The sequence below is a fragment of the Agelaius tricolor genome, unplaced genomic scaffold (genome assembly GCF_023055355.1).
Source record: "Agelaius tricolor isolate 1412-34295 unplaced genomic scaffold, bAgeTri1.0.p SCAF_19, whole genome shotgun sequence".
Lineage (NCBI taxonomy): Eukaryota > Metazoa > Chordata > Aves > Passeriformes > Icteridae > Agelaius > Agelaius tricolor.
In genome coordinates, this window is record NW_027269279.1 from 3,352,070 (window position 1) to 3,408,827 (window position 56,758).

General features: G+C 52.5%; 2 protein-coding genes and 1 long non-coding RNA gene across 4 annotated transcripts; 2 read left to right on the top strand and 1 right to left on the bottom strand.

The window, feature by feature from the left end:
• The first annotated feature begins 4,122 nt into the window (after nt 1-4,122).
• ACTB (actin beta) lies at nt 4,123-8,921 on the top strand. Its single transcript, XM_071443906.1, has 6 exons — nt 4,123-4,242; nt 5,715-5,843; nt 6,086-6,325; nt 6,855-7,293; nt 7,628-7,809; nt 8,175-8,921. Exons 2-6 carry the CDS (start codon nt 5,721-5,723, stop codon nt 8,316-8,318), a joined length of 1,128 nt encoding a protein of 375 aa, XP_071300007.1. The 5' UTR covers nt 4,123-4,242; nt 5,715-5,720; the 3' UTR covers nt 8,319-8,921.
• Nucleotides 8,922-12,814: 3,893 nt separating this feature from the next.
• Nucleotides 12,815-14,181, bottom strand: LOC139598043 (uncharacterized). The gene is made up of 2 exons (XR_011681795.1): nt 13,942-14,181; nt 12,815-12,954 (listed from the first exon to the last, which is right to left on the bottom strand). It is a non-coding gene; the product is annotated as an uncharacterized lncRNA (long non-coding RNA).
• Nucleotides 14,182-14,220: 39 nt separating this feature from the next.
• FBXL18 (F-box and leucine rich repeat protein 18) lies at nt 14,221-37,602 on the top strand. Of its 2 annotated transcripts, none has more exons than XM_071443916.1 (5): nt 14,221-14,386; nt 15,007-15,207; nt 16,097-17,637; nt 20,171-20,389; nt 20,622-24,710. In XM_071443916.1, exons 1-5 carry the CDS (start codon nt 14,369-14,371, stop codon nt 20,710-20,712), a joined length of 2,070 nt encoding a protein of 689 aa, XP_071300017.1. In that variant the 5' UTR covers nt 14,221-14,368; the 3' UTR covers nt 20,713-24,710. The 2 variants fall into 2 exon arrangements, with proteins under 2 accessions (XP_071300017.1, XP_071300016.1); XM_071443915.1 differs by lacking the exon at nt 20,622-24,710 and adding an exon at nt 31,873-37,602 and having other exon boundaries at nt 14,224-14,386.
• Nucleotides 37,603-56,758: the final 19,156 nt, after the last annotated feature.

Here is a 56,758-nt window from a genome sequence, read left to right on the forward strand (position 1 = left end):
ATCAGCTCAGGGATATGCAATGAAAGGGCTGGGGAAGGCATGGGGACACAAAGAGACAAGGCTGGAGAAATAGGTGGAGAAAAATCTTCAACCCCTCCAGCAAAGTCCACTTATCAGGGACAGCAGGCTGTAAACCAGGCATGTGTGCCCTGCCAGCACCTTGGCTACCTGGGCAGGGCTAGGCCCTTTCAACAGCCTCAGCAAACCCTGGCACAGATTGTTTGTCTGTGCCTTGAAAATGGAAAATGGGGGATTTATACAGTTTTGCAGCATGATACAATGTAATGATTTTCATCCCTTGTGAATGGGAGGGATGCTCGATGCATTGTTAGCCTGTCTATGCGGATGCAGCAGATCGGGGGAGAACGCCCTTGCACATGGAGGGCTGTGAAGGGAAAGGCTGCCTCTCTGGAAAAGGACTGATAGATCAGAGACAGCTGAAGGATCAATACAAAGGAGCAGAAACCTCGGGGAGGGGTGTATGGGAGTGGAGAATGATGCTTAAAGGGGGAGAGTCGAGTCTGCAGCTTGTCAGGGATGAGCTGGCATCAGGGATGCAACGCAGCGAGCCAGGAAAATGTCAGGGGCTGTTTTGCTTCAGGTTTAATGCTGAATATGTTCCCATAAAGGGAGAGGTGGGGGCTGCACTGAGGCCCCCAAACATCTCCAAAGGGAGTGGAGGGCCTGGGGTTCCTGCTTAGATTTTACCTCCTGCAAATTCCCGTTACAGCTGATGCTGCAAGGAGAAAATTGAAAGAGGAAGGTGCTGAGATGGCCCCTGTGCCTGTGAAACAGGGGATGTGGTCAGCACCTTTCCTTCTTCCCCTTGGGGAGTGGGAAGGGAAGGGAAAGGCAGTGCTTCAAAAAACATCCATGATTTTTGTGCGAGGGTGATTCAAATAGATTGTGGTGGTTTCAGAAGTTTCTACCTCTCTTCTCATTGTCACAACAGCAGGAGGGAGAGAAGGGAGGCCTGAGCACATGACAGAGTGAGAGATGGAAGAGCTGGTGCTGAAGGGAATGTGCAGAAATCCAAGCTAAAACTCCAAGTCCAAAAATTCCCAGGAATATTTCTCCCCCTTTGACCCTCCTCTCCCCAAAAGCGTGGCAGGTGCCATCCCTGCATGGGCACAGGGCTGCTGCACATGGGGAAGGGCTGGGAGCAGCGAGGGGAAAGCAGAGCTCACACATTGTCCCACAAGTGCAGCAATGCAAGCCCAGCCATATCAGCTGCTGAAGGGCAGGAGGATCCTCCCTCGGATAGTTTTGTCCAGAGTCGGTGTGAGCCAGGCACCAAGGACGAGCAGGGAGACATGAAGCAAAACATGGGAACTTGGGAGCTTGTGATGTCTGCCCCAAGTAACATGACAGCCAGGGAGCTTTTTGCTTGGTTCCCCTTTCTTTCCTCTCAGCTCTTGCAACATCCCAGAAGAGATGGGAAGAGAGCCCCAGCCACGGGCAGGGAGGTGGCCTGGTCCCTCACACAGTGGTGACTGGCTGGTGGCTTTGCTGTCAAGGTGTCTTCAGCCTGGGAGGAAGTGGTGGCACCCAGCCATGTGCTGGAGGCCACATCCTGCCATCCCACCGAGGCCAGACCTCGCTGCCCCTGAAGCCGGAGCCACGAGGCCGTGCTGCTGCCCTCCGGATGCTGGCAGATTGATTGCCTTCTGATTCAGTCCAATAATCAAGACTAATTGCCTGGCAGTTCTCTCCCTGCCTAATGGGCTGTCTCCCATTGTGGCTCCCCAGCCTGGCTCCACCCAGCCTGCTCACAGGGATGCAGCAGAGCACAGCATCCCACCCATCTCATGCATGCCCCATCCATCTGCCCAAGACCCCCATGAGCCCTGGTGGCCTCTCCACCTGGCCCTGACCTGATGTTCCCCATCCCAAACCCATCACCCCAGTGGTACTGTTGGACTTTTCCTGCTTTATCAGCACATTGGTGGACCACGCTTCCCAGCTGCGAGGGCCATCAGCTCTACCCATGCCTTGTGGCTCCCCTTATTTGACATATAATCTTCTAATTAATAATCAGCCTTTTCAAAGTGGAATGCAAACATTAATTAATTCCCCATGAGGCAGGTAATTAACAGCCATGACTCCCATTTTACTGCCAGGGAAGCTGCGAGAGAGAGATCTTGCACGATCCACATCGAGGCGACAGAGGAATGACCGGGCAAAGGCAGCTCTGCTCCAGCCTGGCCCTGCAGGCACCCCAGGCTGGGTCCCCTTCCACTGAGGGCTTCCTGGGGGGACTCTCCTGGCCTGTCTCTTCTTTATCACTGTGGCCATCTCCAGTGAGGAGGGGATGCCATAATCCCAAAGTGGCCGGGCAGAACACGTCCATCACTGTGGCCATCTCCACATGGTGGGGATGGCCTGGTCCCAAAGTGGCCTGGCAGGACACCATGGCCACCTCTGCCCTGCGGGGTGAGGCATGGCCCTGGGGTGGCCCAGAAGAGCCCACAGATCTCCTGTCCCTCCTGAACCACCCCCTCCAAAGCACCCAGCTGGGTGCAGCTGTGGTGCTGAATTTTGGGGATCTTCACCAGGACAAGGCACTCCTGGGGAAGGGGATGCCATCCAAAGGAAAAGGGTTTCTCTTGTATTCCCATCCATGCCTGGTGTCCCATTGCCTCCCATCCCCCCAGGTAATTGCAAATCTCCATCTCAACAAGCTTTTGCAGGTTCCTCCTGCTGCTCTTCTCCTTTGTTCATCCCACAGCAGGAGTAATGAGGGGGGGGGGGGAATAATGCCTGGGTCCCCTTCAGTGAGACCCATATGGGCAGTTTGGGGAGGGAGCCTCATCCTCATCCTCAGTGGGATCTTTGCAGCTCCCTGATGACAAAGAGCTTGCTGGTGTGGCCTGCAAGACCTTGACTGCAGGCCTGACTCGTGCCTCTATGATGCTGGACAAGGGGTATTCCATGGAGAACAGGCATTTTGAGCCTTTTTTTCCCCGGAGATTTTTTTTTTTTTACCTGTCACTACAGTTTTCAAACGGCTGAGATTACACATCCAAGGTCCCCACGCTGAAGTCTCTGTGCTTCCAGCCGGCAACAGATTGCGAGTGGCTGCTGCTACTTTACTTACAGGACTGCTTAATTAACTTGATTAATCAGCCCGTGTTCGCACAACACTCTGGAGACGCAAAGCCCTCTGGTTGCTGCTGCCTGCTGCTCTGCGGCCGCTGCCCTCCCCTTTATTCCCGACCAGTGTGGGATGGTCACAGGCAAGAAGGGAATTGCAGAAAGGCAGCCTGGGCTGGAGCAGCCACGTCTCCTACTCCAGCAAGGTTTGGAGCAGAGAATAGCAACAAATATTGCTCAAATCTGACCAAACCACTGCTCCCGTGGTGTGCCCTGCCAGCACGGGGCAGGATGGAGAGCAAGGACCAGGCTCCCCTGCTTGACTCGATGAGCCAGAGCTAGCGGAGCGTTCCCTTCTCCCCGGTCCCGCTGCCACCGTAGGCACACGGGCTTTAACAGTGCCCGGTGGCGCCGGCGGAGTTCCCGGTTGCCCGGGCGGGTCCAAGGGCCGAGGGCCTGGTGGCGGCCGGCAGGAGCCTGTCGCCGCCGCTTGCTGACATCAGCAGTGAACTTGGCCCCGCGTCCCGCTGGTCCCGCTCCCGGCCGGGGTCACCGGTGCCCGCCCGGCCCAGGGGTGCAGGTGACATGCACCCCACGTGCCCCGAGCCGGGCAGCACCACGGGCGGGCTGAGCAGCATCCCCGGGACCCCGCGCCGCGCCCGCGTACCCCCTTCCCTCGGGGGGCTGCATCCGCCCGGCTCCCACAGACACGGGGGGCGAAAGGGCCGGGACCCCCACCCGCGGGGCTTTGTGTGAGGGCTGGCGTGGGGGGGCTGCACGGGGACAGCGGAGCAGCGCGGAGTGCGGCGGGGACGGGCACGGCCCGGTCCCCGCAGCAGCGCAGGGGCCCGGGGGCCGCGCCCCCGCCTCAGCCCCGTTCGCTTCCCCCCCACCCCAATATTTTCCCCCCTGTCGAGGCGGCGGGGCGGGGCGAGGCTTGGGGGGCGTGGTCAGGCGTGGCCAATCGGAACGGCGCACTCCGAAAGTTTCCTTTTATGGCGAGGCGGCGGCGGCGGCGGCCCGATATAAAGCGCGCGCGGGCGGCGGGCGGGAGCCGCCGCGAGCTCTGCCTGTCCTCACCGCGCGCGCGCCCCGCTCCCGCCGCCGCCTCGCGCCCGCCCCAGCTCCGACCGCGCCAACTCCCTAAAGGTGAGAGCGGCACCGCGACAACGGGGGATAGGACAGTAATAATATTAACGAGAACAGTAATGAGCCGGTGTTGTTACGGATCTCGGTGTGATCGGGGTTGTTGGGACACGGCGCGCCCTTTGTGCGCTGGCGGGGTGGCGGCCCCGTAGCGCGCTGCCGCGTTTTAAGGGATAGAGACGCAGCTCGCGGTTTAAGGCCGGTTTCGGGGGTGATGCTTGCGGAGGGGGGTCGCGCCCCTGCCACCCGTGGGGCTAATCCGCCCTGTAAGAGGATTGCTGGTGCGGACGGGGGGAGCGGGCGGCTCGGCTGCTGTGTCCCGGGAGCGGCGGCGCGGACGGGGGGCGCGGGGCTTTGTCTGTTCCGCGGAGCCGCCCGTGCCGGGGTCGGGGCCCGGGGGCGTTGTCCCCCGTGAGGAGGGGCGCGGCGCCCCCGCCTCGCGCATAGGAATAATCGTGGCGGCTGTTGCTTGTGGGGAGGGGGCGGCACCCCTACACGGGGCGAGGCTTTGGATCGGAACAATGCGGGGTTGGGGGGCGCAGGGGGGACCCCCCCTGTGCCCGGAGCGCAGGTGCAGGCGGGCTGCCCGCTCCGACTACACTTCCCAGGCTGCCCGTGCGGGGCGGCACATGTGCGGCAGCTGCTGCCGCCCCCCCCCGCCACCGGATTACACCGGAGCCGCCGGGGCTGAGCCTGGGCGGGCGGCAATTGCATAAGACGCTGGCTGTAATCCCGCCCGTGGTGCCGCCGGTCGATGGGGCAGAGCCCCGGTCACGCTTGACTAGTGAACTGGGCGTGGTGGCCAGCGCTTGTCCTGCTGCGGCTCCTTGCAGGGGCTGGCTGAGACTTTGGGGTCTGTGCATGCAGAGGGGGTGAATCCCGCCGGCCGTGCCTGGCACACGGCGGGCACCGGGCGTTACCCCGTAGGCTGGCTGGGCGCGCCAAGCCGCGCTGACTGGCACATGGCGGGGCTCTGAGCAGAGCACCGGGCGTGACCGGCGGGGCTGTGCGGAGGTGTTGAGCCCCGCTGGCCGGCTCAAGGTGGGGCACCGGGCGTGACCGGCGGGGCTGTGCGGAGGCATCGAGCCCCGCTGGGCGGGACGCGGCGGGGCGCTGGGGTGTGGCGGCCACGCCCGCCCGCTCCGGGGAGTGGCCGCCGCCGTCCCCCCGACAGCCGGTGGCGGGCGAGGCGCGGCGCGCTCCATCCATTGCCTTTTATGGTAATAATGCGAGAGGGCGCAGGGACTTCCTTTGTCCCAAATCCGCGCAGTGCCGAAATCTGGGAGGCGTCGCCCCCTCTAGCGGGCGCCGGGCGAAGCGGAGCGGCGCCGGCAGGAAGGAAATGGGTGGGGAAGGCCTTGGCGGCATCGCCTGCGCTTCCCGCCATCGCCTTCCCTTCCCGCCTGCCGCCGCGGGACGGGGCTCGCCGTGTGAGGGGGGATGCTGACGTCTCCTTCTCTCCTCTCCTCCCGCAGCCAGCCATGGATGACGATATTGCCGCGCTCGTTGTTGACAATGGCTCCGGTATGTGCAAGGCCGGTTTCGCCGGGGACGATGCCCCCCGTGCTGTCTTCCCATCCATCGTGGGTCGCCCCAGACATCAGGTAGGTGGCTGGTTGTGCTTATTGTCTAATAAAAGAGAGGAATTTAGGTGGTAAGAAGCCCTTTTATTTGGCTGGTGGGGAATCCAGCCTCCTCCAGAGCCTTTGTGCAGTGTGTCAGAACAGCTGACTGGATGCCTTTCCTGATAGGTGACAGCAGAGGGACAATAATTGGATGCTTAGCTTTGAATGAAGGGAGTTACCCACTCTTCAGCTGTACTTACCACATGGTCTTTATTCTGCAGGGTGTGATGGTTGGTATGGGTCAGAAAGACAGCTACGTTGGTGATGAAGCCCAGAGCAAAAGAGGTATCCTGACCCTGAAGTACCCCATTGAACACGGTATTGTCACCAACTGGGATGACATGGAGAAGATCTGGCATCACACTTTCTACAACGAGCTGAGAGTAGCCCCTGAGGAGCACCCTGTGCTGCTCACAGAGGCTCCCCTGAACCCCAAAGCCAACAGAGAGAAGATGACACAGGTGTGTAGAACTCTGCAGCTTGGAGCTACAGCAGATAATTGCTGCAGGCCAGCTCTCCTCTTCCATGTTGTCCTCTCGTTCTTCACCACTATTCTCCCTTTTTGCCATCTTTACAGGGTTTTCCTTTCCTGACCTGAGTCTCCTCTTTGCTGGATCTTGACAGGTTTTGTTTGCTCTTCTAAGCTGGCTTTCTCTGAGACTGAACTAGCAACTTGTCTAACTGCTGTTTCTGCCTAAGCACACTAATCCATTTACAGCCCCTGAGTGACTATACTGTAGATTACTTGGCATTTGTTTGTTTCCTTGCTGTGATATGTGGATGGGTCTCTAGCAGTGGTGTCCCTGCTCAGGCTCTGACCTGGCAGGTGTGGGTGGAGACCAGGTGAGATAAGCATGGACTTTAAAGGCAAGTGTAGAGATGCCTCTTATCTAGGGGCAAAAGTAAGACCATTTGCATGGACTTGGTTAGGGTGTGTAGCAAGAACCCTGTGTTTTGCTGCTGACTCAACCCCTCCTTTTCTCTGCCTAGATCATGTTTGAGACCTTCAACACCCCAGCCATGTATGTAGCCATCCAGGCTGTGCTGTCCCTGTATGCCTCTGGTCGTACCACTGGTATCGTGATGGACTCTGGTGATGGTGTTACCCACACTGTGCCCATCTACGAAGGCTATGCCCTCCCCCATGCCATCCTCCGTCTGGATCTGGCTGGCCGTGACCTGACGGACTACCTCATGAAGATCCTGACAGAGAGAGGCTACAGCTTCACTACCACGGCCGAGAGGGAAATCGTGCGTGACATCAAAGAGAAGCTGTGCTATGTCGCCCTGGATTTCGAGCAGGAGATGGCCACAGCTGCCTCTAGCTCTTCCCTGGAGAAGAGCTATGAACTCCCTGATGGCCAGGTCATCACCATTGGCAATGAGAGGTTCAGGTGCCCTGAGGCCCTGTTCCAGCCATCTTTCCTGGGTAAGTCAAACTTTTCTAGCATACTGTGTTGCCCCTTCATGTTCCTTCTGTGAAGGGTGACCTGGAGACCATGGCAGTGATGTACCATGTTTTATTTCTGATCTGTAGCAAGGCTTGTGTTGCCCACACCAGTCAGCCTCACTTCCTACACAGCTTTAAAGCTGTTTGAGGGACTTGGGTCAATAGAGCCAAAGGTTGAGTCTGTCCCAGCCATGGCTCTGTAGTGCCTTCCTGCTGAAAGGACTGGTGGTCTCTTGGTTGCCTGTAGTATCCTCTTAGGCTTCCTTGACTTTGTCTGAGCCCTTGTTGACTTGAAACTTCTGTTTCTTCACAGGTATGGAGTCCTGTGGTATCCATGAAACTACCTTCAACTCCATCATGAAGTGTGATGTGGATATCCGTAAGGACCTGTATGCCAACACAGTGCTGTCTGGTGGTACCACAATGTACCCTGGCATTGCTGACAGGATGCAGAAGGAGATCACAGCCCTGGCACCCAGCACAATGAAAATCAAGGTAGGATGGAGTTGAGGGAACATCTCACCACCACTGTTGGGCTGAAATGTGCAGCACTTGTGGAGGGTGAAATGCTGGAGTCGTGCTGCAGAAAATACAAACCACGTCTGTCTGGTACTGCCTTAATGGCCTTGGGCTGGACAGGGTGGCACCCACCCAACTGCATGAATAATGGGATTAGAGTAAAGACTGACTGCAGAGGAGGGAGGTGGGTGTGTGAGGCTGTGTCTTGATCCTGTTTGGACTTCATGGTATCTTGGCCAAGGTTAGATAAGGGAATTAGGCAGCTCCATCTTGCAGGGCAGTGCGTGGGCTGTGAGCGTAGCATGATGCTGTGTCTGACTGGTTCCTCCTCTTCCCTGCAGATCATTGCCCCACCTGAGCGCAAATACTCTGTCTGGATCGGGGGCTCCATCCTGGCCTCCCTGTCCACCTTCCAGCAGATGTGGATCAGCAAGCAGGAGTACGATGAATCCGGACCCTCCATTGTCCACCGCAAATGCTTCTAAACCGGACTGTTTCCAACACCCACACCCTTGTGATGAAACGAAACCCATAAATGCGCATAAAACAAGACGAGATTGGCATGGCTTTATTTGTTTTTTTTTTGGCGCTTGACTCAGGATTAAAAAACTGGAACGGTGAAGGTGTCAGCAGTCTTAAAATGAAACATGTCGGAGCGAACGCCCCCAAAGTTCTACAATGCATCTGAGGACTTTGATTGTACATTTTTTTTGGTTTTTTTTAATAGTCATTCCAAATATTATAATGCATTGTTACAGGAAGTTACTCGCCTCTGTGAAGGCAAAGCCCAGCTCGGAGGGAGTCCACCAGTTACAGCTGGTGTTAGGTTATAATTGCTTGTCTGTAAATTATGTAACCCGACAAGTGTCTTTTTGTATCTTTCCGCCTTAAAAACAAAACACACTTGATCCTTTTTCTCTTCGATTTGTCAAGCAAGCAGCCTGTGTTCCCCAGTGATAGTTGTGAATGAAGGCTTTACAGTCCCCCCACAGGGTCTAGAAGTGGTGCCAGTATGTGGGGGAGGGAGGGGCTACCTGTACACTGACTTAAGACCAGTTGAAATAAAAGTGCACACCATAGAGGCTTGACTGGTGTTGGTTGTTTATTTTCTTTCTTCTCATGCCATTTTTTGACAGTTGCTCCCTGCTGGGATCTCACCCTGCCAGGCTGCACAGCTCTGCTATCAGGCTGGGGGGATGCTGGTGCTTCAGGGCACAGGGCAGATGGCTCTGGGTGATATGGGAGGGGTAGAACTGAGCCTGCCAAACCTGTGGGTCTCCAAGGTTGCTGTGGGCTGGAGTTCTTCAGATACTGCCGATGTGTGCCACAGGGAGCTGCTGGAGGAGCTGGGCTTAATGGGGAATTCACATCTTTCCAAATGTTGCTCTGTCACCCTCCTCAGTGTTTTATATCTTAGGCTGGACTGCTGGAAGCAAGTGGGGTGTGCTGATCCCATAACAAAGCCTAAGCAGCTGCCTTCTCCTTCCACCGAGGCTCCTTTGACTAGTCTCAGCTCTACATTGGGCAGGGTCCCTGCTTCTCCCTGCTCCAGGTATCAGAGCTTGCCTGTCCTGCTCCCAGTTTGCCCTGGGAGGGAGGCCTGGGTTCAGGTAGGGAGACTCATACCCTGGCAGTGTGCTGGCTGGGTGTGGAGCAGCTTTCAGGTGAAAGCAAGAGAAAGTCCTGTGAAGTGCAAAAAATTGACTTCAGAGAGCAGGGCTCTGGAGTGTTACGTGGGTGGGGCTGGGAAAAGGTGCAGGAGGAAGCTTTGGCAAGATGAGTGACACAGCTCCAGTGCTGGTACCTGCCTCTAGCCCAGCCTTTGCCAGGAAGGTTTTGGGCTTACTGACTCTCTACCCATCCTTTGAGCTTCCAAACCTTCTGTGAAGCTTCAGCCCTGTTTGTTCAGCTTTGCTGATTTTGTGGAAAAGAACAGGGATAATCCTCACAAAGCTGGGACCCTGTGACTCCAGAGCTGGAGTCACATCTGTGGAAAGGAGACAGAAGATTGAGGCCACTGGGTCAGGAACCAGGAAAAGCTGAGCCAGGTAACTTGCCAGCTCTGGGAGACCAGACCTGGGAGTGTATTCAGGAGTGAAGCTTCCCAAGGCTCTGCCACCCTCGCCTGCCTTTGAAGAGCAAATGTCTGTGATTGTGTCATGCTCTAAGCAGATGAAAGGCAGGGAACAGGCTCTAGTTCCTCTTTAATCCTCTGCCTGGCCTGCTCCTGCTCTGGCATCGTACCCTTCTCAGGGTGGACCTGCCGGTTTCTGCCCTTCATCTCCCCAGGCTCCCTCCTGGGTGCAGTGGGAGCCTGGCAGGGCTGGAGGTGCAGACACTGGGCTGAGCGGGAGAGTACTGGAAGCACCAGTTTGCAAGAGAGGAGGTGAAACTGGTTGGAGTAAGGCCCAAACTAGGCTTATAACCTGGGGAAATGGGGTGAGGAAGAGGCAATGGCAGCTCCTGGGGAGGGAGTTGCTGGGAGTGGGGTAGGAAAAAGGCCAACAGCCAAGAAGAGATGACAGCAATAGGGAAATGGGGTGCCTTTCTTCAGCCTCTTCTGAAATGGTCACTGATCGCTGTGGGAAAATGTACTGAGACACAAAGAATAAAAGAAACTGGTGGTGAGAAACCAGTGAGCAGCAAAATGCCCAGGGCTGAGAGCAGTTCAGGTGAGCAGAGGTGTGGGCACAGGGAGACTGGTGCAGAGCTGCTGGACACAGGGCAATCAGGATGATTTTCATGCTCCACAGCCAATGGAGGTGTGCTGTTAGTTAACACTTGGCAGGGCTTTTTCTCCTTTCTTCCCATTTCATTTGCTGGTTTGGGTAACCAGCCCCTCAGTAAAATGAGGCTGAGCCTTCCACAGCCCTTCCCAATGCCTGTCCAGTGTGAGGCCATGGTGTGCACAGCCACACAGCAGCAGGCTGCTCCAGCAAGGCTCCATTTATCCCTCCTCTGGGCCATTACATGCTGGAGAAAAGAATGTGGTGCCGTGCAGGGACAACTGCAAGCATTACTCACTGCTCCCAACTCCAGCGAGCATGGGGGAGCCCAGAGTGGTTTCCTCTCAAGAATGTTGAGTGCTGAAAGAGAGGGGATTTTTAAAGCAGTTTCTCTGCCATGGAGTTTCAGAGGGCTCTATTCACCCCTCACTATTTCACAGAGGTGGGGAATGCCAAGAGGCCTCTCAGGGAGGGCAGTAGAGGAGCCATGTCCTGGCTTTGTTAGACTCAAAGGAGAAGCTGTGTAGGGGATAATCAGTGATCTATCTCCTCCTCTGCTCCAGCACACAAATAGCCAGGGGTTGTGGGGAGACCAGAAGCTTTAAGATGTCCACCCACAGGCCAGGCTGAGTGTGCCCCCCTGTCTGGCTCAGCCATGGTGATGTTCCCAGATTCCTCAGGCTGCAGAGCCAGTGGGACTTGGCTCTAGATCCTTCTGAGGCACCCAGCCCTTTCCTACCTCCCTGTAGCTGCCCCAGGAGAGATGGCTCAGCTCAAGAGAGCTGAGCAAACATGTTTTACACCCTTTCTTCCCTCAGAGTTCCCAACTTTCCCTCCTGCTGGAGACAGTCTCTGGCACTTCACCTGCAATTAGCTGATGACCTGGAAAGTCACCTCACTGAGCTGCTTATGGAATCAAGCCACCGCCGGGAATTAGTGATGTCCTTGCAAAGGAGATGGTTGCAGCTCTCGGGATTTAGCCCTGAAGGGCCTCATTGTCTCTCAGCTGTGTCAGGGACAGTTGACCAGAAACGGTCCCTGGATGGGGAGGGTCCTGTTCTCTCGTTAGTGAGCATGTGCTCCTCCAGGAGAGGTGCCAGCTGGCTGTGTGGAAAAATTCCAGGGAATCTCAGAGCATTCAAACTGAACTGGCCTCTTTGCAGAAGTCCCCTTGGAGGATGCAAAGCACCAGCTTTAGAAAATGGCCATTCCAAGGTACCCATTCAGGGATGGGTCTGTGGTATTGGCTGTGCTCAGAGGAGGAGCAGTCTTGGTCCCTGAAGTCGTTCTTTGCAGGACTGCTGACCTGGAGCCTGCCCTGACTTGCATTATACCCATCTGTAATCCACTTTAGCAGGCCTTACAGTATTAAACCATATCAGGGATTGAGAATCACTTCCAGCAGTGGAGCTAGCAATCCACCCAAGCATACCAAGTGCTGTGGCTGCTACAGCCCAGCTGGGCTTTAGTCAAGCTGACAAAAAGATGTTCAGGTTATATCAGTCTTAAGAAGAATCAGAGGAGAGAACTGAGACAAGACTTTCCAGAGGAAAAACACATAAAATCCCCAGGACAGACTGGCCTTGAATGTTAAGATATTTTGTTTTAAAATACCTTGATAGTGGCATTAATTTGTTTGCCTTTCTGGACTAGGACAGCATGATATGTGCCTTGCCTTGTTTGGGCTAGGAAAATGTGTATTGGTTGTAAGATGACCAAAAGTCTACCCACATGAAGAGCATTCCTGAAGTGAGGCACAGCAAGGAGGGTTTCCTCTATCACTGTCTGGCCACCTCCCAGGGCTATGAAGAGAAATGCCACAATTCAGTGTAGATGCTCAATTCCTTCCTTCTTTACTGCCCACTTCTGCCTCATGTTCAACCTCCGTGTCTGATCTGCACCAACACACTGCTCGTTTATTTGGTGGATCACAAGTCCAAATGCAGCTCCTCTTACAAAGCCTTGTTTCTCCTCAGTTCCACCCTCTGTTCCCAGTCCTTATTCGGGGTGGTCAGCTGTTCTGTGGTCGCTGTATACCCCAGGGCTGGAGGGAACCCATGGCTACTCTAAACTTCAGCTGCCTCAGCCACCCTGGCTCTCTGGGCAGGGCCTTCCCTCTGCCTTTGGGACTCACTGATGGTTTTATTTATCATTTGCATTGGAAATGCAGGTCTCCTCCACCCTGGTCTCTGCTTTCCCTGGTGACTGCAAATATGGTAGGTTGGTGTTTTCCCCAGATGTCAAACAAGTCGGTCTTGACTGAAAGGCCTCCGGATTTAATTTGTGATTACCTTTTCTTTAAGTGAAACACATGACAAACAAAGCAGGTACAGATCCTCTGCAGAAGCTCTCTCTCATCTAAGAGCTAAAAATGGTTTTCCTCTTTGACTCCAGCCTAGAAGCAAAATACATAATCAAGACTTGAGGCACTTGCTATTTCTAAGTGAAACCCCCAATTTACCCTTAATGTAATTCACGGCCTTAAATGGCAACAATCAAGCAGGAAGAAAATAGCAACTTATTCATCTTCCTTTATGGGTCATCTTTAAAACACATTTTCTATGAACAAAATTCCTGAAGCATACACGTAACTGGAAATTCCAGTGCTCTGGTCCTGTCTGTACTTGAGGTTTGGGATAGGAGCTATGTGGAGCTACACTGCTGGAGCCAGCTGCTCCCCTTGGACATGGCTGTGTGCGATGGCTGTGGTCACAGCAGCAGTCACAGCAGCCCTGGTTGATTCTGCATGGCCCTCTGCACATCTGTGAGGGGTAGGATGGTGATATTGGAAAGAAGTTCTTCCCCAGGAGGGTGGTGAGGCCCTGTCACAGATTGCCCAGTGAAGCTCTGGCTGCCCCATCCCTGGAAGTGTCCAAGGCCAAGTTGGAGGGTGCTTGGAGCAACCTGGGGTAGTGGAAGGTGTCCCTGTCCTTTTGTTCATAGGAACTGGATGATCTTTTAAGTTCCAACCCAAACCATCCTAGTATCCTACAGTGTGTCCCATAGCAGTGGTTCTGCCCTGTGATTCACAACTGGAGAGGTCACACCTTGAGTGCTCTGTCCAGTTCCAGGTGCCTCAACCCCAGAAGGCCATTGAGGCACTGAAGCGTGTCCAGGGAAGGGAATGGGGCTGAGGAAGGGTCTGGAGCACCAGGAGCAGCTGAGGAAGGGTCTGGAGCACCAGGAGCAGCTGAGGAAGCTGAGGGAGCTCAGCCTGGAGGAAAGGAGGATCAGGAGGGACCTTCTGGCTCTGCACAACTCCTGACAGGAGCGAGATGGGGGTCGGACTCTGCTCCCAGGGAGCAATGGGCAGGATGAGAGGAAATGGTGTTAAACTGTACCAGAGCAAGGTCAGGTTGGACATCAGGAAGCATTTACTCACAGAAAGGGCTGTCACATACTGCAAGGGGATGGGTGGTGGAGTCACCATCCCTGGAGACGTTTAAGGCAAGCCTGGACATGGCACTCAGTGCTCTGCTCTGGTTGACACGGTGGTGTTCGGTGACAGATTAGACTCGATGAGCTCGGAGCCGTTTTCCACCGTGAGCGATCCCGGCGCTCTCCGACTCCACGGCCCCGCCACTCCCACCATGGCGGCGGTGCCGCCCTCAAGATGGCGCCGCGCCGCACGCCGCGCCGCGCTCAAGATGGCGGCGCGGGGCGGGCGCTGCCGCGGAACCGGGTCATGGCCGCGCCGGAAGCGCCGGGAGGCGGCCGGGCCGGCGGGAGCGAGCCCGGGACGCGGCCGCTGCGAGCGGGGCCCGGCCAGGCGGCGGCGGCGGCTGCGGCAGGACCGTGCGGCCGCCGCCATGTCGCGCTGCGGAGAGGTGAGTCCGGGCTCATGGGGCTCAGCTCGCCCCGCGCTTCCCCTCCGCAGCGGCCCCTCGGGGCGCCGGTAACGGCGGCTGCGGCGGGGCTGCGGGAGCCCGGAGCCCTCAGGGCGGGAGCCGGGCTCGGGGGCACGGAGGGCGCCGGGATCGCCCTCGCCGGGTGTGTCCGGGGGGCTCACGGGGCTGTGAGGCGGAGCAGCCCCGCTGCCCTCGGCAGGGAGCTGCCCTGGCGTTAGTGCCGGTTTGGGCTCTGGGTTCGCCGTTAAGGTGTGAGAGTGTTGCACAAGAGCTGGCGGTGATGTTGGGCTGCAGTGTTGGTGTGTGTCTGTATGTGTAAACAGATATATATAGCCGTATCTGTATGTATATATGCATGGTTATGTAACTCTAAAGGTTATTGAAACGGGTGGCGCTTGGAGGAAGGATGTAGAAAGAGATCGCTGTGTTATATTTAGGAAAAGATCATGGACAGTCACTTTTCCAGTTGCAAAGTAAGTAGAATGAATGGAAATGTTCGCCAATGGTGAAAGACCAAGTGAAAGTACCATGATTTCATGTGAAGTTTTGCCCTACCTCCATATTCTCCATTTCTTTTTCCTCTTTTTCTTTTCCACCAGGAGGTCGTAAGTGAGGAGAGTGAGGAGGAAAGCAATGGTGTCAACTTGATGGAGTTCTCAGATGAGATCCTTCTGCACATCCTCAGCTATGTCCCTTGCACAGACCTGGTCCTCAATGTCAGGAGAACCTGCAGGAAACTTGCAACACTTTGCCTTGACAAGAGTCTAACACATACAGTCCTGCTTCAGAAGGATTATAAGGTGGGGAGACTAGCTTGCTTCTTCTGTTAGCTGTCAAGACAAATCTCACTTCTGTAAAACAATGCCAAGAAGTAGAACTTTCCAACGTGTATGCATAAATAGACTGCTCCTGAACTGTGAAATCAAATACACAGTAAGCTGTTTCATAAAAGCATTTATTTTCCAGTATGCTTTGTTAGAACGGTCCTGTCCTCTGTTAGTTATATAAAATACTGTCAGTGAAAAATTAACTTCTCCATATTTCTGGAAGCTAAAATGAAAGTAAACATGACCTTAAAGTTACCAGTTTCCCAAAATATGTTTTCCGTGTTGTTGTGCAAAAAAAATCTCGTGCATGTTGCTGTCAGGCTTGCAATCAGCAAAGCCAGAAGTTGTGTGCATGTTATAAGAAAAATAAAGCTTGGGAAGGAAGGGTGATATATTCAATGAGAATTGCATCAGCCAGTGCAGGCAGGGGAAAGTCCCCTATGCTCGTTTCCAAAAGAGGAAACTGAATGAAGAAGAATGGAAACATTCCTCTTTCAATTAGTGTTTCTGCACATAGCCAGTTCTGCTGAAATAGCTTTGCTGATGGAAAACTGAGGTGGTTTTCCCTTCCACTCTCAGCTGCTGAGCAGCTTCTACTCTTAGCATTACACTTCCTTTTGCTTCTAATGCAGAGCTGCAGAACTGCAGAAGCAAAAGGAAGTGTAATCTGAAGAGTCCAAAGCATGGCAGATTGAGCTGCCAGCAGTGTGGTAATTCTTAGGTTGTGCTGCCATCCCCAAACCTTTGGATGAGCCACATAATCCAAGTACCAGCCACTCTTATCCCCACCTCCAGCTGGGAAACTGAGTCAGTGCCCAGCTCTGCCGTATCCCTCACTGAACGTGCTTTTGTTTGGGTGCAGGTGAACAAAGACAAAGTGAAGCAGCTGATGAGGGACATTGGAAGGGAGATCTACCAGCTGAACATGGCCGGGTGCTACTGGCTGCCCAGCTCCACCATCGACCACGTAACATGGTGCAAGAACCTGGTGAAGCTGAACCTGTCGGGGTGCCACGTCACCTCGCTGCGGCTCTCCAAGATGCTCTCCTCGCTGCAGCACCTGCGCTCCCTGGCCATCGACGTGAACCCGGGCTTTGATGCCAGCCAGCTGAGCAGTGAGTGCAAAGCCACCCTGAGCCGCGTCTCGGAGCTGAAGCAAACCCTCTACACACCCTCCTACGGGGTGGTGCCGTGCTGCACCAGCCTTGAGAAACTGCTGCTCTACTTTGAGATCCTCGATCGCTCGCGGGAGGGGTTCATGCTCTCTGGGCAGCTGATGGTGGGTGAGAGCAACGTGCCCCATTACCAGAACCTGCGCATCTTCTACGCCAGGCTGGCTCCTGGCTATGTCAATCAGGAGGTGGTGAGGCTGTACTTGGCAGTGCTGAGTGATCGGACGCCTGAGAACCTCCACGCCTTCCTCATCTCTGCCCCCGGCAGCTTTGCAGAGACGGGAGCCACCAAAAACCTCCTGGACTCCATGGCCCGAAATGTTCGTCTGGATGCTTTACAACTGCCCAAAGCCTGGATTAACGGCTCTGGGCTCCTGCAACACTTGAAGTTCAACAACCCTTTCTACTTCAGCTTTAGCCGATGCACCTTATCTGGTGGGCACCTGATCCAGAGGGTCATTAATGGTGGGAAGGATCTTAAAAGCCTGACCAGTTTGAACCTCAGTGGCTGCGTTCACTGCCTGGCCCCAGAGTCCTTGTTTCGGAAAGCAGAAGATGACATCGACAGCAGCATTTTGGAAAGCCTGGTAGTGTCTTGCTGCAACCTGAGACACCTGAACCTCTCTGCAGCTCACCATCACAGCTCTGAAAGCATAGGGAACCACCTGTGCCAGCTCCTGTCCAGGCTAAAGCACCTGCTCTCATTAGCACTACCAGTTTGCTCCATCACAGATGTTGGTGCAAGCGTGGAGAAGCCTCCCAGCACACCTAACTTAGTGCCCCAAACATTTGGAAGGAAAGTTCGGATTGGGGTACAGACATATCCAAGGAACTTGGGGGACCAGACAAATCAGAAGATCGAGTCCTCAGTGTTTTGGGCTCTGATGGGAAGCCTCAGATTTTTGGAAACCTTGGAGATAATTGGGTCCAGTTTCTCCTCTGCCATGCCCCGCAACGAGCCAGCAATTCGGAACTCGTTGCCTCCCTGTGTCCGGGCACAGAGCGTGGGGGATTCAGAGGTGGCTGCCATTAGCCAATTGACTTACCTGCAGAGCCTCACCTTAGCACAGCTGCCAAATATTCTCACGGGCTCTGGGCTCGTCAACATCGGGCTGCAGTGCCAGCACCTGCGGACTCTTTCCTTGGCCAACCTGGGCATGATGGGCAAGGTGGTCTATATGTCTGCTCTCATGGACATGCTGAAACACTGCAAGTGTTTGAGAGATCTCAGGTGAGGGGCTGCCCTTGAACATCTCCCATTTTGTTTGTGGATCTCCAGAAATGTGATGTGTGGTTTATTGTGGCCACTATTAAAAGCGTTCCGGTCCAGAGTACATACAATGCCTTGAAAACCGAGTATTTTCCTTCCTGACTTGTGGAGAATGGGAAGGCATTGCATGTTGTCCTTGAGGGCTCAGGATATGCCCTTTAACCAGTGTTTCAGGAGCAAAAAGTGCTGTGACTGCCTTCCTTTTAGATAAGGAAAAGTGCATGCTGCTTATTTGGGAGCTAGCAGCTTGTCAGGGCTGGTTAAACACTACGTGCCTTTGCTGTTTTTTTGGCTTTGTGTACATGCACACCTCTTAAATTTCCAGGAAGGAAGAGACTCCTACACTGTCTAGATAATGTAGAGTTTTCTTTCAAATATCTCATACCCAATGAGATTTAGAGTTTGTCCTGTTGGTGTTCCTCTCCTGATAGGATTTAAAGGATCCTACCAAGGATCTGATCTTAAAGAGTGCACAAAGAAGCTTCATGGTAGCCAAGATGTGCTGTGAAAGGAAACTGTGATGGTTTCCTTGCAGTGGTCCATATGAACACAAACATTATCACTTTAGGGAGATGGGGTTTTTTTCTTTTTTTTTTTTCTTTCCAAAATCAGCCTCTTTCAGTGAAACTGCAGAACCCATCAGTCCCATTGTCCCCCTTTGTTCACCAAGCTCCAAAGTGCTGTGCAGTTGAGACAGCAAGGTCACAGTTATTGTGGCTGAAATTACTGCTCATCACCTGAAGCTGGTGCTTGTGTGCCTCTCCCTGGTCCACTGCAATAGTGAGGGCAGCCAGGGGGGCTGAAACACCTTAGGAGGGTTTTCATTTCCCACCACTTCCCATTCATAATGGGGGAGGAGTGTGCCGGTCTCATCCGAGGGGTGGCAGCTGTTGGGAATTCAGTTGCTCGAGGTCTTGGGTTATCTGAATGTGTCTTTAACCTTGAGGAGAGTAAATAGCCATGGAGGAACTGAGGGCTGGGGAAGGAGGTTGGGGTGTGCAGTGCTGCTTTGCTCATCCTGGGCCCTGTAGCTTCCTGAGGCTTTGAAATGGAGGCCAAGAGTGATAGAGATGGGAGGCAGCACAGAGCCTGGAATGAAGGCTGCAACAGGGCTGTCTCCTTGTGCTGCATTTGGGTGGAAACCGTCGCTCTTCTTCCCTGAGTAAAGTCTAAGGTTTTATATTGGCTTAAGATGGTTTTAGAAATTAGCACTTCCTCCCGATAACGTAGTTTCCTTTTGCTTTGACTGATTCCCTGCTGTTCCCAGCCTTTTTCCTTTCCCAGTTTTCCAGGCTGAGGAACACGTTTAAGGGGCTATTCCAAAGCAACATTGCCATCTAGCGAGTGCAGGGCGGCATTGCAGGTGTGGCTGGTGCATCCAGAGATTCACCTGGAAACCGCGATCCTGGAGATTCTGTGCTTTTTGTCCTAAATTTACAGTGCCTCAGTAATGATGTTGCAAAATTGAAAAGAACTGCTCGTTCTCTTGGTATGAATTTTAATTTATTACCCAAAGTGTAGATATGCTCTTAGGATCTCTTCAGGCAGTGCCACCTGACAGCAGTTGTAAGCTGAGACTGAAACAGGATTTAACAATTAACAGGATTAAGTTGCTGAGATACCCCTGCATACTACAAAGCCTGTGCAGAGATTACCCAGAGCAGGCTGGGCTGACAGCTTGTTATCACCTCATGGATTAACCTTCCTGGAGCTCTTGGCTTTCCTGACCCAATGACTGAGATTCCCAAGTGCTCTGAAGCCTGGTAGTAAATCTGCACTAAGCAGATGAACTCTCCTGGTGGCACAGGCCTCAAACAGGTTCAGCTCCTTGCAGGCTGGTTTCTGTGAGGGAGTCACCCACTTATGCTGCTGGGTAAAACACAGGCCCCTTGTTGGCCAGGTATGATCACTGTCATTTCATTGTCCTCCTGGATCACCGTGGTAGAGGATCCTGTCTCTCTTCCCTGAGCCAGGTGTTTAAGGTAAAGGTTGGGTTGATGATGGTTGTTCTTCCTGTGGGAGAGCAGTAGCTCTGATCCTTTGCCAGGGCTGGCTGTGGTCGCTGTGTTGGCCCCAGTTCTTCATCAGCCTGTGTGCCCTGTGTATTTTTCATGGCAGGAAGCTGAAGATAGGACCAGTTTGGGCAGTGTTTGTACACTGGAGCAGAAGGTCCCTAAATCCACACCACCTGCTTGGTGGATGTCAGGTACAGAAGCCAGGCTGTTTTTTAGACCAGAATGGATCTGCTGCTTCTCTTACCCACCATACTTTGTGGGAAACTTGCAAAACCAGGGTTACTCCAAGGTCACTCCCCGTGGGCGCCAGAATTCTGCATTTAGGGCTTTCCTGCCTACTTGTGCCCTTGTCCTTCAGGGCTGGAGGCACTCCTCGCTCCATTTGCCAGCCCCCCATGAATGTGCTGTGTCTTTCCCTCTTGTCTGGGAGCATCCCAGGCATGAATTGCCTATTGAGTTGTTTTTGTTTATTCCTGCAGGCTGGAACAGCCCTACTTCTGTGCGGGCGCCCAGTTCTTCCAGGCACTGAGTCACTGCTCCTCTCTCCAGCGCCTTTGCATCGTCTCCCGGAGCGGGACTCTGCAGTCTGACGCAGTGATGTCATTCATGGCCAGCTGCCTTGAGGTCATCATGTGCCACATGTTTATGGGAGAGTCTCTTACCGTTTGCAAAAATCTCCAGCAGTCCATTGTCCGGAGGTGAGTGCGGGAAAGGGTGGATGTGGGATTTCTGGAGCTGTTGGAGATTTATCTCCGCTCCCTGGCTCGCCAAGGTTTATATGGCTTGGAGCTCTTGTTCCAAGGAGCTAATAGGTAATGTGTAACTGTTTGGCACACGAGCCAGCCTCTTACTTTAATAAGAGCGAATCGGTGAAATATTTGAAGGTATTATATGAATTCTTGATTCCATTCCCACCCATGTTCTCTGCAGTTCTGCTGGCCGAGTTGAAGTTCTGGATGCACAGCTCCATCATAAATCAAATGACACTTTTTGTGTAAACAAAACATCTGCCGACATTTAAGTACTGAGAGGTTTGACCTTGAAGCTTTCCTCCTTTCCCACAAGTGACTAAGATAATTCTCTGTCCTCTAATCACTTGTAAATGTCACTTACTGATAATCCCCTGGCAGCGCAATTCAAAGCCTTTAAAGGGTTGTTGTGAAGGGTTTTTTCTTCGGAGGGTGCTTGGTGGGGGGGGATCGGTACAAACTGCCTTTGCACGTTTGGCAGTTCTTAAATGCATTTTGCTTGGCCCCTTGCAGCGTTCTGAGGCTCACGTGGTGGGAAACGTTTGTGTGTGAGCCGTGAACTGCATTTGAAAAGAGAGCTTTTAATTACGCTTGGAATTTGGAAATCTTCTAATAATGGCAGTCATCTTACAAAATATTTCCCATGCAGCAGACTTTCCATTATTATCTTTTCTTTTTTTTTTTTTTTTTTCTATGAGGCTATTTCCCCACCTACAGCCTGTTTTCTTTGTCACCTACTGTTGCTGTGCCCTGTTAAGCTCTAATAAAAATTTCAAATCACACGGCGTTATTAGTGCATCCTAAAGGGTGCTCCTCCCCCCCGAGCCTTCCTCCAGCTTCAAACTAACTTATTACACTTGGCTTGTTTCCGTGGATCAAATCCAGGGAAGGCTGTGACTATATTAGCTCCCTACCAAACTGCCCCTGAGATTGCTGCTGCCTCTGAAAGCCTCTGTGTCCTTCTGGCATGGGGATTGTTGGAAACATCTGAGTAAATTCCTTGTGATGTGACAAGGATTCTTTGAGTTTGTTTTACACAGGGCTTCATATCTGTAAAAACATTACTGGGTTGGTTTCAGTTGTGCTTTGGGGATCCTTGGAAAGAACCAGAAATCTGCAGTTCCCATTTTTTTATTTTCCCTCTCTTCTGAGGTGCCGTTGCAACGCTGCCCAAAATTTTAATGTCCACTTACTGAGCAGAAATGGACCATTCTGCAGTCTTTTCTCCCTCTTTTTCTCTGTCATGGACTGATTCTCACTACATTCTCTACCTCTTTATAATCTAAACCCTGGGAACTTTCTAAAGAGCAGCTGATGCCTGGTGGAAATGTTAAAAACTATTTTTATATTTAGCTACAGTTCTGTCAAGCTTATTTTCTTCTTTTGTATTTTATTAATAGAGACACTTGTATGAAAACAGGGTTTTTTGAAGGTGGGTTTTGGTTTGTTTTTTTTTTTTTTTTTGACTGAAGAGAGCATCTGCTCCTTCTGCAAATTCTACACCTGAAGTCATAATCCTCTGTGACATTGTAATTGGTGGCTCTGGAAACGATTTTGATGTCATGTAAGATTATGACTTCAGGAGGAGGATAAGCAGTGGGAGCAGATGCTCTCCTAAGCAACCAAGATCCTGTTCTCATGCAACTGTCTCTAGTAATCAAATGGAAGAAACAAAATACAGAAAATGATGTGTAAGCAAAGCCTGGAGTCTTCCATGAGCCATCAGCGAGTCTTTCACCACGTGACTTCTCCAGCAATTCCATTCTCATCCTTGCACAAATGTGCCTTGGGATGGGGTCAGGAATTGACTTGCTCTTGACTGCATTTTGTCTGCTACCCCAAGGCAGAGAGATGTGCAGTAAAATCTGTGTGTGAGCTTAAACCTGTGGGTATGGCTCCAATTCACACAGCATGGCTTCCTCTAAGAGTGTGCAGCTGGTGTCTCTTTAATCCAAGTTTTATACCAGGCAGCAAGTTGGAAGTTATCTGTCCTTGTGCCAGAATGAAACAAGGGGATTTATGCTTTTTTTTTTTTTTTCCATTTGTTGGGAATGTGTGTGGATGCTGCGTGTGAAACATGGGGAGTGGGTGGGAGGGAGGATGTGAGAGCAGGGACCTTGAACTTCTGTTTGCTCCCTTTCTTGAGCTGTGGCAATTGATCCATATTCTTCAGGTCCTACTGAGGGTGAGAGTTCCTGTTTTAGGGCTGTGGTGAAGGTGTTTTTTAGGATGAGAGATAGTTTTGAACAGCAAAATGGAGCCAAAGCGGGGGGGGTTCCACATTCTCCCAATGCCTCTAAAACAGAGAAGAAATGTGACTGGGAATGGGAAGGACCCAGGGCTGGCCATGCATCAGGAGTTTGCTGCAGGAGGTAGAGCTGAGAGGGCTTGAAAATGAATATAGTGCAGGGCAGTCCTTTTTCAAGGGTGGGTGCACAGGAGGGTTTGGGTAACAGAAGAAGGCAGAGCCTCTCTGTGGAGAACAGACTGGTTTTAGCTGTGGAATTGTACTGGAAGATGGTGAATTTACAGGGTGTGGTGATGGGAGCTTGGGAATTAAATCTGCTGCATCACAGCAGTGGCTTAAAGCCTGAGCTGCTTCTCAAACTGTCCCTTTTTACTGTAAAAGGAGGTTAGTGTTATGTATTTCTGTTCCACTGGCCTGAAAAGAGAGGTTGTTCTCATGTCTCTTAGTCTTGTGACAGCTTTGAACCAGACCCTGTGTCGTCCAGCTTTCTGGTGAGCAGCTTCTGCTTGAAGTTTGCTGCTATTTGGGACAAACTAATTCGTGTATTCGAGTCATTAAAAGCCTCTGATTCAGTTCTGGCTCTTTTGCAATGAAACACAATAAGCAGAGCAGGGCTCATCTGGAGCCTCATCAGCAAACAGGAGGCTTGCAAGGGCAAGGTCTCCTCTGAGCTGTAGAGAAGACTGTAAAGATTGTTTCCCTCTGGGCAGATAAATCATTGCAGTGTTTTTCTTTATTCTTTTTCCTTCAGTGTGGATGGGAGGGGGGAGCTCCTTTATGGTTCAGGGAGATGCTCTGCACACAAGAAGGGTGTAGTGGTTACAGTGGGAGACGTGGCTCGAGTGATCCAGGTCCACTTCCCTGATCTTCCTCAGGTTTCACATGTGACGTTGGTCTAGTCTCAGTTTCTGTGTAAATTGACATTTTTTCCCCCCATCACATGGTGCTCAGCTGCTGCCACACTTCAGATAGCAGCAGATCCAATGAACACAATGTTTTCCATTTTATGCTTGGACCCGAACTTTGCTGGAGTGCTCAGCTCCAAGCACGTGTTATCCCTGTTTAAATAACTCTTCTGTTCAAACCACTGCAGCACTAACTCCACATACCCTAAAATACCACAATTTGAGGCCCTGTGGTTGGAGGTTCAGGTGTGACCCCAGACTTGCTGCTGTGCCAAAACTTCTTTGCAGAAAAGGTAAATTTGCTTTGCCATTTTGGGCTGAGCCGCCACGCTGGGATTGTTTCTAAATCCCTGCACAGACCCGTGTGTCCAAAGGCAGTTCCAAGCCTCCCAGGAGCTTTCCCGATCTTTTCCACAGCGTTATTTTGTGGAAGAGTCAGTAGATGGAGCTGTGACCCATGGAAGGTCCCACCATTTACCAACGGGCTGCATGCTAAATAATCGGTATTTATATGCCGGTATGTCTCTGCCCCAAAAATCCTGCGGGCAAGGAATTTGGATGACTTCAGGCTTGCACAGCTACATGGGGTTAGCAGGCACTTCACAAATGTGCAGGAGAAGTTGCTTTCCTGGTGCTTTCCTTGCTGTCAGAAAACAGGCTGGAAGAGGGGATGGGAAATGCTTCAGCAAATATCCCCTTGGCTTCAAGGACAGATTTTTATTTTCCACTGTGTGCCTTTAGAATTTTGTCGGTTTTAGCTGAAGTGTTTAGATAGCTCCTGTCATTGTAGTGATTTCAAGGACTCTACAACACCAGACAATACAAGCCAGTGAAAAGTCCTTGGAAAAACACCTTGGAAAAAGATCAAGAAAGCTACAATAAAATAAAAACAAACAAACAAATTTTAAAAAACCCCAAAGCAAAACACAAAACCTCTAAGAACACGACATCATTAGGGATTCTTCATAAAGAAGGGGGAAAGTGTCAAGGCGTAGAGCTGAGCTGTGGTTTATAGAAATGAATCCAAGGGGAAAACTGTGGTGCAGCTGGAGTGTGTTTTGGGGTGCCCATCCAACACCCCAAAACACACAGTATTTTTTTGTTTTTTTCTGTTTTTCCATAACTCCCTGGCAGGAGGTGCAGCCAGGGGGATGCTGGCCTCTGCTGTCAGGGAACGGGGGACAGGACAAGAGGAAATGGCCTCAAGGTGTGCCAGGGAAGGTTTAGGTTGGATACTAGGGACAATTCCTTCACCAAAAGGGTTCTCAAGGCCTGGCAAAAGCTGCCCAGGGCAGTGATGGAATCTCCATCCTGGAGGGATTTAAGAGCCATGGGGGTGTGGCACCTGGGGATGGGTTCAGTGGTGGCCATGGTAGTGCTGGGGGAATGGTTGGGCTTGGTCTTAGGGGGCTTTTCCACCCTGAACAATTCTGTGGTTCTATGACTCAGGTCACTCTTGGGTTAACCAGTGCTGGAAAGTGCAGAGAATTTTTTCTCATTTAGGACAGTTTCACTGTCCTGGGGATCCAAACTCAGAGGAAGAGAAACACAAACCTACCCAGCCTTATGCCTGTGTCAGGTACGAGCACTGCTTGGTTTGAAGTGACTTTCATGATAAGATTCCTGCCACTTTCTAGGAAGACCTTTCAGCTTAAATTAGATCTTCTTGTTCAGTCTTCTGTAGCATTACCTACATTTCCCTGTGCTTGTTATTGTCCTTTTTTAGTGTGAAACTCTTGGCTGGATCTTCCCTTTTTCTTAAACTGCTGATTCCAGTGGCCCTGTGTGGCTGTGAGCTTGCTGAAAGGATGAGGCAGCCTCCTGGGATTCAGTTGCAGAAACAGGGCTTCCAGGTGGGAGCACAGGGCTGAAATGGAGTATTGGAAAGTGCTGAGTGAGCCAGTCCCTCTCCTGGCATTTAGCACAGGGCTGAGTTATCACAGATGAGTTTTTGCTCACCTCAGGGCTAAGCATTCCCCCTTGCCATGGGTATCCCTGCAGCATTCTGCTCCCCTGGATTCTCATTGTGGTCTCAGGCTCATAAAATCCCATTTGGGGATCCCTTTTACTCTTAGAGGGGTTGGAGGGGGCTCTAGGGGCAGTAGGTGGTTGCAAGATCATCTTTGAATTCAGCCAATCCTGTGCTGCCCACTCGACTGCTGCAGTCCTACTGCCACTGCAAAAAGCTGCTGTGAGCACCTAGGGCTTATTCAAGATTTTCAAGCTGGTTTTGCATCCCTTCAGCACCTTCTCTTCCTTCTGACCTTGAAGAAGTGCCTGTTTGCTGCTGGCTTTCCTGGTCCCAGAGCTGCAGGCGGTGGCTGCTGATCCCACCCTGCCAGCCCCAGTGTGCAGATGGCTCCAGCCCTGCACAAGTGGGATTGCAGAGGACTTAATGTATCACCAGGCTGGTGTAGTGAATCATTAGCATCCTGCTCAAGCTTTCATTGTCTGTTTCATTTCCTGCTCTTGGAAACCCCTGAATCATTCTGTCACAGACTGAATAACAAACTGCATCCTTGTCAGATTGCGTTGCCCAAGGATTCCTTGGCGGGCTTGGCGAAGGTTGAGTGCATGAGGTGTGGCCCAGACACCTTTGCTTCTACCAGGGATGTTGTTTATGGGTGGGTTTAAATACTTTACAAGCCAGCAGGGCTTGTGGGACCATCCCCAGTTTGCCATATTAATCTATCTTCTTTTGGGGGTCCTCACAAACCCCCTTCTTTAAATGCATTCCTGTGGCTGACCCAAATGCCTCGTTCTAACTGCCAGCTCCTCATGTGTTTTGAAAGGAATTCAGTTCTGAAACCTTCCTCAGCGGGCAGATTGGTTTGTGCATGAAATAACTTTCAAGGATTGTCCTCTCTCTCTTGGCTGAGAAATAATATTGGAATAGCACTGTCGTGCTTTCTCTTCATGAGGGTGTAAAAGCCTGAACGGAAGCATTAACTGCAGCTTTAAAGCATTTCCATAGTAAAATAAATCTAATTGAGCAGTTATTGCAGTAGCTTTTTAATTTGTGGAAGAGATTAGGAAATAACTTTCAGCTTGCTCTGGCAGAGCACTCCCCTAGGACGTGTCCTGGGCGCTCTGGCATCGCTCTTTGGGTTCCTATTTCCCTCCCCCTCTAATTGTCCGGTCACATTTGAGTGATGCAGAGTTCAGCTGGCAAAATAACATAGGAACCTCAGTCTGCAGGCGTGTTTGATACAAACCTCAGCTCACAGGAGAAGCAGCAGAGTGCCATTCATGCCTTACAGGGAAACCACAGCAGAGAGATGTAATTTGCCTCGGCTCGGGATGACTCTGATGTGTTATTGCTCCTTCCCTGTGGCTCAGCGCAGTGGCAAATGAAGAAGCTGCATTCAGGATAATGGGAGAGTTGGCAGTGATGTGTGTGAGTGATTTCCAGAGTCCCATCTACACCCCTTGGTCTCAGGTTGGAGGCTGCAGGGATGGGACTTAAGTGTGGAAAAATCAGCAGCTGTGGGAGAATGTTGGTTTGTCTACACAGACATGAAGGGATGGAAGATACTCCTAAAGGAAAACGCTTTATAGCAAAAATATCTCATTGTGTGGAGTTAAGAGCAACCAGAGGAATCTGAACATCTTTCCTTGGGAACTTTTCAAGTCCATTTCTGAGGTTTGGAAATAAAGTCTGCTTAGCACTGGCACTCTGGCAGGGCTGGAAGGGAGGATGGCACTAGAGAATGGATCTGCTTTAGAGTCAGTGAGGGGAGGGATTGGACCCCCCTGAAAGGCTTCTGGGGGATGAGTGGGAGGCAAAGGCTCTCCCTGCTCCCAGGAGAAGGGTCCTGGGAGAATCCCACCTACAGTTTCTTTGGTGAGGCCAAATCCTCTTTGGAAGATGCTCCTGCAGAAGCTTCTTTGGCAGTCATTGTAGGCAAGGAGGGATTTTCAGCTCCTTGGTACTGAGGTCAGGGCACGGCCAGTGGAAAAAATGTTGAGTGTTTGCCTGGCCTTCCCTGGGAAGATGAGAAAAGTGTGAGTGTGTGTGTTGGGTCATGCTGCTGCCAGCTGCTCCAGCTTGCCCTGGCACTTCCTCCATTCCACCGTGCCATGCTGCAGGAAGGGAGTTTCCAGGCTGGCTCAGGTGTGCTGGCTGAAGCTTTCAGGACAGATGCCACACTTGAACTTGGAGGTGTGAGCAAGTCTTCCAGTAAAAACAGGCTGTGCCTGGCAGAGGATTAGCAGGGCTTTGTGCATGGCGGTGAGAAAGCTGCATACGGGGCAGAAAGTGAGTTGGTGTGAAACTTCTGCTCTTGAGAAACTTGTGGCTCTCCAAAAGCAGCTCACCAGCCTGTGGGGAAGGTCAGACCAGAGGGGGGAGAAGGTGTGTGACTGCAGCAGAGACTGGTTTGCATTTGTGAGAGTTGTGCCAACCAGAGTCCATGCTGCTCTGTTCCCCCAAATCAAACTTCTCCTCATTTCCTTCCTTCCTCTCCTTCTCTAGAGCTTCTTTTTCCATAAGCTCAGCTTGGTTTGTGGAGGTCAGAGATCTGCCCTTGATCCATTCCTGATACTCTGTATTCCCTCACTTCATCTGCTGTGTGCTGCTTTTGTTGGCAGTGTTTAATTATCCCTCCTTGTGTCCTGCTTGCCAGCCTCTGGGAAGTGGGATGTGCTGAAATGTCTCATTTGGCTTAGGACTTTCCTTGGGTTTCTGTGGTGATCTCAAGGGGGAGAACATTCTTCAGCCCCAAATACTGCCTTATCCTTTGCCTGCAAGTAAAGGAGGTTTGAGCAGCACCTAATGCAGAGAGCTGTCACATCCAGGGTCTGTGGTGCAGGGGGCTGGGTGTGATCCATCTTTCCAGGCTGGCTGGGGAGATTCCCCGTGCCTTTGGGCCACCCTGTGGATCTATCAGCAGGTGGAATCTCCTGGGGACTCACTGTCCTCTCTGGAGAGGCATGTCAATGTTTGCCAGGAGATAACTGCATTCCAGGGAGGGTCTCTTTTGTCTTGCTAAAATCGAGGAAATCTGATCAAAGTGCAGCCTTGCTTTAGACTTTTTTCTCTTTCTTTTTGACTTTGTCCCTGACCTACATATTGGATCCTGCCACAGTGGTTGGAAGTAATTGAGAGTGTAGTGTTAGGCTATTTACCAAGCTGTTCACTTGAAAATAACCTTACTGAGTCCAGTCCACACCTGTTCTGGGAGAATTCTGGAGACAAATAGCAAAGCATCGTTAACCCTTTCATCCACACACCACCAGTTCAAGATCTAAGAGCAGAGAGACGCTGATGCCAGGAGGAGTTTGTGACACAGGGTGTGCTGCATCATTTGTTTCCCAGCTCTGTGGATGATTCCAGCCAGCTGCTGAGGCCAGGTCTGCTCTGTGTCCACATCCACGTGAGGACACTTCAGAAACCTCCTTGTGGAGATTCCTGCTGGGTGGTGCTTGGTTTGGTGTTGATTCTGCTGGACCAGAGGTTATGCTGGAAAATATAAATGGCAGGGGGGGAGAGGGAGGGAGGTGTTTTCTTTGTTATCCCAGTGGTTGTTTCTGATTAAAGGATCTGTTTTGAAGGGGCTGCTAGTCAGTTGCATAGAAAACTTGCTTTCATTTAATTAATCATGATGAGTTTAGTCTGGAGGTTTTGTAGGAGAGAGCAGGCAAGCATATCCTTGGCTTTTTTCCCTTGGAAAAAAAAACCCAAAAAAACAAACCCAAACCAAAAAAAACAGGGTTTCATGTCTGAAACTGCAACTCTTTTGTCTCCCTGGGTCAACATCCTTCTCTGTCCTTCGGGTTTTAATTTTACAAGCCCTGCGTTTGCAGAGGCGGATGGAGTTTGAAGTCCATCCAGGTGTGGAATGAGGAAAGAACCCTCAAGAAGATTACAGGAGCTGTTCTGCAACTCATTAACTCACTCTCTTCCCCTTCTTGTTATCTCCTCCCCATGCCTGGGGCCTTTCGAAGTAGTGCTCTAAGTGCCTCTCACTTAATCTAGCCCACCTGGACAGGTGTATGAAGAAAGGAATTGCCTTCCGGGGGAGGACTAAAGGAGCAGAGATTGCAGAGGGAGGCTGCTTTTGGGAACTGCTAATCCCAGTTTAACATTATGACAGCTGCTCGTTAAAATCGGGGTGTTTTTTAACAGGCAGTTAAAGGAGAGGCTTTGCACGCACATTTAACTGAGAATAATAGTGAACCATGTGCATTTGATTTTTTTTTTCCTTAAATCACGCAAATTGTACATGGAAAGAATTCTCTGGCGTCAACTTGCTGGGGTATGGAATTTACAAGGTTTGCAGTAACATACAGTTTCCTGTTGAAGGGGGGGAGAAAATCACAAAGCTTTCTTTTTTTTCTCTTATTTTAAGATCAAGTTCAAACCCCTGGTATAAACCCAGCCTCTTGAGGAGGGACACTTAACTGCGTTGGGGTTTTTCACTTGTCTCGGTGGCAGTTCATCATGTAAACTTGTCTGGGTTCTTGTTTTTATAGCTACATGTAAAGGCTGCTTATAAACTACAATTTTGTACATGGTGAGAAGGCAGCACTCAGGTCCAATTTGGGAGAGTCTGTATACAAAGAAGGAAGCAGTTTCTTTCCCTTGGGGAGATGGCAGTTTCTTCCTTTGCTGGACTTCAGTAAACTCAGTCCATTAACATGATTTTCTCTGCAGGACTGTGGTGTTGGATAAGAAACACGAAGAGCTGAGGCAGAGCAGGGACTATCAAAGAGACATTTGGCTGTATTTTATGTGATTTCACTGCAGACTTTACCAGCTGCCTCCCAGATCAGCAGTTATTTGCTGGTTGATTTCTTGAGGGCAGTGCTGTGGAAGTAAGAAGCTGCACAGCTCTGACACAAGTCCCCAGATCTACTCAGGGAGCCGTGTCCTTTTCTGCCAGCCCTTAGGCATGAGGCATGAAGGGCAGGTCTGTGATGCAGAGAGATAGAAAATTGCCCCAGGTAGTTCTGTTGCTGGAAATTCTTATTCCTGCAGCTACTTAGGTTCAGGCAAATTAATTCAACCCACCAAGGCTGAGCAGCTAGCCTGGGAATGGAAGTTTCTCTGCTGTGTTTTTGGCAGCTCTACTCCAAATCGTTTGTGGATGGGAATGTCCTTTCTGTCTCCCAGGAGATGCCAGTCTCTCGTGGTGCTTTCTTCAGCTGGCTGCATTGCTGCCTGGGATTTTCATGTCTGTTTCCAGCAGCTGGATCTCCAACCTTTCCTCAGTGTTTGACAGAAACCTGGCCATTTCAGAGCTAGAGATGAGCTGGGAATCTTCCAGGCACGCACCTGTCTAAGTTTGTCGAGCAGAGAGCTTCTCTTTGGGCCCAGCACAGCTTGGTCCAGCCTCCAGGGACCGATGCTGCCAGTGTGGCTCTGCCTCCTTGTGAGTGACAATGAACCGGTCCTCGTCACCCCCTTCAGAGGAAACACCTTGGTGGCACAGGACTAAGAGTCACAGATCTTTTTCATTTTAAGGTGTAGCTCTTAAGGGTAATTATGCCACAGTTTTACCCCCCCCAGCTTTAAAAGACTGAGCTCTTGTTACACTGCACTGCTAACACCATTTCTCTTCCTCACAGGTTGCTGTCATGTAAAGTACTTGCTGGTGGGCACTTGGGCTTTTTCTGTACGGTTCTTTCTGCATTGTATAATGGCTTTAACTCGTGCAAATCTCTTCCTTTGCTCTGCAGCCTGGATTGAAAAGGAGGCTGCAGTGTGTGAGTGTGAGCACACTTAAATGCTTATCTGCACATCTGAGCTTTCTAAACTTGCCTATGCTCTAATTGCAGAGTGTAGACTCTGCATGCAGAACAACCCAGCCTGAAGTGATAATCCCAGGCTCAGCCCCGAGGGAATGCCTGACATTGCTCTGGCCTGATTTTCCTAATGGCTCTGCAACTTGCCTCTGGTTTGCAGGTGGTGTAAATTGTTATCGCTGAGCACCTTGCCCAGCTTGGGCAGAGCTCTTGGGATCTCTGATCCTCCAAGAATACCTACCCGTCTTGATTTATTTTTTATTAAATTTTTTTTTAAACTTCTTCCTCGCTCCCGATTTTAGGTGCAATTTGGGCTTGTGGCAGCTTAGCAGACTCACTGCAAAGGGGTGCAAACCCAGCCTGAGCTCCTTGCTGACACAGAGAGGGAAGAGTGGGAGACCTGGAGCTCCAGCTGCCCCTCCTGCCTCCTCCTTCCTTGCCCCCATCCTGCATGATCGATGCCCAGGCCATCCCCTTCCCTTGCACTGCAGAACTGGTATTTTTCCTTGGCTAATCACCTGTGTCTGATTTAGTTTCCAGGCAGAGCGCCCTGCATTAAACGTCGTCATTTTCCCTCTGCTTCACGAGGACTTGACAGAGGTCATCAGAGATGTCCCCATGAGGCACTTGGATGAAATTACCTTGTTTAAAAGCAGAGTGGCTGAGGAACCTCCCAATTTGTGGTGGTGACTGCCACAGCATGGAAAGGACAAGTCAGTGTGAACCCATGGAGCAGCTTCTTCTTGGCCTGGATTTCCCATCCTTGACTCCTGGCCACCTCACTGGATGCTGTACAATCACTTCAACCAGGTGCAACTGCAAAATAAAAAAAGCTGGTTCTTTACAGTGGGGAAACATCTATTGGATATTGCTTGCATCTGAAAATCCTGTCTCAAAGGCTTGTGGAATCTGATGAGTATTTCCTTGCGGTTAATATGAATTGTTTTTGTTATTTTACTGAAGTTAAAGGTAAGAGAAACTGACTTAACAATGCTCTTTCCCCTGTGTCCCCTGGTGTCTGTCCCAAGGGCCCCTGTGTACGTTGGCAGTGTGCTTTGTGGTTTTGGTGGAAATCATTCTTTGCTTCAGTCTGTTTTTGGCAAACTAGAAAGCCTAGGCCAGCTCAGAGGCACAAAAATGTGTTGCTCAATTGAAGTGCATCACATCTTTTCTGTGTTACAAATAGGCATTTGTAGTCACACACGTGCAGTCACAGATATTTAAAGATTTGGGGGTTTTTTTTGACTGAGAAGTACCACAAGGACTCTTTATTTTTTTAATAACAAAGTAAGGTCATTAACGCCTTGACCATGGTGTGTTCCTGCTGGTGCTGTTTCCATTGGTCTGGTGGAAGAAGTTCTCAGCTCTTCTGGAAATCCTTGTCCTAGGGTAGATGGTGCCTACAGTGAATAAGTTGAGGCTCAGATCTGATTTATATGCAGTCTGTCTTGCAGTGTAGATGGGAATGTAGTGTTCCAGTTCTGTCCTTATATCCCATGCCTTGGGCTCATGCTAATTTTAGAGATGTTATGAAGTATTTTCACAGTGTGATTTCAGTCAGCTTCTCTGCTCCACAGAACTTCCTCAGGCATCAGTAGTGGTCTGGATCACTTTCATATTGCCTTATTTACTGAGCACTTTTAAAAGCATCAGACAGCTGTACCAAAAGCCAAGTTACAAATTCCTGGAGCTACAAGTCTGGGTGGCAGAATTTTCCTTGGTAGCATCCCAGGTCTGTCTTCTGCAAAGCAGCTGCTGACCAGAGCTGTCTGACTTCACCCAAATCCCGAATGTGTTGAGCTCTGCTCTTCTGGGGAGGCCCAGAGTCGTCCAAAGATGATGTGCCCATCTCCTTGTCAGCATTTCCTACTCAAGATGCCCTCTCCCAAATGCTCTTCTGCCCTCAGTGTCCAGAGGGAGCCTGGTCTGATGGGATAGATTTGAGAACAAAATGCATCTCCCAGCCTTGGAGGACTTTCTGTCCTTGCTTTCCAATCAGCCACGTGTGAGCCTGCCTGGAATTGTGTCCCACAGGTGTAAATCTTGGGCCAGGCCGTGACAACCCTTGTGCTCAGAGAGGTTACAGTAAAGAGCAGGTGAGTGTCAGGCTCTGCTAGCACAGGTCTGTGCTTTGCTGAGACCAACCCTGGTGGTTTGCTGTCTTTCCTGAGGCTCTCATCCTTCTCCTCTGAGGACAGGGAGCCAGCACAGCCTCTGGAGTGCAGCTGGCAGCAGGAATGTCAGGCCAGCTCCCCTGGGAATGCTGCAGCCGAGCTGGGAGCGCTTCTGAGCGTTGGAGGCTCTGCCTCAGCTTCACCTCCATGCAGCTGAGTGTGAGGAGCTGCTGCCCTGCTTCTGCCACTGTTCTCCCTCCCACTCTCCCCCCTGAGGTCGTTCTTTCTACCTCTTGTCACATTACTCACCCGTTTGAATCCCCTTTTTCTCCCTCTCTTCAGCACATCAGATGTGCTTTTTGGCAGGAGCACGAGCTGCTGCTCTGCCCAGCTCAGGCCACTTCAGCTCTGCCTGGTTTCTGTCCGTGTTTTTTTCCTGGGATAACTAGCAGGACTGGGCAGAGGCTGTTTGCAAAGCTGCTTTCTCCTCCTTGTTGGAAGCACTGGCAGAGTTGCTTTGTCCTGCTTGTGCCGCTGGCCTCAGGGCAGAGGGAAGGTGGAGGGGGTGTGGCAGGAGCTCTCTGGTGCCTTAGGGAACCTGTTCAGTCCTGTGAAGGAATCCTGATGTTTGGTTGAGTGAGGCCATCCCCAGCCTCAGCAGGGATTTCCCCTGCACAAACAGCTGTGGTGGCATCAGCAGGGGCCTGGCAGTGCTGCCAGCTCACCTCTTCCTGTTCCTCTGGAAAAGCTGGGCTGGGGGACAGTGCTGTGCAGAAAGCAGCTGCTGCTCGATTCTGGGGGGAAACCTCTGCTCCTGGGCTTGCAATCACCTGATGGGACGTGCTGTGCACTTGGCTTGGCACATCCATATCCACCTGCCTGCTGTGCTGCTGGATGGGAGCAGCAGCCAGGGATGTCTGATAGTGCTGTTGTTCTCTTGCCAGGGCTATGATGTTTGGGCATCTGTACTCATGCAAGTGGGTCACAAGTCCTGATGATGCTGCCAGTTATAAGCAGGGCTAGGAAAGGTCACCCACAGGTGATGAAGGTAGCATCCCAAATAGCTAAAATCTCCCTCTACCTCCAGCTCCCCAACTCCGGGCCAGTGCTTGATATCTCTACTACAAATCCTCTTATGGAGAGTGAGAATTTCCGCTGCTTTTGCACTCCAGGCAGGATTCACCAGATGTTAATAATGTGCTTATTTTCTCTAAGTGCTATTTTGGCATCGGTGTTAATTACAATTTATATTCTGCAACATTTACACTGGGAAAAGAACCCACCCTAATAGTACCCAATTGGCAGAGCTGGGCTATTAAACACAGCTCCATATGTTCTGAGCAGAGCAGTGCCTGGGACTCAGAGCCCACTCAGCACTCAGGCAGGCAGCTGCAGGGGAAGAGAGGGGAGCAGAGAGAGGGCTTTTCTGCTCCTGGATTTTATTTAATATGAAATCCCCCCCTGCTTTTCTCTGTCCCCATCTCTCCAGAAATCTCCCTCCTGCTATCTTAAGGAGGTGATCTCTGAGCCTGCTGATGCTGCTGTCCATAGTCTGAAACAAATGAATTCAATTCCAGAAGGTGCCCTTCTCACAGGGAGTGCCTCTGCAGGATCCCAGTCCCTGGTGGCTTTTCCTTGCTGCTTTCCAAAGCAGACCTCCAGTCTTTGGGCACTGCAGCAGAAATCTTTGCTTTGAACACCCCCAAAGTGTCCATGGTTCTGTGGGAGAAGGATGTTCTGGGGCAGTTCTGTTCTTGTGGAAAGCTCGGTGTAGATTGCTGCTCTGCTCATGTCCAAAGTCTTGTTTGGCAAAGTGGCATTTGGTTCCTGAAACTGGCAGGGTCTGGAGTGACCCTGGTGTGGGGAATTCAGAGGGGCTAAGTCATTCTGTGGGTTTTTTGGGAGTGTAGGTTAAAGGATTGCTTCCTCAGCTGTTTGCAAAGCTGATTTCATGGTCTCTTTAGGAAATGGCAGTGTATGCACTGCTCTGTTAGGAGAGGGGGCTGTGTGGTGACAGCATCTCCCTTCATGAGAGCTCTGACTGTGGTCACGGCTCTGTCAGGGAGAAGATGGGAGTGTGAGGAGGCAGGGCAGGATGGAGTCATGGATCTCCCTCTGGAAGCCAGACACACATCCTGAGCTTGGGCTGTTTGCTCTCCTGTGGAAGGACAGGAGGCTCCCCAGGTGCTGAACCCTCCCCTGCAGGTGAGGTGTTGCTCACAGAGTAGCAGAGGGCAGGCCTGGGGCTGGGGTGCACTGAGAGCAGCAGAGCCACAGCCCCCCTCACTGGGGTTGAGTTCCCATCACTGCCTCCTCCTCTGCAGGACCTGTCCCCTCACAGGGATGTTCAGAACTGTGGGACAATGGGCAGGTGTGTGGGACCATCCCTGTGAGGTGCTGGGTAGTGCTGGTTTAGGATAGGGCTGTAGAAATTTGGGACTTTCCCCCTGGTGGAGTGAACCAGTGCAGAAGGGTTGTTTTGCCTGTCTAAGGGGGATGCAATTTCCTCTTGGCTGGTCTCAGCAGAGTGTCCAAAGCTGGGAGAGCAGTGCAGGAGCTGTGCTAGGTGCTGCAGAGCCCAATCTCCTTCCACTGCAGCTCTCCTGCCTCTTTGAGATGCACAGGCAGCCAGGGTACTCCAGCAGGAGAATCATTTCCATAGAAACCAATTGGGATGTTGTACAGGGAATAATGATTAATAGTGAAGGGATGTTGCCTCAGGCCCTTTTCATTTTTTAGGGGGCAGTGAGGGACAAACTGGGGCACAGGTAGGGGGACAGGGAGACTTGAAAACTAATGGAAACCATCTCTTCCATTAATTTCCAGGGCAGCTTCCCCTCTTCTCCTCCTACCCAGCCCCCCACTGCTGCTCCCAGCTTTCGTCAAATTTTCAAAATGGCTAACCTGGTTAGAAATAATCATAATAATAAAAAAGGATGGATGAGGTCTGACTACTAACATTGTTGCTGTTAGCAGCAGGATTTCAGCCATAAAACATGAAGCAAGGGAGGCATTGACCTTTCCGCTGTTTGAAATGAATGGAGACATCAATATCTATTGTTTTGTGGCATTGACCTCTGACGCTCTCAGCTCGCCCTCCCCTTTCTTTTTTTTTAATTTCCCCCTGACACTGGAGGAAAGGGGTCAGTCTGTACCATCTATTGATCCCCATCTTACTTGGTGATAGGGAAATAATTAGAATTTTAAAGATCTCTGCTGCACGCTGGTGAAATACACACACAGAGGCACAGGCTAAGCCCCCGCTTGCCATGTTGTGTTCTCCCCCCTTCCTTGCAGAGATCCAAAGCTCTGAGATCTGAAGGAAGGCAGATCAATATAGGTTTAATCATGATGGGGGTTTTATTTCAGTTTTTTAAATAGTAAAGTGTAACATTTTATGTTAATGTTGTCGGAGCCTGGCTGCCTGGTGCCTTGTTTTATTTATTCTTTTAAGTAGCCCCTTCTTTTGTGAACTTCATCTATGTACAGAGAGTGTGAAATCAGGCATTGCTAATTAGCTGTATGACAATTAAGTAATGTAGCACAAAACCATTAGGACACTGGATTTGTTTTTGAAGTTTGTCCTTTGAAGTGGAAGCTGCAACTCCCTGCCCAAGGCTGCTGGGGAAAATGTTTTTCTATCAAAACTTTCTTTGAAAATAAAATGTCAGTGTAAGAGTCCCTATTTCTGTCATCTCTCCCTCTAAACAGCGGGTGGAAATTGTTTCTCCTTGTAAAAACTGCTGGCATTGATAGAAAGGGGAATTCAGGAAAGCATTAAATGGGCAGTTGGTCTCCAAACACCCTCAGTTCTGGTAGAGATATTACCAAAAATTCTTCTTTAGCTCCTTGAAAGGGAACGGTGCCACGCTAGGAGAGAAGACCCAGCTCCCAGCTCTGGAGATGGCACAGGGAGGTGGTCCTAAAACTGGGGGGTCATCTCTGACACCCCAAGTGCCACCAGGGTGAGAGCCTGGTCACAGATCCCTGCAGGCTCCTGGGCTCGGGCTCCTCCATCGCGCGCTCGTTTGACACTTGTGTTTGCATCTGGCCCTTTGTCCTCGTGGTGAGTCCAGTTCTGAATGTGCAACTTTCATGTACGCTGGTGGCATGTAAAACTTCAAATAAAGAGTGGAACATTTGGAACCAGCTCTGCCTCCTTGCCTCCTGCTTCCCTGTCCACGTGGAGCCCAAAGCCACCCTCTGATGGGCAGTGCTTGGGCATTGCCAGGTAAGGTGTGTGTGTGTGGGCAGGGTGCGCTGGGAGCTGTGGAGTGTCACTGGGAGTGCTGGCATGAGCACTTCTGGGGTTACAGCCCTGGTCTCCTGGGTTTGGGGATGCTCTTCTGTGGTGTTTGTGGCTGTGGGCTCAGCTGAAGGAGGAGCTACTCTGTGTTTAGGAAATGATTCTCCTCTTTGGATCTCTGCACACCCGACTGCTGAGCTGTGCTGAGGTGGGACAGAGTGTTCAGTACCAGGCTGGGGGGGGACTGGAGCAGCCTGGTCCAGTGGAAGGTTCCCTGCCCATGGCAGCAGGGTTGGAATGAGATGAGCTTTGAGGTCCCTTCCAACCTGAGCTTTCCTGGGGTTCTGTAACCATTATCCCTGGGTAGGTGACTCACAGTGGCTCAAGGAAGATCCATTCCTCTGAGCAAGCCCAGGCCACTTCCCACACCTTGCTCTGACAGCTCCAGCCCCTGGATGGCAGACAGGACCTACACCACTGCTCTGTGTGAAGCCAAGGGCTAAAATCAAGTGCCTGGTGAAATGTGAACTGGGATCAATGGCACCATGACTGTGTGGATTTAGCTGGGCTGGGCTGGCTGGGGCTGCAGGAAGGGGAAGCTGGGATGATGGCAGTGGGCAGGATGGGCTGCTCAGGGTGAAGGAAACTCCTCAGGCATTAACCTGCCTTGGCAGCAGCATTTCTGCCCTGGATGGATCCTGGAGCTGTGCAGTGGTGGCTGCACTGCCACCCACTCTGAGGATTGGAGGGGAGTGGGATGGATGTGCTGGGGCTGCACAGTCCTGGGCTTATCTCTGTGATCAATGCTCGAGAAAATGTGCACCCTGTTGAGCTGTCTCTGTGTTGCTGTTCCCAGGGATGGTGGTACACAGAGAAGCCAGGCTTCAGCACCTTCTTTGAGTTAAGAAAATCCACAAAATAAACACACAGGAGGAGCAGCTTGGTGGAAAATGGTGCAGCTCATGCACTCGTGTGCTTAAGTCAACTCACCCCAGGTAGCTGAAGTAGAGAAAAGCCTCAGAACTGGGCTGTGATCAGTTTTTTAAAGGTGAGTGAGTCTGTGCAGGACTTGTGGGACTGTAGGAGAGCCTCTGTGCTGGGATCTCTGCCTGCAGTGATCCAAGGTTTTATTCCCAGAGGGGATCATGGGCTCTCCTGTGTTTTTCTGTTCTGGCAGATCTGCTCACCCAGGCATGGAGTGCAGACCCTCCTTCCATCCCTCCTGTGCTTGTGTTTAAGTTATAGATTTTACTGTTCCAATAACATTTATCTAAATGTGCTTTGGGGGGAGGGAGGAAGGAGATAAGGAGGGAGGAGGCTGAGGAAAGAATGTGCTTTTGGACTCTGCTAAGCCTCCATCTTATTGCTGGGACCTGCTGTGGGGTTTTGGAATTCATGATCCCAGGGGAGGAAATGGCTGGAAGAGCTGTGGTCAGTATGAAACACTGGTGGGAGGGAACCCAGGGATAGCCTGTGCAGAGCATCCCTCTTCCCTTTTGGTACTGATCTCATGTCCTCTGCCAGCTTATCTCTTGGCAAGGAGGGGCCTGACTCAGTTTCCAGGCAGGAGAACTGGAGTGGAGGTGTGGGAATGCTGAGGGTGCAGAGCTCAGCTTGGCACAGGGAGAGATTTTCTGCCCAGGTGTCTCAGAGTGTTTGTGGGTTTGCCCTCCCCTGCACAGCCACGGGGTGGGCACGTGGGAGTAGGGGTGTCAGGGAAAGGGGCAGAAGGCCCTGGTTTTCCACTGCTGGGACATTCTCTGGGAGGTCCCCAGGGATGGGATGGCAGGAGGAGAGTTCCTCTGGGTCTGTGCTCCGAGTGCAGCTTCACCCCAGGGCGGTTTGGGAGCAGTTTGTGCATCCCTGGCGCTGACACGGAGGGAGTGTGGAGGAGAGAGGCCAGGTTGCTGCAGCTCCCAGAGGTGAAGGATGTCTGTGGCCACAGGAGGCAGCTGACAGTTCCCAGGGTGCTCATTTTGGGCTTGGTGCTTCCCAGCCCCAGAGCTGGCCTCTCCCAGGGGCTGGCAGATGAGGCAGAGCTGGAGGATTCCTGCCCTGCACGAGGGAGATCCCGTGTGTGAGTGAGGTTCTGACCTTGGGGACAGGTGGAAAGTCTTGGGGAGGGTCAGGTGAGGAGGAGTGATGGTGTCAGGGCATGGATGAGCTGTAGCCCTGTGATCCAGCCCTTTCTGTGCCTTTTGGTTGCCACCAGAGTGGACTCTATGGTCCCATTCCCATTTCACTGTGCTTGAATTTGGTTTTTGGCATGGTGGTGAAGGCTTGCATGGTGAGAGAGACCCATGGCAAGTGGAGAAGAGAAGGAAAAGGATGGGCTTTCTTTTTCCTAGGAAGCACAAATGGATGGAGCAGTATTTCTGAACAAACAACTCTCTCCTCCCTGTCTCTTGGAAGCTGCATTATCAGAGCACCATTGCTGTCCTCTCTTCTCCTTCCCCCCACCAATGAACAGGAATTAAAAATACAACTAATAAAACCCTTTTACTTTCTCCTGCAGGAGGGGAAAAAAAAAAAAAGCAAAGCAGCCTTGAAATGCTAAAGGACATAAAGGGCATTCATGAAAGGGTTGGATGGTGGTTATTGCAGCAGGGGGAAAAACATTATTTCACTGTGCAGATAAAAGGAAGTGGAAAAGCAGCATATTTATAGCTGGGGAGCCTGGATTCCTTGTTAAGCTGCTATTATCAAATTAATGTCAAAATGCATCAAACAGGCACGAGTGTTCTGGGCCCCTTATGCAAAGTGCTTGCAAATTGGTTACAAATACATTTGTTTACAGGGGACGAGGCAGGAGCGAGCTAATTAGTCATTGTAGCAGGGCTGGTTTGTGTCTTTTTTTCCCTTTTTTTTTTACATTTTTTTGGCAATTACACAAACAAGCTGTTTTGAAGTATAAATACACGCTGCATTACAGCCCCTTTAAAGGGGAATCAAATGGGAATTGTGGGATGCAGAGGGCTTGGTGTGAGGAGCAGCATGGTGGAGCATCGTTCTCTCCTCCTGGGTGCCACGCTGGGCACTCAGCTCTGGGATGTGCTGTGGAAAGGGAGCAGCTCCCAGCCCTGGGCTTCAGGAGGATGGGATGTGGCTGGAAAGGGAGCAGCTGGGTTTTGGGTCCTCTGAGAGGCCTGAACTCCCTCATATGGGGCACAATGCTGTTTTCATACAGGACCCGTTAAAGTTTCAGCTGCCCACCTCTGTCATGGGAATTCCCTTTGGGCCTGGGCTGTTTTGGGGTGGTTTTGGTGTCAGCAGCAGCTGCCAGCTCAGGGTGTGAAGCTCCTTGTGCCCAGCTGGTGGGTGCTGACGTGGTTTTGGATGTAGAGAGCATCCCATGGATGTGTGAAGAAAGGAATCTGGTGTGAGCTCTCCCAGGTGAACGTGTCCTCAAGGCTTCTTTAACAAAACCACAGGCTGCACCTCCCAAACCCATTAATGAGGAAGGGAAACAGGTGAGCTTATCTGATCCTCAGTGTGGGAATGGTTGGGGAATTTGGTTGGGGGGCAGATGGAAACTTCCTGCTGCCCTGCATCTTAATACATCCCATTCTGGGAGTCAATCACACCTCTGCCACTCAGGGAAGCTGCTAATTGAATCTGCTCTGGTGGGAGAGGATAAAGCCAAGAGGCATCTACCACCATTATTTTTAATTTCCTAAGAAAGAGAAAAGAGAGAGGAAGGAACAAGTTGTGCCCCTCTCATGCTGGAGGCCCTGACATTTCTTGGCAGAAGGTGCAAAAACCCCACGGCTGCTTCTCCATTTGGATTTGTTTGTGGTAAATCTGCCCTTCAGGCTGAAATAACCCTTCTGAGCAGGTCCTGCACTCCCAGAGGTGCTGGGATCATTGAGTTTAATGCCATCATAAAACCCTGTTGTGGGTGGGAACTGAAGAGGAGAAAATCTCAGAGGACCGAGAGCAGTGGAGAGGGCAGGGCTTTCCCCAGCCCTCCTGCAGGAGCTCTGATGTTTGCACCAGGTTTTATTCCTCCAAAACTCAGGGTAACATTTCTCTGCACCTTGGGCCTGCTTTTCAGTGCTACCTTCAAACTCCAAACCTCTCATTTCCATTCTTTGCCTGGTTGGCTTTGGTGGGCTCATTTGCCATGGGGGAGGGTGACCCACTCCCTTGGGATCAGGGGCTGTGATTTTGAGGAATGTTCCCATTTCCAGCATAGTCCTACCCCTGCCCTACAGGGTGTGCAGGAGCACAGCTCAGCTGCTCAGCAAATGCAGGGGCAGCTCGTTGTAATCAGGCTGTGCCTCGTGCCCAGTTGTTCCCATCAGGATTTGTCTCTCCTCATTTACAGCAGGGCTCTGGTGTGACTGTCACCTCCTGTGGTTGTTGGTGACCGTGCCACAGGATCCTGCTCTGGTTTGAGCAGTTGGTGTCTCACACCTGCTTTTCTTATCCAGGGGTGTTCCAGCATCTCCTGGGAGCAGACCTGGAATTTCCACCCTCTGTGAGTCACTCTGGTCACCCTTTCCCTCGCAGAAGGCTGTGGAGCCCAATGGCTTTGCCTTGGTGGGAAGGGATGATGGGGCACAGATCTGTGCTTGATTCCCTTCTCCACTGTTAATTAACATAATGAGGGTGCAGCTTTTCCTGGAGTTGTGTGTGGCAGTGACTTCCAGGCTGCCTGGTGAACCCTCAGTGCCCAAATGTGCCCAAAGTACCCAAGAACTTTCCTTGGTGTGTCCTTGGACATGTTCCTCAATATCCTCCTCTCCCATGTCCAGAGGGGTGGAAGCACTGCCCTCAGTCCTGCCTCCTGTATTCTCTGGGAATTACAGGACACCTTGGACACCTTGGACACCTCAGTCCTCTGGGAACATCCTGTTCACTGGGGTGTTCCCAGAGGACTGAGGTGTCTGAGGTTTCAGAGGAAAACATCACAGTTGTCCTGCCCTCGTTCTTATTGAGCTGGAGGGGAAGGATGAAGGTGTTTCCTCGAGGCTGAGGGACAGGAATTGGGCCCTTGGCATGGAGGTGATGATCCCTGGGTATGGGAGTGATGTGGGGGCAGAGCTCAGCAGGGATTGTGGCGCCCGATAAGGCTGCGGGTTCAGAGCAACCCAGCATCCTCTTCCTCTCCTGGCAATCCCACGTGGGCAGCACGAGGGCTGAGCTGGCCAGGGAGGGATGTGGCCTCTCCTGATAAGAGGCTCTGGTTCCTGCTGCTGCAGATTTACAGCCTGGGAGCGGGCAGTGGGTGCTGTGCTTGTGCTGGGGTGATTTATCACAGCTCAGGGCAGCGGTTGCTCCCCTCTCTGGCCAGGGGAGTTACAGAGCCTGACTCAGCCAGGGGGAGGCAAAGGCTCAGCCGAGGTCACCACATGGTGGGACACGGGTGGGAGCAGGTCTCTGTCATCTGTGGGCTGGAAAATGTCCCCATGCCAGCATGGGGAGGGCTGGGGCCATCAGGCTGTGTGCCATGGCAGCAGGGATGCCTCCAGCCTTTCAGTCCCCAGTGCCACATGGAGCCCACCCAACTCACAAGTGGGAGACCCAGCAGCACCACCAGCCCCACGAAGCAATGCCTGCACTGCCCAGTTGTTCTCCATGTGTCCCTGTGATGCAGACAATGCCAGGAGGTCTGAGCTGCAGTGGGCAAGGAGGGGAGGATGAGGAAGGAAAGCTCAGATGCCATCACTGCACTCCCTTCCATGTCCCAGCTCCTGCCTGGGTGAGCTTCCCAGCTCCTCTGGTTTGTTTTAGAGGCAGCATGGGGGCCCCAGACCCCTGCAAACCCTCCACACTCTGGGTTTTATTGGCATGTGGAAATGGTTTTGTCTGGTTTCAGATCTGGCTGATCACTGACTCTGCTGCTGCCCTCCCCCCGACAACCACGGGGACCCAACCGCACTCATCTTCCTCCCTCTTTCTTCTTTCTCCCCACATTGTTCTCTGAAACCCCAGCTGCTGCTTTCCCCCCTCCCTTTCCTATCCTCTCACATCAGCTGGGATGGATCTATCTGTGTTTTGTATAAAGGCTCTTTTTTGTTGTCTGTCCTTGTTCCCCCATCCTCTCCTTGGGGCCGTGCAGGGGCTCTGGGCACCCTCGTTGTCACCCCCAGGCTGGCACAGGGGGAAGCCTTGGCAGGGGCGAGGGCATCAGCATCTCCAGAGTCCTCATTTTGCTTCTCTGACAGAGAAACTTGGCAGATCCTGGGGCCAGAGCCACCACATTCCTCCCTTATTTTTCACTGGTGGAGCACTGACATGGGGGATTCCTGGTGAGGGCAGGTCTCCTTGTGTCCCTGGGCTGTTCTCTGATCCACACAGGCTCAGGGTATTTATTTTATGGTGTATTTATGTGCCAGTGCCTGGCTCAGCTCCCACCAGCCCAGCCCAGCTGTGTTCAGGCAGCCAAGCAGATCCCAGGGGACCCTCTGGCATCAGCAGGAGCCTCCAGCCTCTTTGTGGGGACCCCAGCCCTGGGAAGGGGCTGAGCTGGGCTGTCCCTGGCTCTGTGGTGGGGTGGATGTTGAGGTTCCTTCTGTGGTTCCTTGTCCCCAGCCCTGGGAAAGGGGGTACAGCCAAGGCAGTGCACAGAGACCAAGCAAGGACTGGAGAGCCATTGGTACCTGAAGGGAGGCTTGGTGTGAGCTGTCAGGGAGCCCCCAGTGTCCCCATCACCACTCCTGGCTCCCTTCCCAGTGCTCAATGGCTTTTCCCACCTTCAGTCCTCCCACCCAGCACGGTGAAGGCCCCTGGGCAGCCTTAGAAGGGAGCAGGAAACTCTCCTGGACTTCTGAGCCCTGGGGTTGTTCCCTGGTCCCAAACCTCTGCCAGGGGACACTGGCTGTCCCCCTGCCAGTCTGCAGCCTATAATCAACCACTCCCTCATCAAATTTGGGTGCAATACCATGGATGAACTCACCAAGAGTGCACAGGCTGTCCCAGCTGAGATGGAAGTTGGCTGCAAGCTGAGGATCACCCTGGGATGCTCCTGAGGAACACCCTGGGATGCTCCTGAGGAACACCCTGGGAGGCAGCAGGGACCAGGTGAGGGTGAGGAGCAGCTGGAGGAAGGTGACACCCACGAGTGAGTCCCTTCCAGCCAGTGGGGAAAATCTGTGGTTTTCATGCTGCTTTGGGTGGGCTCTGGCAGCCTGGAGAGAGCAGCTGGGGGGGTCTGGATCCTCCTCCTTCCCCGCGGGACTGCGCCTCCGAGGCAGCGTCTCCCGAGGTAATCACTTCCCTCCTCTCTCTGCTTAAAGATAATTTTAAATGCATGACTGGCAATTCAAGGGAAAACAGAGGAGCAGTTGGTGCTGCTGAGGATCTCAGCCCAGCCAGAGGAGACGTGTTCCTTTTGTGGAATCAAACACCCGTCAGGGAACAGTCATGCAAATTTATTTCGCTTTTTTTCTTTGTTACCTGTTCCATTGATCCGGAGCCTGTAGCAGTTGGCTCGTGGAGAGACAGGTTTGTTAATTCAGGAGCCTTGCAAAGCCTCGCTGGGTGAGGAGGGGACTTTGCCAAGGCTCCTGACTCTGGGGACACTTTGTGCTGTGTGTGGGGACACTGGGACACATCCCTGCAAAGGAGAGGGGAAAGGGGTTTGCTGTGACCCCGGGCATTATGCAGACCTGGAGTGGCCCTGGCAAGGCAGGAGAGTGGCTGCCAGCTCTGCCAGAGCTGCTTCCCACCACGGGAAGGGACAGGGACACTTGCTCACACTGCTGGGACAGTCACCACCAGCCCTGAGGAGTAAATGGGAGTTAAACCCTTAAAATCACAAGGTGGGCTTTAAAATACCCAGCTGTGAGATTGTATTTGATTTTATCACTATTATTAGACTCTTCAGTCCATCTGGATGTTGTCAGGAATGTCCTGCCAAGCTTCTCTGGGCAGGTTTAGGGTCCTGTGGTATCTTCCTGTTGAGGGGAGGTGGCTCCAGCCCGACTGCTGTGCCTGTGCCAAGGTGTCAGCCTGCCCTGCGTGGTCTGACCCTGCAGAGGATCCCAGGTGCTTCGCGTTGGAAGGGACCTTAAAGATCATCTCTGTCAAGCCCCCAGGTTGCTCCAAGCCCTGTCCAACCCGCCCTTGAGGCCTCTCCTCCTGCAGTTTCATCTCCTGGGAATGGGCAGCAGATGGAGCTGCCTGGGGAAGGGCCAGAGGCTCTCACTGCTGCAGGGGATCCTCTGCTCCAGGCAAGGGAAGAGCCAAAGCCCCCTTGGAGCAGGAGCAGCTCCAGTGTCTGGAGGCTGAGAAGCCTCTCTGAGACATTCCTTGTGTCCCTGCAATGCTGCTGCCCTGATTTCCTGCTGGAAGCATTGCTTTGTCCTTCAAGAAAATGACTTTTTTTTGCTTGAATTGACTGTTTTGGTATTTTTTCCCTGCAAAGCCCATCTCTGTGTGTCTTCACTGCAGGCAGCGGGGGCCAAGCCCTTGGCTGATGACTCCAGATGAGCTGAGACACCTGTGGATGTCCCCACCACGTGGGCTTGTGTGGCTGTGGAGGAGCCTGCAGCTGGGACAAGCAGGAGATGCCTCATTAAAGCAATTTGGGAGAAGCTCATCCACCCAGAAACCTGAATTTATTCTGCTGGAGCTGTCTCTCCTCCATCTCCCCTTCCTTGAGCAGAGGAGTTGCCTGGCAGGGAGCAGAAAGCTCAGGGATGTCCAGGGGCTCTTGGCTGGGAAGGGAATGGGTGGAAACCCAACCCTGACCCCACAGATGGGGAATAACCCCAGCAGCACCCGTGCTCTGCAGCCACTCCCTCCCCCTGACGAGGATTTCTCCTGTCATTTCAGGTATTGCCTCCTTTCCCCAGGCTTTCCTTCAGCCCAGCAATGCCTTGTCTGAATAATTCACCTAAAAATTCAGGCTGGCGAATAAATTCGGGATAATTGCAGAGGGCTCGCAGGCAATCCTCAGCCAGAGCACGGCTCAGCTCCTGCTGAATTATTTATCTGCCAGGAATGATTTGCCTGGCCCTGCTAGGGAGGAAAAGCTCCTTCCCAACCTTTGCCTGACGAATGGCCTGGCTGGGGGCGACCCTGGGTGCTGACTCAGCCCTTGCCCAGCTCCCTGCTGGATGCCTGGGTAATTCCTAAAGCTTTGGGTAATTCCTAAAGCTTTGGGTAATTCCTAAAGCTTTGGGGGGTCCTTCGAGGTGGGTGTGAGGGTCTTACTCCCAAACCATGCTGTGGCTGCAGAATTCCATCTCTCCGTGTCCATCAGGCTCTGCCTCCCCCCGTGAGATGGAGAATTTTTGCTTTGGGGAGATGGAAGAGGCTCCTTGCTGATCTTCCACCCTGCAAGCCCTGGGAAGAGCTGCTGATGCAGGGATGCAGGCTGGAGACTTCCTGGCTTTGATGCCAGCTGTCTGTGAGATGATCCCTGGTGGTGGCCTTCACCCCTCTCCATCCATGAGGCTGCTCCTCATCCTCATCCCACACCTCTGGGCTGAGCCAGGGGCTGGCAGCTCTCTCCTGCCCATGGATGAGGGGGTGATGGCCTCTGTGGGATCCCACTGCCCACTCCTCCCCCTGGGAAACACAGAGAAATGACCCTCAGAGGTGAGGAGCTGCTGGCCTGGCCTCATCAATCTCCATTTGCATCCGAAGAAGAAGGGGAAAAAAAAAAAAAAAGAGATTTAGGAGCAAGATCAATATTGAAACAGCCTGGGTTTTTGTTTTTTTTTTTGCTTTTCCCTGTGCTCCTTTGGGGGTGGGAAACTCAAGGCAGGTACTGGGAGTAAATCCTCCTGGCTACCTGGGTGTAAATCAGGAGGGAGGTGATGGATTTATGGCATCCAGCCTGATTTACACTCCCGTGTCTGGTCCCTGCAGGTGCCCCTGGGGGGGCGAGTGCTGGAAGAAGGGGATGGAGCCACCACCACCTCCTGCTGCAGCCAGGGCGAGGCTGGGGCTGCTCTGGGGGTGACTTTTCTGTGCTTCCTCACCCCAGTGCAGGGAATTTAGGGCATTTTGCTTTGCCTCTTTCTGCTGGAGCTCAGCAAAGGACACCCATGTGCCAAAGCAAAGCAATGCCCTGCTGGGGGCTGGCTTTGTGCCTTGGTGGGGTAAAAAGGCTTTGGGGTGATGCTTTCCCCCTCCATCCCTCCTCCTCTCACATGCCAAGAGCTGGTGGGGTTTGCTGATGGCAGGGCTGGTGTGTCCATGGAAGAGCAGAAGAGCCTTTGGAAAATCCTCCTCTGAGAGCTTTGGGAGGCCTGGGGGTGGCGATGGGGGACCTGTCCCAGCTCCGGGGCTCCTCTTTCCAGCTCTCCCGTGCCCCTGGCCGCGGCAGGGCTGCAGCAGGCACGGGGGGCTGTTGTTGTTATTCCTCTCATGCAGCAGGAAGGATTTCTGCGAGTGCCATAAACCATCACGTGGGCAGAGCCTGGGTGAGCTCTAATTGCTTCTATTTGCATAACGAGGCGAGGCTCAGCATCCTGCTGGTATTTGAAAGAGGAAAATCAAAATCAGCTCTAGATAAACAACTCCTCCCCCCTTCCCCAATCCCTGTCCCCCCCCCCCGCTCCTAATTTGTGCATTTTCTCCCTTAGTGCAGGTTTGTCAGGGTTTTGGTCTCCTCAGGACCCCTCCCATGGGGCTGGGGGCGCTGCCCCCTGCCCTGGCCGAGGCAAGGGAGGCTTTCCCTGGAGCTGGCGGTGAGGGATGGGGAGTGGAGGCTCTGAACGGGAGCTGGAGGGAGGCTCAGGCTGGGATTGGGGCTGGGGAAGCGGAGTCAGGGCTGGAGAGCCCCGGGCTCAGCGAGGGAGGGGCTGGGGGGCATCGGGTGGGAGCCCAGCAGGTGCCACCAGAGCCCGGGGTCACCAGAGCCCAGGATCCACACAGCCCCGGGGTCACCAGAGCCTGGCCCTGCCAGCCCCTGGAGACTGCCTGGGATGGGATGGGATGGGATGGGATGGGATGGGATGGGATGGGATGGGATGGGACAGGACCTTTCCTCACCTCCCCAGCGTGGAAGGAAGGGGCATTTGCTCTGTTTGCAGCCTGGGTATTGCTCCTGCTCCGGGGCCATGGGAATCTGGAAAAGGAGGTGACAAGAAAAAAAGGACCTGGAAGAAGGAGGTGACATCCCCTGGCTGTGCTGTGACACCAGCCATGTCCCCAGGGGTGCTGTCCCTCTCTGAGCCATTTTCCCTACACACCCACGGCCCAGGGCACCAGAGGCATCCCTGCTCCTCTGTCCCCTCGGGTCCCCAGGGTCCTTCAGCCAAAGCTGGCTGTCCCCTTGGCCCTGGGAGGACCCTGGGCATTGCCAACACTTGCTCTGGGCCCTGCAGGGACATTTCTGCTGGCTGGGGTTCCAGGGGATTTTCTCACTTCTCTCTGGCAGGGGGTGGTGCCTGCTCACTCGGGGCCGGGTCACAGACACCAAGCACAAATATGTTGTGTCCCTTCCTTGGGGGATGAGGAAAATGGGCTCCTTCCTCCTCCTCTTCCTCCCCAGCATGAGGGCTGCTGTCCTCTGAACCCTTCGCTGCCCTTTGGGGGAGAAGTGCTGACTCCAGATGTTTCCCTAAATGAGAACCTTCTGCAAACAGTGCCGGCTTAGATCAGATTTTAGGAAGAAATTCTTCCCTGGGAGGGTGGGGAGGCCCTGGCACAGCTTGTCCAGAGAAGCTGTGGCTGCTTCTGGATCCCTGGAAGTGCCCAAGGCCAGGCTGGACAGGGCTTGGAGCAGTGGAAGGTGTCCCTGCCCGTGGAGGGGGTGGAATGAGATGATCTTTGGGGCCCCTTCCTTCTGGGACTCAATGATTTTTACTTTTTTTGACCCATTCTGGGACCTGCAGCCTGCAGTGGAGCTGGGAGGATGGGACAGACCTGGCTGCCAGCATTCACTGCTGCCTCTGCTCTCCTGCCTGTGCCCAGCATGGGGCTGGGGCTGCTGCCTACATCCCCGTCCTGGACCATGGAAATTCCCTTTCCCTTGGCCCTCGTGGTGTGTGAAAACCCCTGGTCATGCCAGCAATATTTCCCCCAGCCCCTCCTCATCCTCCAGATCCCACAGAAGCTGCCTGGGGCAGGATGGAGAAAAGGAGAAGGACCCTCAGAGGTGGAAAGAAATCTCTGCTGCAGCTCTTAAAGGTGGGGGAAGAAAAGGAACCGGAGGGGCAGGAGGTGTCTGGAGCTGCACATGGGGGCTGTGTGCACACACCAATTTTCCATCAGGCTGGTAAAAGGACCAGGAGCTCTTGAAGCTGAAGCCAAGGTGAGGAACCTGTGGCTGTGCCAGGGGTGCTGGGGGGATGAACTGTTTGCTCAGGAGCAGCAGGGATGCTGTGCCAGGGGCTGGGGCATTCTGTGGTCTCAGCCTGCCAGGAGGGGCTGGGTTCCAGCATCCCAGCCTGTGCTGTGAGCAGGGATGCTCAGGCACCTCCACCCTCACCCCCACACTGGTGGTGCAGGATGGAGAGGGTTTCCCTCCTTGCTGGGTCTCTCTGGCTGAGCTGGGGGTGCTGGGGCTGCTCCTGGCCCTGGTGGGGCTCCCCAGGGTTCAGTGGAGCAAGCACAGCCCAGAGTCCAGCTGGGAATCTGTGGCTTTGAGCTGGCCTGGACAAGGTTCCCCATCCCAGCCAAAGGTTCTCTGGTGCCTCCTGCCCCAGCAGCAGGAGGATTTTCCCTGCTCCCATCTGCCAGTGCCACCACAGCTCCTGCTGCCCTGCCTGGGGTCTCTCTTGCACCTCCAAATTTCCAAGGGCTCTCTGTTCCCCCCTTCATGTTGCGGTGGGGATTTGTATTTCATTTTTATTTATCTCTCTGTAGGTTTGTCCCTGTCATTGCTGCTGTTCCTGGCTTTCCAGCAGGTTTGCTCTGCAGAGAGCTGCAGGTTGGCTATGAAATATGACAAAGCGTTCATTTAAATGCACACCATGATGTCGGTGAGTCCATTAGGGGAATTAATTTGAATGGTTGGCGTTTAATAAACAGCCTCGTCCCTCCTCTCCACACACAGCCCCCACCTCAGCCCTGCTGGCAGCTTGGAAGGGTTAAAAAAACCCCCACATGTGGATTTTGGAGGGAGAGGGGGAGCAGGTATCAGGGTCTGAAGAAGGGAGCGGGGAGAGGGGGGGAATAATAAAAGAGATCTGGTGTTGTAAGAGGAATTGCAGTTTGTTTTGTTCACAGTGAAAAATAAAGCAGATGTGGAAGGGGTTTGGGCTCACAGGGTGTTTGGTGCATGGAGAAAACGGGGAGGGGGGACAGGGGGACAGGGCTGGAGGGTCCCAGCCTGGCCCCGAGCACGGGCTGGGGGAGGAGAGGGGCTCCAAGGACGTTGCTCCCCATATGGTGTGTATTACAAGCTCCTTTCTAGTTGTAAAGATTAATTTAAAGCCTTTCTCACCTCCCCCCCATCCCTCTTCCACTGACAAATGAACATCTGGGCTGAATGCTGCCCAGATCCTAATCAAAGCATTTTTCCAGGGCCGTTGTCTGCCTTTATGGCTATCTGCTCCTCGGATGCTCTGCAGCTCCAATGCACTTGGCAATTCAGCCTGTAAATACCCCTCTCCAGGATTTATGATTGGGGATAATGTGATTTTTTTTTTCTCTTTGCCTCTGGATCCGTTTGTTTGGTTTAGTTAAACGACATTTCCTTGTCTCTGCATAAGTGAGAGCATGAAGGGAATTTTCTTCCCTCCCCTCTTTTGCAGGGAGTTATTAGCAGTGAGCAAACCTGGCTTTTTTGGGAGGCTGATGGGCACACTGGGGTTGGTGAGGGGGGCAAATCCAGCCCTGAATCCCTGATGAGCACCCCTGGTCATCCCAAACTATCTATTTTTCCTACAGAAGGTTGTTTTTGAGGTTTTTTGAGAAAGCAGCTTTCCACCAAAGCAGATCTGAGCCCTTTCCACATTATTCAAGGGCTTCTTCATCAGGGAGAGGCAGCACAAGACACAGCCCAGTATGGAGAAGCTGTTTGCTCCCCAAAATGAGGCAGAGAAGCCAAATGAGATGCTTGAAAACCAGGGAGTGCTGGGGCTGGGATCCCATTCCCACCAGACTTGATTTTTCCCCTGCAAGCTGCAGTTTGGGAGTTAAAAGATCAATATATGAAACCTAGCTAAGATATTGAATAATGTTTGTCGTGCCCCAGGTGCTGTAGGAAAGGAGGGTGCTTGAGCCAGGGAAAAAAGGCAGGAAAATCCCTTTAGGGCAAATATAGGGAGCTGGAGGGGTTGTGGCATGGAGTCCCTGTGTTGGTGCCTGTCCCTGAATGAGGAGAGAGCTGGGAAACACGGAGCTGATGGGTTTGGGGCATATCCTGAGTATATTTATACCTGCAGAAATCCCCTCTCCAGGACCTGGGCTTCCCCTTCCCTCTGAGCATCAAGGGCTTTTCCCAGTGAGTTCTTTAGGAAGGTGTGAGTTCAGTCCATTTAGCCACACGGAGAGGCTGTGTTTACACAGAAAGTGTGCAGGGTGATGGCACCAGTAATTAAAAACATTCTCCTAAATGAGATAAAAAAATCACTGGGGTGGAAAGTGCTTGGCTGTTCCTCCTGCAGGAAAAGGTGCAACCTGGATCTTGGTGATGCAGGGTTGGGTACCAGGACCCTCTCCACCCTGGGCTATCATTGGGAAGCTCAGTGGGCTCGTTTTTCCTAAGAAACTCTGAGTTTCCCACAAATACAACGAGCCAGGATGAAGCAGGCAAATCCCTGCCAGTGGATCTGGGGTTGTGAAGAGCCAGAGCTGGACTCCTGAAGGGTGTGGAGCTGAAATGACCCCAGCACCAACCCTGGATGAGGACAGCCAGAGGTAGGGAAGCACCTTCCTGAGCACCCAGAGGAGACTTTGGGGAGAATTTTCATTTCTCTGCATTTTTGCTGTTGATTTTTAGAGCACTCAGCACCTCTTGTCCCTTTTTCATCCCTCTCCTCCCAGTTCCCCCCAAATGAGCAGTAAGGCAGTGAAGCCTGGTGTCAGCCCATGGCGTCCACGGGGAGAGAGCAGCCGCGGGGCTGAGGGGAGCGGGATTTATGGAATTCCACAGCGGCACAATCCATCACTGGGGTCACCTCAGCGGGGTGAGGAGAGGAGGAGGGCTGGGTGCTTTTGGGGAGAGGGAGGAGAAGGTGTGGAAGGTGCTGGGGAGCCTTCCTCGATGTGCCCAGGGAGGAGGAGGAGGAGGCGATTCCCGGCAGTGTCCGACCTCACTCCGCTGCCGGGCGGGGATTTGCAGCTGAGCTCTGCTCACAAAGTCGCTCCCAGCCTTTCCTCATTTCTTTCTGGGTTTAAGGAAGCTTCCAAATTCCTGTGCAGCCAAATCCTGCCTGGGACTGCCAGGAAAGCCGGCCAGCAGCAGGGACGTGCTGTTGGTGTACCCAGAGCACAGCCAGGCTCGCTGTGATCCCGCGGGGAAGGGATGGGATGGGATGGGATGGGATGGGATGGGATGGGATGGGATGGGATGGGATGGGATGGGATGGGATGGGATGGATTTCCAGCCCTCCCCAGGATGTGACCCCAGGACCCCCTGCCTTGGGTTTTCTGCCTTGCCCTTCCCTAAGGAGTTGGGATGGAGAGCTGATGTCCAGGGATGGGGCAGGAGCCAGGATTCTGCCATGCTGGGCTGGAGGGAGGGATGAGCAGGCGTTGCTTTCTCCTTGGGATTTTCTGTTTTGAATGCTGTGGATTAGAGGGAATCCACTGCGAGTCGCTCTCTCTGTGGTGTCTCTCCCCTAAACACCAAAACACTCCAGCCCAGATTCCCTCAGCTTTACTGCCCTCCCCGTAACCTCCCACCCAGCCGTGGAAGGAAACGCGCTGGTTTCGTGCATTCCCGATGGGATTTACGATCCCAGGGATTTCCTGCGCCGCCTGTCATCGCTCTCCCCCTTCCCGCCACCATCAAACCACACCCGTTTGCTTCAGGGCGCTCCTTCCACGTTTCTTTCTGTGTTTTTATTTCTGCCACCGCCTGCCCTGGTCCCTCAGGAGGGTTTTAGGGGACAGCAATGACGCAGCCCCGGGGTCACAGTGTTTGGTCTCCATGGGGAATGTCAATGGATGGGGAAATCCCTGCATCCCGAGGTGTTTGGGATTCCATGGAACCCCCCCTGGGGTAACCAGAGCAGCCCTGGGGCAGCTGAGAGCAGGCAGGGAAGGGGCTGCACCCGCAGCATCCTCCCGGCCGTGGTGGGGATGCAGGGCAGGCTCAGCCAAGCCCACCCATGGGACGCCTGATCTGCTCTTTCCACTGGTGACTCATGGAAAATCAACTTGTTTTGCAGCAGCGCTCGGCACGTCGGGCGATCCTGCCTCCCTGCCTCGCTTGTCTGCCTTTTCTTTAAAGGATCATTGGTGTAAAAACCTCTGGGACCCCGACCTTCCTGCGGAGCTCCTCACCTGAGGACGTTTTCCCCTGGATGTGTGCAGGGCTGGCTGTGCAAGCCATGCTCCATCAGCTGCCTGGGAGGCAGCCTGCTCACCCTCCCAGGGTTGAATTTTTTGGGGATTAGTGTTTTTCAGTGGCTCTTATACAACGGTGTTGGAAGCTTGGAGGGTTTCCACGGGCTCCTTGCGTGTTGGTTTCCACTCTCCTGCCAGCACCGCCGGCTGCACGGGGCCACCCAAATTTCTCCACAGGGTTTGTGGCACAGCCTGGGCTGATGGGGCTGGGGACTCATCCAGGCTTGTCCTGGGTGTCCCCACTGTCCCCAAGGCCAGGCAGGACACGGAGAAGTGAGACCTTGCTGTGTGGCTTGGCTTCCTCGTAGGAAGCAAGCAGGGTCCATTGGTAGGTTTGGGTTAAAACACTCAGAATGGGAATGATGCTGATTCCCATTGAGTTCCCAGCACCACACTGCCTCCCAAATTCTCACCATTCACTGCTTTTTCTCCAAGTCCTTCAGAGGGCAGAGATGGAGCACAGCCCTTTCCCAATGGGACCGGCCCATCCCAGACCCGGTTGCAGCAGGAGTCTGGGCCAGCTCTGTATTTAACTGAATTGGCTATTTTGAAATGTGTTTTCTTGGAAATAGGCACTGAGAGGGATGTTCTGTGGTGCTCACTGCTCTGTACCACACCTTCACCCTTTCCTCACAGAGCACTGACCGTGCCACTGCTCTCTGGAAAGCACATTAGCAATTTCTTTTTTTTTGGGGGGGGGGTGCTGGTTTAGTTTGGAATCTGGCATGGAAAATCATTTCCAACCCCCAAATTAGAAACAGAATAATAATACAGAGCCTTGTTTTGGAGGAGGTGGTGTGTGTCATCCCACAGCAATGAGAAACTTGTGCTGGAGAGGAGCAGAGAGCTGTGATTTGTTTTTTTAACACTCCCCAAAGGACTGACGTGGCTCTGGGATGCTGCTCCTGCTCCCTTGTACCCATGGATGGGAACAGGACAGTTGCTGTGGGCAGGGGGCTGTCCTTACATCATGTGAGGGGCTGTACTGCCCAATTTTGTTGTTCTTACCCTTGGTTTTGTGGAGAAAAGGGGATTGTGCCGTGTGGTTTTCTGCCTTGCCCTTCCCTAAGGAGTTGGGATGGAGAGCTGATGTTCAGGGACGGGACAGGAGCCAGGATTCTGCCATGCTGGACTGGGGGGAGGGATGAGCAGGCGTTGCTTTCTCCTTGGGATTTTCTGTTTTGAATGCTGTGGATTAGAGGGAATTCACTGTGACTTGCTCTCTCTGTGGTATCTCTCCTCCAGTAAACACCAAGTCCTGTGAAAACTGAGTTGGACTCAGAAAAAGAAGCCATGCTGAGGCAGCAGCTAGTCCTGCCTGAGATGGACACACTGGCCATCACAGCATTACCAGAAAACCCTTAAAAATAACTTATTTTTAAAATTGTGAGGGGTTTCCTCATGTGTGGGAGCAGTGGCTGCTCAGCCAATTTAAATGCTGAATTCCTGTGAAGGAGCCTTCACCCCACTCTAGTTCTCACCCTGTGGATTATAACAAACTCTGCACCCCAAATGCATGCCCAAGCTGGGGTGCCCCATCTGCCTTTGGGATGTCCTCAGGACAGGTCCTGGGGGGAGAGGGCTGCATGGAGCCAGTCCCTGGGATTTAATAAGACACTTGTTGTATGTTAAATATCAAGGGCTGATAGGAAACATGTGTCCTGAGGATTAACAGCCATGTAAAAGATAGAGCCGTGAGTTAAACCTCCAAACAGAGCGTTTCAAATAACCCTGCACGGCTGCAATCTGCACTACTGGGGCAACCAGGAGTGGGATGGGGAAGGTAAAATGTGTATTGCAGCTCATGATGCTCTAAAACCCTTGGGATGGGCTTGGGGCTGGGTTTTCTCCCAGCAAGGTGATGCCCAGGGATGCCGGATCACACAGGGGTGACGTCAGCTCCTTCTTCCCCCATTTCTTCCTCCCTTTCCACCTCTCCTCCTTCTTCTAATGTTTTTTTTTCTACTTTTTTCTTTTTTTTTTTTTTTTTTTTCCCAGGCCCCAGTTTCTCCCCTGTCGAGGCAAATGCTTTGGCTAATTAGCAAAACGTGTCAAAGAAAATGATTAATGTCCCGGGAGGAGGCTGAGCTGCCTTTGTGCCGGCATTGCCTGACTTCTGCTCTTAAAGGTTTTATTAAAAGATAAGGGAGCTCCTGACGGGTGAGCAAAGCTTGTGCTTCCCTGGGTGTTAAAGGGTCGGGGGAGTGGGGGATGTGGGGCAGGTTGGGGTCACCCTCAGAGGGAGAGGAGAGGGGCTCGTGTTTCCCTGCCTCCATGCGCCACCGTCACTGCCGTGCCTGCCCTTGGCAGGGGAAAAGATGTAAAAAAAATGGCTGAATGCCTCCTTTATTCTTCCAGGGGCAGGTAACTCAATCTCCTCAGCTGGGCTCTATGAATGTTGCTGTGTTACAGGGTTCTGCCTGGCTGTGCTCTGGGAGTGATGCTCTGTGGGGTTTTTGGGGTGGGGTGCTGGGGATTGGGCACAGCCAGGCTCCTGCCCGGGACAGTGGTGGCAGCAGGGACAGAGGTGCTTGGGCACGGGTTTGGTGGTCCCTGTGGTCAGAGAGGTGCCTGTGGTCAGGCTCAAGCCCAGTGGGAGATCCCTGACACTTTGCTGTGGGCTGAACCCCCCATCCCAGC

What these genes read in the sequence shown, in the direction of transcription:
- ACTB (XM_071443906.1), top strand. Translation starts at nt 5,721, where the DNA reads ATGGATGACGATATTGCCGCGCTCGTTGTTGACAATGGCTCCGGTATG. An exon ending in TGGGTCGCCCCAGACATCAG is followed by an intron (nt 5,844 to 6,085) that starts GTAGGTGGCTGG and finishes TTTATTCTGCAG; the next exon opens with GGTGTGATGGTTGGTATGGG. An exon ending in CCAGCACAATGAAAATCAAG is followed by an intron (nt 7,810 to 8,174) that starts GTAGGATGGAGT and finishes TCTTCCCTGCAG; the next exon opens with ATCATTGCCCCACCTGAGCG.
- FBXL18 (XM_071443915.1), top strand. An exon ending in TGCTTCAGAAGGATTATAAG is followed by an intron (nt 15,208 to 16,096) that starts GTGGGGAGACTA and finishes GTTTGGGTGCAG; the next exon opens with GTGAACAAAGACAAAGTGAA. An exon ending in AAGTGTTTGAGAGATCTCAG is followed by an intron (nt 17,638 to 20,170) that starts GTGAGGGGCTGC and finishes TTATTCCTGCAG; the next exon opens with GCTGGAACAGCCCTACTTCT.